This window comes from Felis catus, chromosome B4 (genome assembly GCF_018350175.1).
Source record: "Felis catus isolate Fca126 chromosome B4, F.catus_Fca126_mat1.0, whole genome shotgun sequence".
NCBI lineage: Eukaryota > Metazoa > Chordata > Mammalia > Carnivora > Felidae > Felis > Felis catus.
Window position 1 is genome coordinate 40,059,355 of NC_058374.1, and position 59,540 is coordinate 40,118,894.

General features: G+C 39.7%; 1 protein-coding gene and 1 long non-coding RNA gene across 2 annotated transcripts; one reads left to right on the plus strand and one right to left on the minus strand.

Annotated features, from left to right (window-relative positions):
- The first annotated feature begins 759 nt into the window (after positions 1-759).
- Positions 760-50,060, plus strand: GALNT8 (polypeptide N-acetylgalactosaminyltransferase 8). The gene is given in 15 exon segments (XM_011283725.3): positions 760-970; positions 7,990-8,167; positions 8,169-8,276; positions 24,805-24,971; positions 30,627-30,648; positions 30,893-31,055; positions 31,550-31,551; positions 32,038-32,235; positions 32,985-33,099; positions 38,404-38,459; positions 38,461-38,587; positions 39,547-39,684; positions 40,236-40,331; positions 41,360-41,527; positions 49,401-50,060. Coding segments are annotated over 15 exon segments (1,875 nt in total). The 3' UTR covers positions 49,527-50,060.
- A 4,143-nt stretch (positions 50,061-54,203) lies between these two features.
- Positions 54,204-59,326, minus strand: LOC109501431. Its single transcript, XR_002159477.2, has 3 exons — positions 59,196-59,326; positions 58,103-58,149; positions 54,204-54,324 (listed from the first exon to the last, which is right to left on the minus strand). It is a non-coding gene; the product is annotated as an uncharacterized LOC109501431 (long non-coding RNA).
- Positions 59,327-59,540: the final 214 nt, after the last annotated feature.

The following is a 59,540-nucleotide window of genomic DNA, read 5'->3' on the forward strand; positions in this document are numbered from 1 at the left end:
AGGTGATTTGTTCAAACATATGGTGAATGTGAGGTGGAGGCTGGGGCACAGTATAACCACAGAGTATCAGGCTGTGCTGACGACACGCAGAGGGCGGGACCAGTGAAGCAGGACCATCCCCTGGGGCTCACCCCCAGGGGCTGCTTCCAGTTCATCCACCAGCTTCTAGGTAGATCCAACAGGAAAGTCTCTCTTCAAGTTTGTTGAACCAGCATTTGCTGTACATCTACTATGTTCAAGACCCTGTAGCGTTAGATTAAAAACAAAAATATCTGAGATGTGATTCTTGTTCGCAAAAAGCAGATAGTACAGAAGCTCCCCATTTTGTGGATTCCTTTTTCATATTATTTATCTCCTATGCTTCACAGGACCAGACCTCACATGTCCTTTCAGAGGGTAATTTTACCACAGAGAGGGAGCATTAAAAAACAAAATAAAATCAAATAAAACGCAAAGAGAAAAGCCTCCCACCCCACAGCCTGAGGTAGCTCTAAGAGCAAGCATTAACCTGACCTCTGTGATAGTGCAAGATGTGCCCAGGTGCCCTCCCAGTCATTGGGTGGATGCCATCGCACACTCCACACACCTGACACTGCTCAGGGAGAAGCCAGGCAGCTTACAACAACTTTCTCAGTCGAAGAATATCTGGCCTAGCAGGCAGCAGCTGGCAGAGACAAGGCTCAGCTGATTGTGATCCTTAGCTTACCTGGGCAGTGACACACTCAGCCCCACAGGGAGTGGCAGTGTCAGAGGCAGGGTATGATGTCCCGGAGAAATGTCCTCAAAATCCTTTGCATTGGGCTGATGCTGGCTATTGCCATCACTGTCCTCCTGGTATTTTATACCAAGAGGACTTTACAAAAGTTGATTTTGAGAAGTCTTCAAAAGGAGCTTCATTTGCCTCTGTCTGAATGGAATAAGACAGTGATAAAGAGATTCTCTCACTTGGAGATGGATTTGCAGCATCTGAGTAAGTTTATGACATTCACTGGGAGGGATGGTGTGTGTGTGTGTGTGTGTGTGTGTGTGTGTGTGTGTGTGTTTAAGGCATGGAGAGAAAAATGAGTGAGAGACCACATTCTCATTTCTCAGTTGCTCATTTAAGCATCTGACATTGAATTCTATCCCTCCAAATGGGAGGTAAGTGACAATTAGTAGGAATTAGAGCAAGCCATTGAGGGGAGGGGAGCAGGATATTTCTATCTGAGGTGTGTGTATGTGTGTGTGTGTGTACATTTGTACACACTCATGATCACAGGTACATGCATGCAGTCAGGGAGATTAAGGCTCAGTATAAAAATCCCAGAGACTGACTTATTTCACTTGGCATAAGACAGACACCATATATTTTCACTCATATGTGGATCTTGAGAAGTTTAACAGATCATGGTGGGGGGCAGGGGGAAAAAAGTTACAGAGAGGGAGGGAGGCAAACCATAAGAGGCTTTTGGTTACTGAGAACAAACTGAGGTTTGATGGGGGGTGGGGGAGAGGGGAAAGTAGGTGATGGGCTTTGAGGAGGGCACTTGTTGGGATGAGCACTGGGTGTTGTATGGAAACCAATTTGTCAATAAATTATATTAAAAAATAAAGTAATGGATTTAAATTAGAAAGAAAATAAATACAAAAATAAAAATCCCAGAGAGGCTCAGGAACAACTAGGCATAGCCTGTCCTTAAGCTTTTGAGTGGCAGGAGCTGTTAAACAGTGGTGACAATCTCTGGGGCAAAGGTCTCCTTCCTATGTTGCTGTGAGCTCCCATCAGGAATTAATGGGGCCTTGTTAGAGGATCTAAGATTGAATCCTGATATGGCCATGATAGGAAAGTGCTTATCTCTCTCCTGGTCTGTAAATGGAGATGTAAGAGGTCCTGCCAGACCTCACATGGTTGTAAAATATATGCAGAAAATGCTCTGTAAACTGATGTGTATCACACTTTAACTTCTCTTTTTTAAATTGAGGTATAACTGACATCAAACATTGTATTAGTTTCATGTACACAACATACTGGTTCAATATTTATATATTTTATGAAATGATCACCAAAATAAATCTAGCTAACATGTATCATCACATAGTTACAAAATTTTATATGCAAATAGAGTATTAACTATAGTCACCAGTCTGTACATTATATCCCATAACTTATTTATTTTATAACTGGAAGTTTGTACCTTTTGATGTTCTTTGCCCATTTCACCCACCCACCCCCATCCCTACCTCTGGCAACCTCCAATCTATTCTCTGTACCTGAGCTCATTCCCCCCGCCATCCCCCCCCTTTTTTTTTAGATTCCACATATAAATGAGATCATACAGTATTTGTCTTTTTCTGCCTGTCTTAATCAACTTAGTATGATGCCCTCAAAGTTTACCAAATTTTAACCTCTTATGAATTCTGGTGTTTATTTTTTTATTCTGGCTCACCATGAAACCTAATGCCTCTGAATTTTATGTGTCTCAGGATCTGACTCCATAGAGGGGAAGCAGCTGTGTTTCCTTTGCTCCCAAGTGACGAGGATCTAATGCTTGTGTGCATGAAGGGAGGTGCTGAATGTGTGAGCAGAGAAGTAACTCCACAGATGTATGGCTTTGTGCATATGGGGGCTGGAGTCAGGGAAAGTGCCTTTTACAATGAGAACTGAGTGTTATCAGGGTTCAAGGTGAGACCAAGGGATAGATGGAAGGACAGACAGGAGGAGCAAAAGGTAGAATTTATATGGAGACTAGAGGAAAAAAAGGAAAACAAGATGGAGGGAGAAAGAAGAAAGCACCATAGCACTGTCTACCTCTTCCCTCATAAGATTCGCATATTTTAATGTGGAACAAGTTTTTGAAAGGCAAGTTTCCTAAGGGATGGTCTAGTGAATGTCTTATCATTCTATTCTCTGTATCTGGCATGTAGAAATTAATAGATGAATAAATAAATGAATGAATAGAAGGGGAGAACAGAAGATAGGCAGACAAGGATGAAGGGAAGAGGGATACAAGGCAAGAAAGTAGATGAAACACAGAGATTGTCACATCCAGAAGCCCCGGCTTTGAGCACACTCCAGTGGGTTAACATTAACTATGAATATATGCTTAGTGCAGCTTCACCAGGGCACCCAGACCATACTGGTATGGTCTCCCCAACCCCAGGACTCGTCCTACTGGCTCAGCCTCCTCTGGCCTTAAAATAGCAGAACTTCTACCTAAAGCCTGGCTACTCTTTCCTTCAACTGGGACACAGTATGCCTTGAGAGCCACCCAGAGCCATTGTGGGTACGTCCCCTTCCTTCTTTGCAATGACTAGTTCCTCCTTTTCTTGATATTCTCAGTGCTTCCCATGTTTTATTCACTTTAAAATGATATGGTGTCAGGGACTCCCTACCACCTGAGATGAATTTCAAAATGTCTTCTGGACTCTGTTTCCAGATCACAAATGCTATTCTTTCCTAAAGGGATTCCTGAATTGGAAGCCTGTTCAATTTACCAGTCATTCTTGCTGCTCATTGCCTCCAAGGAGATTGACAAAAATCATAAGTCAATAAGGATGCCTATGCAAATGATGTAAACTATCAAAAACAAAAGCAAACACATAATGATAATTGTGGGAAGGGTTTAAGACTCTTAAACCAATTTCCTAGAACCACCATAAGGGTACTTAAAAGTCCCACGAGAGAGACACCATTGGGTTTTCCCCCTTTGGGTCGTGGAAAGTTTCAGTATGTCATGGGGATGGTCTAGTGACACTGTGTTCATCCTGTTGGACTGTGCACTTACATCCTCAAATTGATTCTAGGGTGTCCAGGTCTAAACAATTTCCATTGACAGCAGTGATGAAACAGAAAAATCAGATATTCTACAAGAGGAACATTAGAGGAATTCAAAGACACAGAGAATCCCAGACTACCCTATGACTCTCATATACTTAGCACAGAAAAGTTTGACTAAAAATACTATTCAATTTGGAAAACTATAAAAATTCGCTCTCGTTTTTATTTTCTACTGGACCAAATATGCTTTGGCCATCCTCTTTTTGCCTTTTTGCCTTTTTCCCTGGCTGTTTCTCCTTCCCTTTGGGCCAGTTTTATGCCACCTTCCAAACATCCTGCTCTAAGTTGCACGGACTTCCCTTCTCCTCTTTTAGGGGCTATATATTTAGCTGAAATTCAGCCCTTGTTCTTCTCACCAAGCTATGTGCTGTGGCATGGGACTGCACCCACCCAGAGGAAATTCACACTTAGGAATGTCCCCTCATCAAGTTGGTGCCCCTGGGCTGCAATCATCCAAACACTTTCTTCTAACTTGCAGGAAGGTACTAGATGGGCTAGAAGGTGATCCTATCAGTTTGGTTGGAATTTAGTGTGGGTTTATGGGGGATTAGTGGAAACTAAGTGGGTCCTTATGGTGGACTGCTTTATCATTTTGGGGTTTAATGCTGAGGAGTGTCATAATCCATGCTGGGCTTGGGAAATATTAATTGGCTCTAGGTTTGGTCTGACTGAGGAGAGTCAGAAGACTGTCACAGTAGCCCTTTACCTTATGAAAACCTGGCTACCTTCTTACCTCTGCTAACATTTCTCTGGTTGACCTCCCTGACAAGTTTTCTCACTCATTACAGACTTTGTAATGGCTCCTGTTTCAGTCTTTATCTCTGCCCCCAATACTGCTATCCCCTGGATGATGCAGTGTCAGGTGGATGATTCATTCAATACCTTGCCCTTCCCACCTGTATAGTTCTTTGCCTATATCTCACCTCACATTTCTATGGTGCATTCTGGACTTTGTCATCTCCCAGAATTTCTCACCCCAGAAATGACAAACTAATGCTGCCATTCCCGGTTGAAACCTCATGACTGCAGCATATCCATCCAATTTTTCTCTTTAATAGTACCATTTTCCCAAGTCTTCTCTTGCCAGTATCCACAACTCTGTTGCATACTTGCTCTGTTGCACCTTCCTAAGAACCTCCAACATCATGTGAAATCAATTGCTCATCTTCTCTATGCCTTCACCCAAGTGCTTGGCACTGCTGGAAAAGTTCTCATAACTGAACCATTACAAATTCATGGTCACTAGTCCCAGTTAGCTTTCTCTGGCTCCACGGTGCTTCTGTGTTTCAAAAATCAGGTTTCACTCCTATTCCTTATCATCACAACTTTAAAAAGATTTCCACTTTTCTCAGTCTTCTTCACCATTTCTCCCCATCCCTTCCCCAGAAGAGGAAACAGAAAACAGAACCAAACTTTATTGCATGCTAGGCCCTGTCCTTAGCACTTGATATATATTAATCCACTTAGTTATCACAGAAACCCTGTAAAGCACTTGGTAAATCTAAGGCACCAAAAAGAGAAATCCACTGGTCAAGGTCACACAGGTAGGAAAGGGTAGGGCTGCCTGGCTAAGGAGTCTGAACTTTTAACATCTATGTGGTAAGTTGTTGGATAGGATCAATCCGTCTTGTTTGCACTCACCTTATCAACTAGCCAGAGGAGATGCTCAGTAAGTCTTTGGTGACTCAGTTGTTCAGATGAGAGTCAATAGGGAATCAGGCTGGAATGGAATGAAAAGAAAAGGATGAATTCTACCTTGAAGAGGCATACTGTCCATACATAGGCAACTGAATGGAGGTGGGGAAACAGTCAAAGGACGCCTGAGTTTGGGGTGTTGGGTAGGTGGGAGAACAGTGGTTGGTACCATTTGTAGAAATAGGGAGGTAGCCTCAGGAGATGAGTTCAGTTGTTAAGGAATTTGGGGAACTTGGAAAACAGCAAAATGAGAGACATTTTCAATAGCCGGTTGAGATGAAAATGATGAGGAGGAGGACCAACATCAACTGAGTGTGTACCGAGTGACAGGTACAGTTTTAACTGCTTTATGCATACAAACTCATTTATTTATCCTCAAATCTATGCATCAAGTGCTGTTATTGTCCCTATTCTACAGATGGGGAAATATAGGTTAAGATGTTTTGCTGAGGCCATGAAATTGGTAGTGGCAAAGGTGAGATTCAAATTCAGGAAGTCTGAGTCTAGAACTACAGATTGTGTTTTGGGGGTGATAGTGGCCTTGAAGTGAAAGGCAAGGTCTTGGGGACAAATGAGATCACCAAAGACAGGAGGGGACAGAGGACAGGAGCGAGGTAATATTTGGGTGACAGGGCAGAGGAGCTTATTGGATCCCATCTGTAATTCTCTGATGTAGAAAGTACTCACTGAAAGTGAAATAATGACAGCAGAGCCAGGACAAGTAGAGATGAACCTGGCTGGGGATGAGTGTCAGAGTCAGGTGACATTGGTTTGTTTTCCCCTGTTGATGATATTCCTAGCTGAATGGTCATGTGCCCAGGCTCCAAGATGGAGCTGTATCATGGGCCTTTTACCTGGAGACAAGGCCACTGGTTTGGATGACACTGAGAAAAAGATATATTTAATATAAAAATCATACTCAGCTAAGCTGGCTCTCTGTGAGATACTAATAGATTTTCCTGCTTCCTTTAGGTAGGATGATGGTAAGACCTGGTTTGCCTAGAATAGTCCTGGTGTACACCTGTTTTTCTGGTGATACATGTTGCATAATTATTAATATCACCCTATCTACTCTGAAAACTGTCCCAATTAGATGGATTAATTATATCTTCATCACTAATTTAGGGACATTAGGTCTTTGAGAGGATTGGCAGGCCAAAGCACTCACATTAAATAGGTTCTTTTTTTTTTTCTTTTCTCTTTCTCTGTGGAGTTCACAGAACTGAGCTAAAGGGAGTTCAAGGTACATATGATGAGACTCTCCAAGTAGAAATCTTATAGGGTTATTGTAAAGGTGACATAAATAATGGATGAAAAATGGTCTGAAATTTGTGGGCCATCTTCCAAAATAATTGCTGTTGATGTCATGGATCTGAGAAGGACTCTCCTGCATAAAAGTGTCCTCTGCCTGGGTCTGTCACTGTTCTGTTTTTGGTTGTTGTTGTTGTTGTTGTTGTTTTGTTTTTGTAAAGGCAGTGTTTCTCAAATTAATGTGACAATTACATTTATCTGGGACAACTGTTAACAATTCATATTCGCAGGCTCCACCCCAGACCTACTGAATCAGAACCTCTGGACGTGGAGGGGTGGGGGGGTGGTTGGGGGGTGATAGAGGGTAGGGGAGAGGGGAAAATGGGTGATGAGCATTGAGGAGGGCGCTTGTTGGGATTAGCACTGGGTGTTGTAAATAAGTGATGAATCATGGGAATCTACTCCCGAAGCCAAGAGCACACTGTATACACTGTATGTTAGCTAACTTGACAATAAATTACATTAAAAAAAAGAATCTCTGGTGGAGACCTGACTTCAAACTTTGAAGACATTCTTATGATCAAGCAAGTTGGAAAATGTGGGATTAATACATCTCCAATTTAAAAGTTCTTGGCAAATCAAATATATAAGTGAAGGGAATGGTGGATAGTGGTGGAAGTTGAAATAGATTTGCCTTTGTTAGCCACTGACACTATAGTATGATGTTTCTTAAACCTCATAGTACAAAAAAAATTACTCCTTGATTTTGTTCAAAATGCAGATTCTGGTAACCTCTCTTTCCTCTATCTCTACATGACCCTAAGATTCTGATTTAGTTGATTTGGGGATAAGCCTGAATATTTATATTTTAAAATAATCACAACAGAAAATTTTGATATGTGTTTCTTGACTTTTATTCTGAAAAATGTTAGCTCATTATCAATCTGTTTCTCAAGTGACAGTTCCTAAAAGAGGCTTAGAGGTGTGGGACTTAGGATAGATAAGCCCTGATAAAGGTTTAGGAGACGTGTGCTCTAGTGCACACATGGTCAGGACAGCCTTGCATAGGTATGACAAGTTCCTTTGACATACTACATCCCCTGGGTCAAGAGATCGCACGTTTCAGAATTTGGAGAGGAAAACATTTCAAGAAAATTTGGATGGAAAACAATGCGACATAACTAAAGATTGCCTGAAATATTTTCTCTCCTGTCCTTCGTTTGCAGAAGAAAGTATGAAATTGGGTATGAAGCAACAAGAAAATGTGGACAGCACAGTGGAGAGGGTGAAATATGAAGAACATCCTGTTCAAAAGGCATTGGAAGCCAAAGCAAGTGAGACCAAGGAGCACAAACCCAAAGAGATACTCTTCCCAGACGCACAGCTTTTCAGGCAGTGGGGTGAGGGTCCAGCAGAAAAAGGCTGAGAACTTTTTCCAGAAGTTTGGTTACAACGTTTGCCTCAGTAAACAGTTGCCCCTTAATCGCAACGTCCCAGACACGCGAGATTCCATGTAGGATGAACCAATGTTGAGTTGCCGAGGGATCTTGTTTTAATTTGGAGATGAGCTTTGGGAGAAGCTAAAGTCAAGGGTTGAAAGAGAGTTGAGGAGTGAAAAATTGATGGGGAAGGAGTTCAAGGCACAAAAAGTGCTGGCAGGCTGACTGAATCTTGTTTTTAATCCATTTTATAATACAAGCTCAGAGAGGATGACTGACTAGTCCAAATGTTTATGCTCCTTGGAGATGGGCAGTGATGTCAGGAAACATAGATCCTTGAGAAATCTGATGATGAATTTAACTCATAATTGTTCAGATGAGGAAACTGAGACTGAGAACTTGGAAAGACGCTGGTGTTTTCCTCAAATTCTCTGTGTGGACTCCTCTTTGTTATTAATTCTAATTTAAAGAGACTTCTCTCTCTTTCTCCATCAGTTTCTCCTTCCTTTTTCTCTTTTTGCTTCTCCCACCCTCCTTCATAAGCTTTACAAATAACAGCTTTGTTGAGATATAATTCATATACAATTCATCAATTTAAAGTGTGCAACTTAGTGGTTTTTAATATATTCACAGTTCTGCACCATTGCCATAATCAACTTTAAAACATTTTCATCATTTAAAAAAATTCCATACCCATTAACAATCTCCCTGTTTGCCCATAATTCCTCATCCCTAGGCAACTGTTAATCTACTTTCTGTCCCTATGGATTTATTTATTCTGGACATTTCATATAAGTGGAATAATATAATGTATGGATCTTTTATAACTGGCTTTTTTTTCCACTTAGAATAATGTTTTCAAGTTACATTCATATGATAGCATGTATCAATACTTCATTCCTTGTATTGTCAAATAATATTCCTTTGTATGGATATACCACATTTTGTTTATCTATTCACAATTAATGGACATTTGGGTTATTTCTACTTTTTGACTATTATAAATAATACTGCTCTGAACATTCATGTGTAAGGTTTTGTGTGCACATATGTCTTCACTTTTCTTGGTTATACCCTAAGAGTAGGATTTCTGGGTTATGTTATAACTCTATATTTAACATTTCAAGGAACTGCCAGACTGTTCTCCAAAGTGACTGTATCATTTTACATTTGCTCTGGTAGTATATGAGAGTCCTGATTTTTCCACAGACTCACCAACATTTGTTATTATTTGTCTTCTGATAATAGACATCCTGGTGGTGTGAAGTGGTATACCATTGTGGTTTTCATAAAATTTGCATGATGTCTAATGTGCTGCATATCTTTTCATATGCGTATTGGCTATTTGTATATATTAAATGTCTATTCAGAGACTTTCTCCTTTTTAAAACTGGTTTATCTTATTACTGAGCTGCAAGTTCTCTTTATATATTTTACATACAAGTTCCTATCAGACATATGATTTACAAATGTTTTCTTCCATGTGAATTGTCTTTTCACTTTCTTCATGGTTTTCTTTGTTACACAAAGGTTATTAATTTGATTGTGTACAATTTATCTAATTTTTTTCTTTGATTGCTTGTGCTTTGGATGTCATATCTAACAAACTATTGTTTAATTCAAAATCATGAAGATTATGCCTTTTTTTTCTAAAAGTTTTGTAGTGTTAATCTTACATTTCAGTCTTTGGCCCATTTAAAATTAATTTTTGAACATGGTGTGACATAGGGGTCCAACTTCATTTTTTTGCCTATGACTTTATAAACTGTTCTAGCACCCTTTATTGAAGAGACTACTTTTTCACATTGGATTGTCTTGGCACCCTTGTCAAAATCAATTGGCCATATTGTTTCCTTTGCCTACTCTTGGCTCTGGAGCCGACAGAATGGGAAGAGATATTTGCAAATGACACATCAGACAAAGGGCTAATATCCAAAATCTATAAAGAACTCACCAAACTCCACACCCAAAAAACAAATAATCCAGTGAAGAAATGGGCAGAAAACATGAATAGACACCTCTCTAAAGAAGGCATCCAGATGGCCAACAGGCTCATGAAAAGATGTTCAACGTCATTCCTCATCAGGGAAATACAAATCAAAACCACACTGAGATACCACCTCATGCCATCAGAGTGGCTAAAATGAACAAATCAGGAGACTCTAGATGCTGGAGAGGATGTGGAGAAAGGGGAACCCTCTTGCACTGTTGGTGGGAATGCAAACTGGTGCAGCCACTTTGGAAACCACTGTGGAGGTTCCTCAAAAAATTAAAAATATATCTACCCTATGACCCAGCAATAGCACTGCTAGGAATTTACCCAAGGGATACAGGAGTGCTGATGCATAGGGGCACTTGTACCACAATGTGTATAGCAGCACTTGCAACAATAGCAAAATTATGGAAAGAGCCTAAATGTCCAACAACTGACGAATGGATAAAGAAGATGTGGTTTATATATACAATGGAATACTACTTGGCAATGAGAAAGAATGAAATCTGGCCTTTTGTAGCAACGTGGATGGAACTGGAGAGTGTGATGCTAAGTGAAATAAGCCATGCAGAGAAAGACAGATACCATATGTTTTCACTCTTATGTGGATCCTGAGAAACTTAACAGAAACCCATGGGGGAGGGGAAGGAAAAAAAAAGTTAGAGAGGGAGGGAGCCAAACCATAAGAGACTCTTAAAAACTGAGAATAAACTGAGGGTTGATGGGGGGTGGGAGGGAGGGGAAAGTGGGTGATGGGCATTGAGGAGGGCACCTTTTGGGATGAGCACTGGGTGTTGTATGGAAACCAATTTGACAATAAATTTCATATTAAAAAAATCAGTTGGCCATAAATGTAAGAATGTATTTCTAAATATCAATCTTATTTCATTCATTTATAGGTCTAACCTTATGCCAATAACTCACTGCACCTTTTGTAATAACAGCTGCACCTTTTGTAATAAGTTTTGAAATCAAGCAGTATGAGTCTTTCAATTTTCTTCTTGTTCAAGATTGTTTTAGGTATTGGGAACTTGAATTTGCAAATGAATTTAAAAACAATTTTTTAAGTTTATTTATTTATTTTGAGAGAGAGAGAGAGAGAGAGAGAGAGAACAGGCACGAGTAGAGAGTTGCAGAGACAGAGGGGGAGAGAAAGAATCCCAAGTAGGCTCCATAGCCCAATGTAGGGCTGGAACTCACAAACCATGAGATCATGACCTGAGCCAAAATCACAAGTTGGATGCTTAACTGACTGAGCCACCCAGGTGCCCCAACAATTAAGCCTTTCAATCCATGAACGTGGGAAACCTTTGCATTTATTTAGGTTTTCTTTAATTTCTTTCAACAATGTCTTGGGTTTGACAGTATAAGTTTTGCCCCTTTTTTGTTAAATAGGCTTATCTTTTTGATACTATTGGAAGTGAAATTATTTTCTTAGTTTCATTTTCAAATTGTTCATTGAAAGTCTATAGAAACACAAATGTTTTTTATATATTGAATTTGCATCCTGCAACCGTGCCATATTAATTTATTAATTCTAATTGTTTTTAGTGGATATTTTAGAATTTTCTATATATTAGATTATGTCATATGTAAATTGAGAAATATGTACTTCTTCCTTTCCAATATGATGACTTTTATTTAATTTTGTTGTTTAATTACCTGGCTAGAATTTCAGTACAATGTTGAATAGAAGTGGTGAAAGAGGGATTTTGTTTTGTTCCTCGTTACAGGGGGGAAGCATTTACTATTTCACTATTAAGTATGATGTTAGCTGTGGTTTTTTGTAAATGCCCTTTACAGAAATCTTGTTCTATTTCTAGTTTGTTTAGCGTTTTTTTTCTTATTATGAAGGGGTGTTAAATGTTGTCAGGGTCCCATGTTGGGGGCTCTCTCTCTGCCCCTTGCCTGTTCACTCATGATCTCTCTCTCTCAGAGAGAGAGGGAGACAGAGAATCCCAAGCAGGCTCCACACTGTCAGCACAGAGCCTGACAAAGGGTTCAAACCCACAAACCATGAGATCATGACCTGAGCTGAAATTAAGAGTCAGATGCTCAACCAACTGAGCCACCCAGGTGCCCCTAAATAAATAAACCTTAAAAAATGTTGTTAAATGCTTTTTCTGTGTCTATCAAATTGATCATGTGGTTTTATTTATCATCTATTGATATAGGGTATTACACAAATTGATAGTAGGATGTCAAACAAATCTTAAATTCATGGCATAAATTCTACTTGGCCATGGTATATAATTGTTTCTATATGTTGCTGGATTTAGTTTACAAGTATTTTGAGATTTTTGTGTCTCTATAAGAAGTATTGGTTTGTAGTTTTCTTTCCTTGTGATATTTTTTGTCTGATTTTGTAACTAATACTGGCCTCACAGAATGACTTCTATATTTTGGAAACATTTGTGAAGAATTGGTATTAATTCTTTTTAAATACTTGGTAGAATTCACCAGTGAAGCCAGTGAAGTTTGTTGTATTTATCTTCTTGGTTACCATGTCTGATTCTCTACACTTGTTCCTGTGGGTTCAATTTTGTGGATCTTTTTTTGACAAGTAATTAGTGATTAGTAATTCAATCTCTTTATTTGATGTAGGTCTATGTATATTTCTATTTATTCTTGTGTCAGTTTTGAGAATTTGTTTCTTTTTAGGAATTTGTCCATCTCATCTAATTTTTCTAATTTGTGGGAGGATTGTTTATAGTATTCTCTTATAATATTTTTTTATTTCTGTAAGGCCAATGGTGATATCCCACTTTTATTTCTGATTTTTAGTAATTTGAATATTTTTATTATTTTATTGGTCAGTCTAACTAAAAATTTGTAAATTTTATGTTTTCAAAGAACCAACTTTTCACTGATTACCTCTATTGTTATACCTATTCTCCATTTTATGTATTTCTACTCTCATCTTTATTATTCTCTTCCTTCTACTTGCTTTGGATTTAGTTTGCTCATTCTTTTCTATTTTCTTAAGGAAAGAGGCTAGATTATTGACTTGAGATCTTTCTTTTTTTAAAAAATATACTTATTTACAGCTATAAATTTCTTTCTCAGCTCTTCATTAGCTGTATCCCATAAGTTTTGGTATACTGTGCTTAGTTTTTTTTTCAGTCATCTCAATGTATTTTCTAATTTTCCTTGTAATTTTTTGACCCAGTGGTTATTTAGGAATATATTGTTTAATTTCCACATATTTGTGAATTTTCCTTTTTTTCTGTTTTCATCTCTAATGTCACTCCATTGTGATCAGAAAATCATATTTTGTATAAATTTAATCTTTTAAAAATGTATTAAGGCTTATTTTGTACCCTAGCATATGGTCTTTTCTGGAGAATGTTGTATGTGTAGCTGAAAGTATTAGGCTGTTATTGGGTAGAATGTTCTGTAGATGTCTGTTAGGTCTAGTTGGTTTATAGTGTTGTTTAATCTTCTGCCTAATCCTTCCTAGTTGTATCTAATATTGAAAGTGGGATATTGAAGTCTCTAATAATTACTGTTCAATTGTCTATTACTTCTTCAATTCTGTCAGTTTTTATTTCATGTGTTTTGGGACTCTGTTGCTAGATGTATAAATATATTTTTAAATGTTTATTTATTTTTGAGAGAAAGGAGAGGGAGCAGCAGAGAGAAAGGGAGATGGGGGATCCAAAGCAGGCTCTGTGCTGACAGCAGAGAGCCCAATGCATGGCTTGAACTCAAAACCCAGGAGATCATGACCCAAGCCAAAGTTGGACACTTAACCAACTGAGCCACCCAGGAGCCCCTACATGCATATTTTTATAATTGTCATATCTTCCTGATGGATTGATCTTGTTATTAAAAAAACTCCCCCTTATCACTACGAAGATTTTCATTTTAACATCTATTTTGTCTGATATTAGTATAACCACTCTAGCTTTCATATGGTTGCTATTGCATAATATATCTTTTATTTTCAATCTATTTGTATCTTTTAATCCTTTGATCTTAAATGTGTTTCCTGAAGATATAGTTGGATTAAGAAAATACAATCTGACAATCTCTACCTTTTAATTGGGTTATTTAATTCATTTAAATTTAATATTTGTATTTATTATATTGTTATTGATAAATATTTTATTAATTTATGTTGGATTTATGTCTGCCAATCTATCTTTGTTTTCTAATGCCTTATGTATTTTTTCTTGCAGCCTTTACTGCTTGTTTTTTGTATTAAATGAATATTTTCGAATGTAACAATATCATTCTTTTAATTATTTTCCAGTTTATTTTTATAGTTATTTTCTTAATGGCTGTTCTAGGGCTTATAGTGTACATCTTAACTTATTAGATTCTACTTAGACTTATTCCAATGAAATATAGGGAGGTTAGTAATATACAGCTTTATTTCATCTTCTTTTTTTGATGTTATTGTTATAAATATTAAATATACATATGGTACAAAACCAAAAATTTACTGTTATAATTACTTTATATAATTTTATGTCTATTAAAATGAGAAAAAAGGGGATTAAGTATAGATTTATGAAGTTTGTTGTATTTATCTTCTTAGTTACCATGTCTGATTCTCTACACTTGTTCCTGTGGATTCAATGTACCATGTGGTGTCATTTTCTTACCAATACAGCTTTGCTCCCATTCACCTCTTTTGTGCTGTTACTGTCAGGTATATGAAATTATTATAGGCCCAACAATTATATACACTTTAAAAAAACATAATTGCAGTGTGCCTGGGTGGCTCAGTCCGCTAAGCATCCGACTTCGGCTCAGGTCACGATCTCACAGTTCATGGATTCATGTCCCATGTCAGGCTCTGTCCTGGCAGTGCGGAGCCTGGAGCCTGCTTCAGATTCTGAGTCTCTCTCTCTGCCCCTCCCTTCCTCACACTATGTCCCTTCCTCTAAAAAATAATGGACATTAAATGGGAAATTAAAAAAAAAAATAAAAACCAAAAAATATAATTGCTTTTTAAAATCAGTTAAGAGAAGAAAGAAGAAATAGGCATTTATACTGTCTTTTATAATTATGCAGTTACCTTTACTGGTACTCTTGGCATGTGTGTGTGTGTGTGTTGAGTTATTGTCTAGGATTACTTGTTTTTAAGCTAAAGAATTTAGTGTTTCTTGTAAGGTGGGTTTGCAACCAACAAATTCTTTCAGTGTTTGTTTATTTGCCAATGTCTTTATTTCACTTTCATTTTTGAAAGATATAAAAAATGCTTGTTTATTTTTTTCTTTCTTTCTGCACTTTGAATATGTCATCCATTGCCTTTTAGCTCTATTGTTTCTGATAAGATGTCAACTGTTAATATCACTCAGGTTTCCTTGTATGTTGTGAGTTACTTTCCTTTTGTTTTTTTTCCCAAGATTTTCTTTTTATCTTTGGCTTTCACCATCTGGGCTATGATGTATCTGGGTGTGTATCTCTGCATTTATCCTACTTGAAGTTTAACGAGCTTCTTGGGTGTGCTAAGAAGTATTTGAGTATAAATATTTTTTTGGAGGTTATGATTATATCAGAAGGTGAAGCCTCTGAGGGTTAAGATGTTATAGCTTAATTCATCCAATACCAAATGAATGTGGAATTGTGATCAGGAATTTTTTCCACAAATTTTCTCCATTTATTATTTATTTATTTTTTAAAGTTTATTTATTTATTTTGAAAGAGAGTGTGAGAGAGGGGGGAGGAGGGGCAGAAAGAGAGATGGTGAAAGAGAGAATCTCAGGCAGGCTCTGTGCTGTCAGCTCAGAGCCTGACACAGGGCTCAATCTCATGAGCCTGAGATCATGAGCCAAAATCAAGATTTGGATGTTTAACCAACTGAGCCACCCAGGTGCCCCATCTTTCATTTATACATTTAGAATCATCATTGAGGATCTGATCCATAATCCGTGTAATGCATGGCAGTGGCCTAATGTATCATTTGGCTGATGAATTGGTACTCTTCATCACATCATCCTAAGAAGATGTTTTGTCATCATCCCCTAATTCTCTGAATCAGAAGGTAATGGGCATAGCCTTAGATGGAGGTGTGAGAAGCTACCTTTTCACTGAGACTCACTCATCTCCGCATGTAAAATAATCCTGAAGGCATTTAGAGAAATGTTTTACCTAATTAGTTTTTACAAGGATGGTAACAAAATTTAATCTTTCATGCCAACTCCAGTTGATTGGTAGTGACTGCCTAGAGTACTGTGGTGGGAAGACTTTTGAGTCTGTATGATTAAAGGCATGGGTGATGTGTTAGTGATGTCCTCCATCATGAGAGGGGAGGACGTGTGTCAGTACTTGCCACTTGTGAGCCAGGACACAAGTAGGGCCTCATACATTTTCTCTTGGGTTGACTGCATAATTTAGATCTTTAAGCATAAAGATAATATGCTGGGAAAAGTTGGTAACTGAAGCTGCATTGCATTTATTAATTTTGGAGCATCCAGATTTAATTCCATAAGGATTAACTCACAAAACTGCTTGTCAGAAAGTATTACTATGGATACAAAATATTTATGAATCAAGCATCTACATATACTTGAATAACATCTAAGTCACATCCGATACTTATAAACCAAATGAGTACTCTTCATCCCTGCTGTTCATAAAAAATCCTTGTGGCTCAGACATAGAGAGATTTCAGAACTAAAGCATTCTGGAAACCATTATGGTCTAAAACTATAGGAAGACTACTCCACTAAATTTCTTTGAGAGAAATAACTTAGTGAGAGGTATTATTATACAGAATTATAAGATAAGAATAGACTTCTATGCCGCTTCCTGCTAAGTGAGATGCCAAAGTGATTGTAATCCCTGTTTCCCCAGTTTTCTGGATAGCTATCTGAGACCAGAAAGATGGCAACTCTTCTGTTGTCATGTCCTCTCTTTACCTTTCAAAGACTGGAGAAAGTCCACTCATGGGAGTGTTGTGTGGAATTGGAGAATTGGCCAGTTACTTTATTGAGCTTAGGTAGATTTTTTTAAAGTTTATTTATTTATTTATTTATTTTTGAGAGGGAGTGAGACAGAGAGTGCGAGTGGGGGAGGGGCAGAGGATCAGAAGCAGGCTCCACACTGACAGCAGAGAGCCCAGTGTGGGGCTCGAACTCACGAACTGCAAGATCATGACCTGAGCTGAAGTCAGATGCTTAACTGAGCCACTCAGGCACTCCATAGGTAGATGTTAAATACCAGCAAACAATTAGACACATGCAAAGGCATAGCTTTAACAGCTAATCTTTAATAGGGAGTTTACCAAAATGCTGTGGCCAGGACCAGCTACAATATTTGCTGGGCCCAGTGCAAAATGAAAATGTGGGACCTTTTGTTCAAAAACTGTGAAGAATTTCAAGATGGTGTTAGCAAAATATTAAGCCACCTTGCTGCTGGCATAACTTGCCTTGGGAAATCCCAATGCAAGAATATATTTTACAATTGTTTAAAGTCTGTTTCGATATGTGTGTATTGGTTTGTTATACACAATGATAGTTTCAGGTAAACTTGTGATATACACAAGTTTATCTTTCTATATCTAACAACTAGAAGCTACCTTATCAATTTCTCCTATTGTGCCCTTCTGCTGTTGGGGGAGTGGAGAGATTGTGGTCTTATGTTGGAAGGAGTTGCCAAAGATCAGTTCCTGTAACTGTCATCCAACTAATAAATATTTTTCAGTATCTTTTGCTGCACTGCCCAGTATGGTAGCCACTAGTCGCATGTAAGTATTTAAATTTAATTAATTAAAATTTAATTAAATAAAAAATTAGTTTTTGGTTCCCTAGTAACATTATAAGTGCTCAATAGCCATACGTGACTAGTGGCTATCTTAATGGACAGAACAGGTTTAGAACATTTCCATCATTTCTGAATATTTCTTTTTTAATGTTTATTTATTTATTTTGAGAGAGAGGGAAAGAGAAAATGTGAGTAAACATGAGCGGGGAAGGGGGCAGAGAGACAAGGAGAGGGGGGAATACTATTCAGGCTCCAGGCTCTCAGTACAGAGCTGGACACAGAGCTCAAACCCACGAACTGTGAGAACATGACCTGAGCCAAAATCAGGAGTCAGACGCTTAACTGACTGAGCCACCCAGATGCCCCCATCATTGCTGAAAATTCTATTGAACAGAGCTGGTCTAACCATTCCAGGTCAGGTGGTAAGGAGCAAGGAGGAAGGGGAGATCATTCTTTTTGGAACGGCAGGAGCCACATTTCTTGTTTCTCTTGATATAAGGTGGGTAGGAGAATGTGGAGTGTGGATAAGAGAAGTGTTATTAAAGCATTTAGAATATAGCCGAGAAAGTATTCAAAAGGAAGCAAGGGAGACTGAGTGGAAGAAAGAAAATCTGAAGATGGTTGGATTATGTGGATTAGAGGGAAGAGAAGACTGACTCTTACTCTCAACTAAATACATGTGAAAGACCTAAATGTGAGAAAGGAAACCATCAAAATCTTAGAAGAGAAAACAGGCAGCAACCTCCTTGACCTTAGCTGCAGCAACTTCTTACTAGACATGTCTTGGAGGCAAGGGAAACAAAAACAAAAATGAACTATTAGGGCCAGATAAAAAGCTTCTGCAAAGTGAAGGGAACAATCAACAAAACTAAAAATCAACCAACAGAATGGGAGAATATATTTGAAAATGACATATTGGATAAAGGGTTAGTATCCAAAATCTATAAAGAATTTACCAAACTCAGCACCCCCCCCAAAAAAAAGATAATCCAGTGAAGAAATGGGCAGAGGACATGAATAGACACTTTTCCAAAAATGTCCAGATGGCTAACATATACATTAAAAGATGCTCAACATCACTCATCATCAGAGAAATACAAATCAAAACCACAATGAGATATCACCTTACATCTGTCAAAATGGCTAAAATGAACAACTCAGGAAACAACAGATGTTGATGAGGATGTAGAGAAAGGGGTAGGTACCCTTTTGCACTGTTGGTGGGAACACAGATTGGTGTAGCCACCCTGGAAAACAGTATGGAAGTTCTTCAAAAAATTAAAAATAGAGCTACCCTTCCACCCAGCAATTGAACTACTAGGTATTTGTCAAAAGGATACAAAAATGCTGATTCAAAGGGGCACATGCACCCCAATGTTAATAGCAGCATTATCAACAATAGCCAAATTATGGAATGAGCCCAAATGTCCATTGACTGATGAATGTTAGTGATCAAAAAGAATGAAATCTTGCCATTTGCAACAACGTGGATGGAATTAAAGTATATTATGCTAAGTGAAATAAGTCAGTCAGAGAAAGACAAATATCATATGACTTCACTAATATGTGGAGTTTAAGAAACAAAATGGATGAACATAGGGGAAGGGAAGGAAAAATAAGATAAATAACAGAGTAGGAGGAAAACCATAAGAGACTCTCAAATACACAGTATAAATTGAGGGTTGCTAGGGGGGAGGTGGGTGGGGCGATGGGTTAGATGGGTGATGGACATTAAGGAGGGCATTTGTTGGGATGAGCACTGGGTGTTATATGCAAGTGATGAATCACTGGGTTCTACTCCAGAAATCACTACTACACTGTATGTTAACTACCTTAAATTTAATTTAAAAATTAATAAAAATACATATTTATATATAAGCAACAGGTACTGGACATTAAGAACTGCCACTGAGCTTGAAAGAATTTAAGGTTTATCTCTTACATCCCTCTGCCTTTGCTTTAAATATTGATGATCCTCAGGCTTTAGCTCAAGTCTCCTTTCTGCATGTAACTTGAGTAATTTTATCCAACTCTTGTGAATTTAACCACCACTTACATGGTAATGACTCCTAAATTCACATGTCTTCAATCCAGATTGTTCAGCTGTGGCCCCAGGACCATATTTGCAATGACCTGCTGGGGAATTCCCTAGTGTGACTCACAGGTACTTCCTACTCAACAAGACCAAACCGAAACATGTCCATTACTTTTTCTCCTCTCATTGTTCCCAGTTCAATGAAAGGTGCCACGATTCAAGTAACAAATATAAGAACAACAAGAACAGCAATAATCACCAAAGTAATAATAAAAGCAGTTAACATTTAATGAGCCCTTCTTTTATTCTGAGCACTTTATGCACATTATTATATTGACCCTCATAATGATACTGTTGTGAAATCATAGAAAATATATATTTGTCTCTGCCTCCAGTTCCTGACACAGAGCTCAAAGCTTTGTCATTTCCTAAGTGATAAGAACACTATGAGTATCTTTTGTTCTGATGAGGTGACTCTGAATGGACTCCTGGATGAGGGCTGGTTACCAGAAAGATCTACCATAATTAGAAGCTTGAAAATTTCAGCCCCACCCTGATCCCTCAGAGAAGGGAAAGAGACTGAAAATAGAATTAATATTTGGTCATGCCTGTAGGGAAGCCCCCATAAAATCCCAGTAGTATGGGATTTGGAGACCAGGTTGGTGAACACATCTACACAAGGAGGGTAATACACCCCAGCTCCATGGTGACAGAAGGTCCTGCAGTCAGGACCCTCGCAGATCTTGCCTGATGTATCTCTTCAGCTGGCTGTTCATTTGTATCCATTATCAGATCCTTAAGTAAACTGGTAAACATAAGCTAGTGTTTCCCAGAATTCTGTGAGTGACCCTAGCAAATTAGTTGAACCTGAGGAGGGGGTAATAGGAACCTTCAATTTGTAGCCAAGTCTGACAAAACTTGTGGGTAAGCTGGCAACCTACTACCTGCAACTGGCATCTGAAGTAGGATGAGTACAGTCTTGTAAGACTGAGCCCTTAATTTATGGAATCTAATGCTACCTCCAAGTAGATACTACCAAAATTGAGTTAAGTTATAGGATATCCAGCTGCCATCAGAGAGACTTGCTTGGTGTGGAAAAAGACACACACAGTTGGTGACCAGAAGTGTTAAAATTGAAGTGGTCTGTGAAGTAATAATGTGAGTAATAAGGGAGACAAACTGTTTTCTTCTACATAAGTGGAAAATAGGGCAAGTTTTTTTCTTAAACAACGATGACGTGAGTGTTATTATTACTACTACTACTGTTTTATAGACAAGGTAAAGAAAACACAAATAAGGCAGGTAATTTTTTTAAGATCATACAAATAAAAAGTGCCAGGGTTATGACTCGAATACAGGTCTATTTGCAGACTTTGCGCTTACTTGCTCATATTCATTGTACCACACTCTTTACAGCATTGGCATTATCTGACAGTCTGTTAGAAATGTGGAATTTCAGATTCTGCCCAAAATTACTGAACCAGAATCTGCCTTTTATCAAGATCTTCAGGTAGTTTGTATGCATCTAGAGCTTGAGAAGCATTATGGTATGGTATCCTTCCTCCAACCCCCTACCAGTTCACAATAGTCAAGTGACTAGGAAATCAGATTGAGACTATTGTTCTTCTTTTCATTCTTCAGAGTATGTCTTAGCTGAGGTCTTCATACCTATTATACCTGTCCTATGCTTAAAAGGCTTCAGTTCCTCTACTTACTCTTTTTAACCATTGTTTGGTCCTGCTGGTCTGTCCAGCCTTATCTTTTGTCACTAATGCTGAGCAGTGTAGTTCTTCAAACAGTGTGTACTCTTCTGTGCCCCTGTGCATTCATCTGTACTGCAGCCTTTGCCTAAAACATTCTTGCACTCTCAGGGGATGCAACTCAAATGTCTATACAGATCTGCTATATGAGGGCTTGGTAAACAGGGGAACATATGCTGTGAGTAACTATAGCAACTCTGACTCTGGTCAGAGGAGGTGCTATCAGCAGGGAAGATGGTTGCAGTGAGACAAATGTTTGATTTATCAGAGTCCAAAAGTCTGGATTTTTTTTATGTTGGCAATTACTTTACATTTTTAAGAAATATATGGATTTAGTCTTCCTTCCAGAATGGCAGAATGTTGAGTATAGCATTTCTTCTCAACAAAATAACTAGATGACTGGAGAAATTCATGAAAAAGAATAACTTAAAATTTCTAGAGTACAGATACATGAAAAAACACATAAAAACAATAAAGAAAGCCAACAGAAAGTTGTGTTTTGAAAGATCGACAAAATTAATAAAACTTCAGCTAAACTGACCAAGAAAAAAATAAACAAAATCAGGATTGGAAGAGGGACTTCACTATTGACCTTGCAGAAATAAAAGACTATTAAGGAGTACTATAACAATGGTCTCCCAAGAAACTAGACAACTAGAAGAAATGAACAAATTCTTAGAAACACACAAACTACCAAAACTGGCTCAAGGAGAAATAGAAAATCTGAGTATATCTCTAACAAGAGATTGGATTAGTAACTAAAAAACTACTCAGGTCCATATGCCTTTACTGGTGAATTCTACCAAAGTTTAAACAAGAATTAGCTCCAATCCTTGCTAAAGTCTTCCTAACAATAGAAGAGAAGGGAACACTCCACAACTCGTTATATGAGGTCAATATTACCCTGATACCAAAGCCAGAAGAAAACATCACAAGAGAAGAAAATGGAAAAGCAGCATCCCTTATGAATATAAATGTAAAAATCCTCAGGAAAATATTAGCAAACTGAATCTAACAGAATAGAAACAAGATTATATGCAACAGGACAAAGGGGCATTTAAGCCAACAATATAAACTTGGTTCAAACTCTGAAAAATCAATCAATGTGGTACATCATCTTAATAGAATAAAGGACAAAAGGCATACTATCATCTCAATAGACACAGAAAAAGCATTTTAGATAATCCAACACCATTTATGATTAAAAACATGCAACAAGCAAGGAGTAGATAGGGACTTCCTCTATCTAGTAAAGGGCATCTACAAAAAGCCCATATCATTCCTAATGGTAAAAGAGTGAAAGCTTTCCCCATATGAAGACAAAAAACAAGTATATGTGACCTCAACCTTGTATTCGATATTTTAGCCAAGCAAGAAAAAGAAATAAAGGGCATCCATCTTGGGATGGAAGAAGTAAAATTATTTCTACTCTCAGATAACATGATCTTATATATAGAAAATCCTAAAAATCCATTAAAAAGACCATGGGGGAAGGGAAGGGGGAAAAAAAGTTACAAACAGAGAGGGATGGAGGCAAACCATAAGAGATTCTTAAATACAGAGAACAAACTGAGGGTTGATGGGGAGTGGGAGGAAGGGGTGGGTGGGTGATGGGTATTGAGGAGGGCACCTGTTGGGATGAGTACTGGGTGTTGTATGGAAACCAATTTGACAATAAATTTCATATTAAAAAAAATCAATTGGCCATAAATAACTCTTATAACTCAATATAAAAAAATCAAAGGGCTTAGACATTGCTCCAAAAAGATATACACATGGCTAACAAGTATATGAAAAGATGCTGAACATCATTAGTTATTAGGGAAATGGAAATCAAAATTACAATTAGATAATAATTCACACCCACAAGGATGACTATCATCAAAACAACAGATAATAACAAGTGTTGTCCAGGATGTAGAGAAATTAGGACCTCCTTCATTACTGGTGGTAATGTAAAATGGTACAGTCACTTTGGAAAACACTACTGTGGTTCATCAAATTGTTAAACAGAGTTGTTCTATGACTTAGAAATTGCACTCTTAGATGTATATATAAGTGAAATGAAAACATATGCCAACACAAAACTTGTTCAAGAATTTTCACAGTGGCATTAATAACTGTCCCCAAAATGGAACACATTTTAAATGTCCAACAACTGATAAATGGATAAACATGTGGCATACCCATACAATGCAATATTATTTGAAAATAAAAAGGAATGAAGTTTTGATACATTAGAACATGGATTAACCTTGAAAACATTATGCTAACTGAAAGAAGCTAGTCATACAAAATACATATTGTATGTTTCAATTTATATGGAAAGGCCAGAATGGACAATTCTTTAGACATAGAAAGGAGATTAGTGGTTTCCTTTGGAGAAAGGAAGTGGGGGTGGAATGGGTTGGGGAGAAATGGAAAGTGACTGGTAATGTGTATGGAGTTTCTTTTTAGTGTGATGAGAATATTCTAAAATTTGGCAGTAGTAATGGTTGCTCAACTCTGTATTATAAAAAAACAATTTTACACTCTAAAATAGGTGAGTTTTATCATATACAAAGTAGATCTCAATAAAGATGTTAAAAATAAAGAGTAAGCTAATATCTAGCATATGGCAAGCATTTAATAATTGTAAAGTATTATATTAAAAATGTGTGAAGCATAATTCTTTGAAAAGTTTCCTACCACTTTATAGCAGTGGAGTAGAGGTTTGTGTCAATAAAGACTGATGGTCTGAGAACATGGGGAAAAGGTGGTGGCAATGACAGAAGGCCTCTGGCAAGGAAGGTAATTTGGAGATGGGGGAGGAATAGGGATTCCTTTTGGGGAACGTTGGATGTTCAAGTGGATATACATCTTTTGAAGATTAATAGAAAAACATGGATTTTATCCATATAACAGGAAAATTATGTATAAACAAATATAAAATGTTGCTACTGTGATAATCACCTGAGAGCTGCCCCTCTTAATAAGTTTTGGGATTGGTGAGCTGATTGATATATTAAAACATCATATGTAGTGAAGGGGTAAATTGGATGTTAATGTTTAAGTAATTTTTAAAAAGTAATGTGGTTTTTTAAAATGGTTTCTTACAGGTGTCTTCAGAAGGCATATCCTACACAACTCCCATCCCTCGGTGTCATTCTCATATTCGTGAATGAAGCTCTGTCCATTATAGAATGGGCTATTACTAGTATCATTAACCACACCCCCTCTCAATTGTTAAAGGAGATCATCTTGGTGAACGATTTTAGCTTAAACAGTAAGCAACTTGATCAAGGAATAATAGTTTATTGACCATGATAGGTTGGAAAGTGTTCTAGGTTAGAGTTTGGGACACTTCGGGCTCCTCATATAGGGAAGAGAAAAGGATCATTTGTTGAGGGCCTATGTTCTGGAAGCAGTAATCTTCCAAAGTCAAGGCAGAGGATCATCTTCTTGATTACACAGATGAGGAAATTAGGACACAGAGAGATAGACCACATAGTGTGCCCAAATTGCATAGTTAGTTAGTGGTGGAGCTGAGTCAGGCCCAGGAGTGAGTGACTCCAAAGACTTCCCATGCATGCACCATGATGGGGACCTGAGGGAGTGAGGTGGGATCCACAGTTAGACCTTATATCCCAAGAAGGGATTCAGAACTGTTCCCTATGAGGAAAAGCAATCTTCCCAGGTAATTAAACCCAGAGAAAAGGGAGCTTTGGATGTTGAGACTCTTCACAGTGGCCATGTCTCTTGCTCACAGCATGCTCCCTCCCCATTCCTATCTAGTTCATCCAGCAAGGACACATGGAAAAGTGGGAGATAGTGGACCTGAGCCTCACTTGCTGGGATTTCAGAATCCCACTTCCTCCCTTATAAGCTCTATGTCCATAGATATCTCAACTTCTCCGTGCTCCAATTTACTCATCTGCAAAACATGAATGCCGGTAATAATAACTATCTCATAAACTGTAATGAGAGTTACATGAGAGTTAATGAGATAATCATGGCAGCTAACATTGTTCCAATCACCTCATGTATGTTAACTGTTTTAATCATTACAATAACCTATGAGGAAGAACCACTTTTTGCTCAATTTACAGATGCAAAAAACTAAGGCATAGTCTGGTTAAGGAACCTGCTCAACATCATACAGCTGGTAGGTTACAGAATTGAGATTTGATCATAAATTTCAGAGTCCAGAGCCCTAGCTCTAGCCACTATGTTCACTGTTATAGTACATAGATTATGAATAGCATTTAGCACATAGTAACCTCTCAGCTCTTAGTTTTTAAAATTTTGGGTGCCAAATAAAAGAAACTAGAATGAAGTCACAAAACCAGAGAATTTGGGCTAGCAATAAGGAAGAAATTTCTAGAGATTGTTAAGTGGTTGCCCATTGGAGGCAGAATATATTCCTTCTCAGGGGGATCTTTAAGTACCAGAGAGGTATTTACTGCAGTTCAAGTTAGGGGCAATTTGGCCCAAGAAGAAGAGACAAAAGACCTCCAAGCCTTCTTTGTTGGATTTTCAGACACTTAAAATACTCCTATTTATGCTTTAAATAGCTTCCTTTCTTGTCATTTCAATATCTGCACACACACAAAAAAGGTACAATTCCTAAGCAAAATTCCACTGAAAACCAAAGAAACGAAGATGGCTGACTTCATTCCTTTCTGGGCATGGAGACTGATTCCAAGTTCCACATGTGGTCTTTAAGCAAGAAACAAGGGCTTGATTAGAAAGACCTCTGTCCTAGACATCTGAAGACACCCTGGCTCCTCTCCCTGGCTCTGTGAGATGACCTGAGGCAAGTTGTCTTACCTCTCTGAGACTCAACTTTTCCATGAGGCAAATACAAGGGCTGAGATGGAAGACCACTGAAGATATCTTTTTCTGTGGGGAAAAAAAAATCAATGGTTCTTCAATACCACATTCCATGAAGAGTAGATAAGAGTTAATTCAAGATTTCTTCCTGTGGAACAATTAATTCAAAAGATACAAGATTACAAATGTAGGGTAGACACATAAAGAGAAGTCAAGCAAAACTCTAGATTGTTCTGAACCGTGCCCCTATCATATAACACATTTCTCTCACTTGAGTCAGTAACCCATTATGTTTTCCATAGCCATAATGTTTGGGCACAGAAGAGGGGACTGTTCATCATTCTTTGGCTGATGTCTCTGGGATAGGAATTAGCTTCTCTCTCGTTAACTGTGAAAACATCAGCTAGATTGGTCTTACTTCCAAGGGAACTCAAAAATCTATGTTGTGTTAAGTTTAGGAAAATAAATGGAAGACCATGATTCATGCCACAAGAGAAACTTACTATTCATTTGACTTTGGGGGGCAAGTCACTCAATTACTTCATGTCTCCATTTTTTCATCTGTAACATGGGGGAAATAAATAGTTTACCTAATAGGGCCAGTCTGGGGATTAAATCATGAAAAGTCCTTAACAAAGGACTTGCTCCCAATAAATGTTAGCTAGTGTTATTACTCCTTGTTTACCTCAGTATCATTTGTAGTACTGTTGAAATGCCATCACCTGGTGTTAGAGGTATTCCCCTTTCCTTTTTTCCCTCGATATGAAGCTTCATTTGCATTAGGTCAAGTGTTTCAAGTGTCAACAGGGCTAATCCAACTTTTCAGAAATTATATTAATATAAGTGGGATTCTGTATTTTCTCTCAAATTTTAGGCAAATTTTATAACTCTCAGCTATTTGTTGAATTTGCACCCAAAACAAGACACTATGCAGGGAAGAGAATGTCAGTGATTTCAAGAAGTTCTCATATTAATTGATGAGGCAAGACATACCCATAAAAAGACATCCCAATATCTGAAGAATGGTGTGTTTTTTTGTTGTTGTTGTCTACAAGAAACTCACTTTATTTTCTTTTCTTTTATTTTTTTTAATATATGAAATTTATTGTCAAATTGGTTTCCATACAACACCCAGTGCTCATCCCAAAAGGTGCCCTCCTCAATACCCATCATCCACCCTCCCCTCCCTCCCACCCCCCATCAACCCTCAGTTTGTTCTCAGTTTTTAACAGTCTCTTATGCTTTGGCTCTCTCCCACTCTAACCTCTTTTTTTTTTCTTCCCCTCCCCCATGGGTTCCTGTTAAGTTTCTCAGGATCCACATAAGAGTGAAACCATATGGTATCTGTCTTTCTCTGTATGGCTTATTTCACTTAGCATCACACTCTCCAGTTCCATCCACGTTGCTACAAAAGGCCATATTTCATTTTTTCTCATTGCCATGTAGTATTCCATTGTGTATATAAACCGCAATTTCTTTATCCATTCATCAGTTGATGGCACAAAAACAGACACATAGACCAATGGAATAGAATAGAAACCCCAGAACTAGACCCACAAACGTATGGCCAACTCATCTTTGACAAAGCAGGAAAGAACATCCAATGGAAAAAAGACAGTCTCTTTAACAAATGGTGCTGGGAGAACTGGACAGCAACATGTAGAAGGTTGAAACTAGACCACTTTCTGACACCATTCACAAAAATAAACTCAAAATGGATAAAGGACCTGAATGTGAGACAGGAAACCATCAAAACCTTAGAGGAGAAAGTAGGAAAAGACCTCTCTGACCTCAGCCGTAGCAATCTCTTACTCGACACATCCCCAAAGAATGGTGTGTTAAATTGAGTGAGCTGTCGGTGAGTGTAAGAAAGCCCAGAGAAAAGCCTGGGATTATCTAGGGAGGCTTCCTGGAGGAGAAGGACCTGGGTTGGGACTTGAAAGCTTGGTAGGATTTAGAAAAGCAAAGAAAACAATGATTGGGTGTATGTGTGGGGGTTGGGGGAGAGAGAGTGATGCAAAGAATAATGTGAACAAATCTGCAGTAGCCAGAAGCACCCTAAGCTGAGCATCCTGGAACAAAGGGTTTGGGGGCAAAGGGGACCAGTGGGAGAGCAAGGTTGAGAAGTGAGCATAAGTTTACTTCAGAAGATCCATCAAGGGTTCTTTAATTCTTGTGCTGGAATATAGGCATTATTTCTGAGAGGATGACTTAAAATCTACAACTCATAGAATTTTGGAAGTGGAAGGATCCTGACATTATCCATCATTTCTAAGTTGAAGAAACAGAGATCCCCAAATGTGAAGTGACACAGAATTATATAGTGAAAGAGGCTGAATTACAGACTAGATACCCAGGATCTATGGCAACCTCTCTTCTTGCCCCCACCACCATTTTGATTTACACGTTTTATTTAAGAACTCATACAAAATACTCCACATAAATGATTTTTAACCCTTATCTTCCTCTTCTTATTTATCCTGATTGATCTGGAAGTAATGTGATCCCTATCTATGCTGTTAGCAACTATGTTTACAACTAACAACTATGTTAACAACTAACCAACCACACAGATTATTCTTCATAGTTTTTGGTGAGATATTTCAAATGCCTTTAAAAAAAAGGTGCTTCAGAAATTATGGTAATCCTGCTCTTGCTCCTTTAAGTGATAATAACACCACCACCAAGATTTCCAGATTTTCCATTCACTTTGAGTTTTCTTGAAGACATTGCTGAAAAATAGGCAATATCCATGATTTCATTTTCCACAGATTACATTTTCTTCACGCTGTCAAGTGACAGAAACTCCTGCTCCCCTCCCCCACTTTGCCACAAGCTTTTCAGTGGCAGGAGAAGCAGAAAAAATACGGCAATCCCTTCTGATTGCTTCCTAAAAGTAGTGACTGGGTGAATGTAGGGACTTTCCAGCTTGGTTTCTCTCAGTAGGCACAGCCTTCAGATCCACTGGCTCTCTTTAACACCTTCAACTACTGAGTTAGTCATCCTGGACTGCAATTGGGAAATTTTGGGGGAAAATTTTTGTGCCACAGTCATTCCAGATCTTGGCCACTCCAGCACTCACAAATCTACTCTTCTTGTGAGGGAGAAACCAGCAAGAATCTTGTTTCTTGGCCCTGGGAAGAGAGGAATGGAGGGAAATCATGAAAAACCCAACCAAGTTCATACATAGCTCTTGAGGTAGCATGGCATGATGGTTAGACACAACAAGGGCTCACATCCAGGTGTGCCACTTATTAGATGTGTAACTTAGGTTTCTTAGTCTCTCTGTGCCTCAGTTTTTTCATCTATAAAGTGAGGATACTGAAGTACCTACCTTGTAGGATAATTTGAAAATTAAATAAATTAATGTTATCAATGGATACTCAGAGTCATTTAGATATTTTAACACTGCTTGGTGATTTGCATGCAAGTTGTTCTCATACATATGAAGAAATCAGCTGGTAGGCTGAGTCAAAGAACAAATTTATAGGCAGGCTTTATAAAAGAGAAAGGAGAGAGAGGAAAAAAAGTAAACAATCTAGGAATAGTGAATCCTGTTTGCATAATTTGGGGGATAAATTCATTATCTGGAAGCTGAAAAAGCCATTAGTCTGGGCATTCTATCCAAAATTGGCCCTTGAGTAGGGCAAGTTGAAATATGTAAAGCAAGACAAAATAATTTCAGTTGTTTATGGATTCTTCAGAATATCTTGAGAATTTAGCTGTGGGGAAGAGATTCCAGGCTGTCTCCACAATGTCTGTTCATCAGCACTTCTGCCTTATTCAGGTTAGGTCTGTCTACTCATTCGTAAGAATTTCTCAATATACATAAAGCATGAATAACAATCCTTATTACTTAGTAAGCAGTATGATTATTCTAATGTAGTTTAACTTCAAGGGGGATTAGGAATGGAGCATTAAGCCTGAGGATGGAAAGGAGAGGAGAGGTAGGTGCAGGGGAAACACTACTTATTTTCTCAGTCAAGATGGTAGAATTGTTCATCCTAAATTGGAGGTAGTTCAACCACTACTATATAATAGAATGAAATTTCTACACCACATTGATTAAGGCACTCAGGATCTCTATAGGTATGCATTCGGTTGGCAGGAGAACTAAAGGCATACTTGGATAAGAAGATTAAATTTTATTTTTATTTTTTTATTTTTTTAAACATTTATTTATTATTGAAAGACAGAGAGAGACAGACCATGAGCAGGGGAGGGGCAGAGAGAGAGGAAGACACAGAATCAGAAGCAGGCTCCAGGCTCTGAGTTGTCTGCACAGAGCCCAACCCGGGGCTCGAACTCATGAACCGCGAGATCATGACCTGAGCCAAAGTCGGACGCTTAACCGACTGAGCTACCCAGGTGCCCCAAGAAAATTAAAGTTTATAACCAGAGGTATCCAGGACTAGTGAAAATAATTTGGCATACGAACAAAAAGGGTCTTGCTCAAGCACATAACACTGGCAGGAAAGTGGCTATAGCTGATGTGATTGTCATCTTGGATGCTCATGTTGAAGTGAACGTTGATGGTGTAAGACTCCAGCAGTTTTCTTCTGGGAAAAGGCAGAAAGGAGATACAGTACCTGTACTACATACAAGACAGGATATTGTGGAAATAGGGAAAGACAGTACCAGACTTTAAACAAAGAAAATATCCAAAGATAGGGCGCTTTTACTCAGGGTTTTTTGTTGGCTAAGAAAAATAGTTTAGTGCTAGAGAAAAAAAAATGGGCTTGGAGTATTGACAACTGGATTCTGACCTTGACTTTGCTAAATAACTTTGTGACTTTGAATCAGTCACATTACCCAACTAAACATTTATGTTCTTAACCGTAAAATGAAGAAATGATGTTTTGATAATTCCTAAGGTTTTTCCCAGCCCTGAAATTACATGATACAAAGAAAGTTATGTTCTTTGGAGAATCAGATAGTAAAGAGACATCATTTTGGAAAAAAAAGGAGACCCAAAGAGATAATGTAAATTTAGGCAGAATACCAATGTTTCTGTTCACAATGACTTGGGAGTGGTATTTAGGTACTAATTCCAAATCTGCTTTTTTTTTTTTTTTTAATTTTGAGAGAGAGAGAGACAGAGAGAGAGACAGAGAGAGAGAAAGAGAGCATGCACACACACATTCAAGTGTGGGAAGGATAGAGGGAGAGAGAGAGAATCCCAAGCAGGCTCCATGCTGAGTGTGGAGCCCAATGAAGGACTTGATCCCACAACTGTGGGATCATAACTTGAGCCAAAATCAAGAGTAGGATGCTCAACTGAGCCACCAGGTGCCCCCCAGCCCCAAATGTGCTCTTGACCCGAGTCAGCTGCTAGCAGCCTCAGCTATCCTGAAAACTATAGAGACTCTGCACTCTGGAGAGTCCTACTCACTGCACAGCACAACCCAAATGAAAAAGATGCTCAGTACCAGGGCAAGGTGCTTGGAGAAGTTTTGTTTGCTTCTCTCTGCTCCTTACTTTCATATCCAGCCTGGGTTTGTTGCACACTCTTCTTTCAGGGCAGAGCCCATTTTGGCTTGGATTCAGGAAGACCACACAATGATTGTGTCTCCTGTTTTTGACAACATTCATTTTGACACCTTCCAATTGGAGAAGTATGCACTGGCAGTTGATGGGTTCATTTGGGAACTATGGTGCTGCTACGATCCTCTGCCAAAGGACTGGATTGATCTGCATAACGTCACTGCTCCAGTGAAGTAAGTGTGGGGCTTAGGGAACCTGATTGACACCTGGGAAATCAGGAATAAATGGTGTTTGTTTTGTTTATCTTTGGTGGTACTGATGAGAGTGGGTGGGAGAAGTGGAGGAGATGGGGTGAGGGACAGAAGATAGGGAAAAAAACACTGATCCTGGATAAGAAATTATAGACCCTTTAGACTATTTAAGGGCTTTCAAACAAAGTTAAGCACAGCATGTAATATTTTAAAAACCATTTGAAGCTTTTATCAGGCTATGAAGTAAGGATATGAAGATGAAAAAAATGGAATTTATTTTTTTATAATTATTTATTTATTTTGAGAAAGAGAGAGTGAGGTAGCAGAAGGGAAGAAGGGAGGGAGGGAGGGAGGGAGAGAGAGAGAGAGAGAGAGAGAATTCCAAGTAGGGCTCCACACTGTAAGCATGGAGCCTGACATGGGGCTCAAACTCACAAACCATGAGATCATGACCTGAGCTGAAACCAAGAATCTGACACTTAACTGACTGAGCCACCAGGATCCCCCCAAAAGATGTAATGTCAATATAATTGACAAGGCTATGGTAGCATGGGGACAAGGGAAGGCTACATGCACAAAGTTCAGTCTGAGGGTTTAAGAAAAGCCTTCAAGATAGGTAGAGGCTTGAGTAGAGTTTTGAAAGCCAAATTGGCTTCCTACCCCCTCACCCACCTTCATCCTGACCATTCCTCCTCGAGAGGTTAATAACTCTATTGTTGTGTGTTCTACAGGAGTCCCTCCATCATGGGCATCCTGGCTGCCAACAGGATCTTCTTGGGAGTGATTGGATCTCTGGATGGTGGAATGCTGGTCTATGGAGGAGAAAATGTGGAACTTAGCTTGAGGGTGGATATATTTCCTTCTTATTATGAGACAAAAAAGAAGGGGAAATAATTGGAGGGTTGGTAGGATCTCTGGAATTCTGGAACAAGGCTGAATGTCATTGGCTCAAGAAATAGACATATTCTCATGTTTCTGGATCACTAGGGATAGGCAGTAAAACTTCTGGAGTAGAGCTTTCTGGTATAGGTCTATATAATCTGGGAAATATGGATGGAAAGGGGCAGAATTGAAGCTCAGCAGACTCCAAGCAGTTTCTAAGCATCTCTTAGGATGCTTTAAGCCAACTTTAAGTCAGGCAGCTATCTACAAGATTAGCTAAAGGGAATTTGAAATGGGCAGAAGGATCGGGTGCTACAGATGTGTGGGCAACCAACATGCTCCTGTATGGACAGATGGAGCAGCTGACATCATGACATAAGTTCATTCTGAGATGTAGTCTTGTCCAGGACAAATAGCCAGTGATGGGTTGTACAGCATGAAATTCTCAAACCAGTTCTACTTCTGATTAACTTCCTGTGTGTCTGGAACAGCACTGGCTTCACGGTTCAGTAATGATGCCTCTTCCGTTCCCCTGACAGCTTCCCATGATTTCTCAGGTCAAACAAACAACCTGAATTTTTGTGCTGTATAAATTTGGTGTGCAAACTAAGACTACTGGAGAAAATTCAAGTGCGGGTTCATATTACATCAGTGTATTAGTTAGCTCCTGCCACAAAAATGCTGTGTTACAAACTGTCCCAAACTCAGAAACTTAAAACAACAATAATTTATTCTCAGAGATACCCAGGTCCAGCTGGGCTTGCGTGGGTGTCTCTGTTTCACACATGTTTATTCTGAGGCTCAGGCCAATGGGACAGCAGCTACCTTGGTAAAGTTCTTCTTATGCAACAGAGGGCAAGTGGAAACATGTGATGTCTCTTAAGGCCTGGGTTTGGAACTAGCACATTATTTTTGTGCTCTATTCCATTTGTTAAGGTAAGTCACATGGCCAACTCCAACTTCCATGGTGTCTGTTTACAGTGAAGTCTGTCTACAATGAAGCCATGAAGAGAAGTATGAAGAATTGGGGTCAATAAATTCAACTTATCAGTTTGGAACAGATTTCATGCATAAAACATCCCCCCCCCCCCACCAGAGTATTCCTTTTGCCTCTCCTGTATAATATACAGACCTTTATTTAAAGACCTTACCCCTTGGGTTTCTGATGGTTCTTACATCTTTCTTTAATCTTCCAGACTAAGGTTTAACTCTTACAAAAGGCAGTATAAGTTAGTGAAAATTTCATGGGTATTGGAGACATACAGACTTAAGTCCAAATCCTACTCTGCCACTTGAAAGTTTGTGTTATCTTGGGCAGTATACATGCTCTCTATGTCATACCTGCTACATTAAGCACCTAGCATGGTGGGTGACATGTGGCTTATGCTCATAAATGGTTAATGATAAAAAAAATAATAATAAGACTGTCAGGATGGCATTGTAAAAAATGCTGTACTTGGTTCTAATCCTGACTCTGCTAACTCACTGTGGACCAAGCTTCTATAAAATGGTGCCTTTTTTTTTTTTGAAGCATATGGTATTTTCTAAAGCTTGCTCAGATCTAATATTTTCAGTTTCTTTTCCCTGGAACTGATGACCTTAGAACTACATATTATACCCAATTAAGTACTAGCCAGGCCCCCATATTTATGTGTTAACAAATATACTTTGAGTCTCTATCCGGGTTATACCTTAAGCCAACAGTCATTGTTTGGCAGAGAAAACTACTTTTTGTGTGATTATCTTGACAAATTTTTCCATTTATGCAAGGGGAGAAGCATCCTTCCTTAATCTACCTTGTAAGGATAATGGCACAGTTAAAATGTAATAAATAATTTTAAATGATTTGTAAAGATATTAATTAGAATTCTTGTTTGGCTTCTGTGCGAGAGGCTAAAATAACAGGTTTAAACAACATAGAAATTGATTCCTTTTTCCAATAACAGTTTGAACAAAAGCAGTTCAGGATTGAGATGGCAGCTGCAGGGTGATGGGGACCAAGACTCTTCCATCTTGTGGTTCTGTCACTCAGCACCACACCTGTATTCTAGTCAATAGGAATACAAAAGGGGAAAGGCAGAGCATGCTTTCTTTTTAAGGGCACTACCCAAAAGTTATATATGTCATTTCCCCTCAAATCCCATGACTGTTGGTCATATGGTCACTGGTGAGCAAAAGAGTCTGTGAAATGTAGATTTCAGCTAGTTGCTTATGTGTGCAGTTATTCTTTCTATAACTACAGTTGTAAAGGGAATAGATATTTGGAATACAATTAGTCTCCAGCATAAAAATATAAATGTAGAAACAATTATTTTATGTATGGTACTTAGCAAAGTCCTAAGATGACCCTAGTTACATTATAGTTGAGGTTTTCCTACCTACTATAGCTTTCCATGAATTTATCTGGAGCCCCAATTACCTAAGTTAGGACCCTAAGCCCTTCTTACCATTTCTGAGTTCCTCATTTTTCTCTACTCTCTCCTTTTGCTGCCTTTCTGTTTTCATTCCCCCACCTTGTATTGAACTCTGCCATTTTAGTTTCCACAAGAAATCCTCTTGCTTTTAACATTTTGTGATTTTTTTGATAGACTTTGCGGGAAATGTACAGAGGGTCAGGGAAGAGCCATCCTTTTCCTTTTATTGGATAAAACAGTTCTACCCATATCCAGTTTCCTTAGTTTGTGAGTGTGGCTATTTGACTTTTAAAACCTGTCAGCACTTGTTAAGATCTGTCTTTTTCCAATGACAGATCTTAGGGTACATCAGAGCTGCATGGAATGTTTTATTCTGACATCTAGAAGCATGGCAGTGATGGTGTACATGGACACGTATAAATGGAGACAGGCTGTTTGGGCTGATGCACAAGAAAGAAAGATGAGCATTTATTAAGCACCTTATGTATTTCTGACCTCTTGCCAAAGCTTAACATGCTTACTCCCTGGGTTCAGAATCCAGCTCTGTCATTTACTGGCTGGTAAATGTGGGCAACTTACTTAAATTGTGATAATAATAATACCTACATGGTGAGGAAAATTCATGAAAAATATTAAGGTAATATGTGCCACAAAGCAAGTTATTGTTATTATAAGCAGAAGCTTCCTGTCTCTGTGTGTGGTAGACACACACACACACACACACACACAGATAGATTTAGGGAATGAAAATGGAGATGCATTTGGCAAGTGGGAACAAGTTGAAAGAGTGAGATTTGACAACTGTTGGTCAGAGATAATGGTTAACATTATTTCATAAATGGCAATCATGACTTTCATCTTTTCACTTGAATTTAAGGTTTCTTGTGCCAAAAGTTTTTTCTCCCCTAAATTCCTGTGGATTGGAAACTACCATCAACTAAAAAAATTGAAGTAAATTTGTATTTGAAATTTTAGATGTTTGGCTTCAGAATATAAAATCTGAAAACAAATCAGATGTAACCTTCATATGATTCTGGAAACTAATGAAAAGAAATGGAAGAGGATATTGGAAGAAAAGAACTGTTTGAAGTTAAAAATCATAGCCATTTATGGACCTTTGTTATGCTGCTTAGTCCTACTGGCAGCTTTGTGCCATTTTGTAGATGAGCCACCTGAGGCTCAGAGAAGGGAAGTGTTTTTGCCCCTAGTTGCCAGCTGTGCAGTGATAGAGTCAGGATTTGAACACAGGTTAGTCTGACTTCAAAGCCTGATTTTTTGTCACTGTGCTATTCTCGGTTTTGGGGGGTGAGGGAGGAGAATCTGTGAGTTCAAAAGTAGAAGAAAAGATGAAAAAAAATTGAAAGTCAGGCAAGAGGATTGACCTTTCAGGTGGTCCTGAACCAGGGGGACCGAAGTTGCTCACTCTCATCTCAGAAGTCCCTTTGGGCATGAATGCAGTAAGTTTCTAACTACTGCCAGATAGGCTAATTAACCCCTGAAACTGTACCTTTCTTGAGAAACCATGAAGAGAAGACAATGGAGCCATTATATCAATCTAATATCATTAGATAGTTATATCATCTATCTAGATGAAGACTATTTTTAAACCAAATATTAGATTGTGTGGCCTGGCAAGTATGTTTGTACCCATCTGGAATATGGATTTTTATAATTACATGGTAAGTCATGGTATCTCTTCTTTAAGAATGACTTGTATTAGTTATCTATTGCTGGGTAATAATATTATCACAAACTTGGTGATATAAAGCAAGGTGCACTTACCATCTCACAGTTTCTGTGGACTAGGAGTCCATGCATGGCTTAGCAGGATCCTCTGTAAAGCTATGGTCAAGGTGTTGGCTCAGTTCTCATCTCTCATCTAGGATCAACTGTGTAAAGATCTACCAAACTCATGTGATTGTTGGCAGAACTCAGTTCCTTGAAGTCCTCCAGACTGAGAAATTATTACATTTTTTTGCTGACCAATAGTTGGAAGCCTCCCTTAGTTTTTTGCCTTGTGGCCTTCTCCATTATGGTGGCTCACAATATGGTGGCTTCTTTCTTCAAAGCCAGAAAGACATCATGTCTCCTATCAAGATGGACACTGCAATCTTTTTTTTTTAATTTTTTTTCAATGTTTATTTATTTTTGGGACAGAGAGAGACAGAGCATGAATGGGGGAGGGGCAGAGAGAGAGGGAGACACAGAATCGGAAACAGGCTCCAGGCTCTGAGCCATCAGCCCAGAGCCTGACGCGGGGCTCGAACTCATGGACCGCGAGATCATGACCTGGCTGAAGTCGGATGCTTAACCGACTGCTCCACCCAGGCGCCCCTGCAATCTTATATAGCATAATCACACACAGCACTCATGTACATACTGTCACCTTTGTCATACTCTGTTGGATACAAGGACATCAAAAGCCTACACTCAAAGAGAGGGAAATAGGGAACACTAGGAGGCAGGGATCATGGGAGCTTCTGAGAGTCTGTCCAGCACAAAGTTAAGTCCAGTGAGATTGGTTCAGGGTGTGGTGCCTCTCAGGACTTTGGTACTTTCTTGGGGATAAAGGAGCAGAGGCAGCCACTCCTTTTGTCTGTTCAGGAAGATTTCCTGAAGGAGGTAGGAGTTTTGAGGCTGTCTGAACAACAGGAGAAAAGCATTTTGGTAGACTTCTAACATAGGTTGTTTTATGTTGGTTGGTTGAGAGGTAACATAGAGATGGCAGTGGCAGGACTGAATTTACATTAAAAAAAAATGGTTCCACAACGTGTCTCTGTGAGTCTACAAACTATGCCACTTATTGGCCATGGGTTCAGCCTGCCCAGGTGACTTTTCTTTTCTTCTCTTACAGGTGTGGCAGTGTGGAGGGAGCATCGAGATCTTGTCCTGTTCCAGGATTTCTCACCTAGAGACACCACAAGCCCTATGCCTTGGATCTGAGTCTTGCCTTGAAGCACAATGCTCTGCGAGTGGCTGAAATCTGGATGGATGAGCACAAATACGTGGTCTACATGGCTTGGAACATACCTCTCCAGGTTTGTCATGGAATTGAACAGAAGCAAGGAAGAACAAAGAAGGAGAAGGTGGTGGTAATGGTAAGAGATGGGTGGGATAGAGTGAAAGTGCCTTCCCATCCTAAAAAATTAAAGTCCCAATAGTGTGATGATAATGACACTTAACATTAATGTAGTAATACTATGCGCCAGGAAGTCATTAGATTGCAACATATCTATGGGATAGGTTTTGTTTTTATGACTCCCACATTTACAATGGAGAACCAAAGCACAGAGAGCTGAAAGGAACTTGTTTAAGGTAATAAAGTAGTAAGCAGAGATGTGATTCAAACCAAGGAATCTTCTAGATTCCATGTTCTTCGTGCATCATCTGTACTAGGAGATTCCTTGTGGGGCAGGGCTTGACATCAAGAATTCACTGGTCATTGCAGGTGGGATGTGGGATGGTGGGAGTAGGGACAGCAACCCTGCTGGGTGCACCCAAATCAGGATGGCCTTCTTGGCTAAGGTTAGCCACAAGAGGCTGGCATGGTATGCTGTCTTCTAACCTGGATCTGTGGCTCTGGGCTCAAGCATTCTTCCCCTTTGATTCCCCATAGATGTCACTTGTAGAAAATCTCCTTTAACCTTTACATCTCATTACCAGAATGTTCCTTTCAAAAGCCTTTTCTGGCTATCATGAGGAATATTTTGTGCCTTACTGGTGTAAGCATTATCTCAAATAGGAACAGTTTGCATTAGTTTGCTAATGATGAGAAATAAACCTGAGTGACCCCACTGCACAGACCTTGCAAGTGCCTTTTAAACCAGCAGTGATTACAAGGGTTCAAGCTCTTCCCACTTTCTCTGGAAAACTATAATTATCAAGGTTACCTTATACGCTATCAGGAAAATATTCCATTCCCTCATGCGTCATCCATACCCTTTGGTGGAGTCAAGGATGTTACAAGGCACAGAAACACTCCATGTTTTATTTATAGAACACTGGAATCGATTTTGGAGACATTTCTTCCAGAATGGCACTCCGGAAGAAACTGAAATGTAAAACTTTTGACTGGTATCTGAAAAATGTTTATCCAAACCTGAAGCCAATTCACAACATTGTGGGCTATGGAAGAGTATGTATTATGAAATTGCATTTCAAATGTTAAATATTTGACTGTAAGAGACAGTAAGACCTGAACTGCATGACTACCCAGAAAAGGGTTTCCAAAATCCATCCTACCCAGGATGGATTTGTACCCCTAATTTCTTTCTTGGCATTTTGCCCTTGAGCTCTCTCAGTTTCTTTTCATCTCTTGCTCCCCAGATCCCATCTTTTTTCCATGTCTTTGTCTCTGGTTTCTTATTTCACAAACTGCAACCCTAGATCTGCCCCTTTCAGTTTCTCAGCCAACCAGAATGTCTGGCCTGGCTCCCCTTCTCTATATGTGCTCTGACAGTCTGAAGGGTGGGTGTTCTCAGGAAGGGGCATCACAGTAGTGCCTCATTCTAGCACTTGTCTAGTGCATAGAAAATGGCTCCCAAGATCACAACCTCCTGTTCCTTTTTTGGCTGGTAATTTCTGGCACCCTTGGAGTAGTGGGGAAAATACAGGGCCAGGGGAGGCTTGAGGGCCCTCCTTGTCTGCCTCTTTCCAATGGTGTTTTTGTGTGTTTTGTCCTTTCAGATGAAAAACACATTGGATGAAAATATCTGCCTAGATCAGGGACTTGTTTCATCCAACACCTCCATCATGTATTACTGTCATGAATACAGTACACAGGTATTTTCCACAATTTCCCCTGCCCTGGCAGGGTGAGTCTGTTGTAGCTCAGCCCCTGGCAACCTTTGCCAGAATTGGACTTGGTGTTAGATGATGGAAAGGCAGGATCTGAGTTTCCTGGGTGATGGGTAAGGGTGAAATCCAAGCCTGTTCTTATAACTAAGCACTTCCAAGTCCATTCAAAAGGTCATAGCTAGACAGTTCCACTTCAGGTGTAGGGAGGATAGGTACAAAGCCTATGCTCTGTCACATTCATTCTCAATGGTAATATTTTCATTGACAGTAACCTCCAGTCCCTTCCTATTCCTGTCTCCTCACTGCCTCCACCATCCTCCCACTGCTCTCAGGATGCCCTGGGAGGTAGGCAGGTGATGTTACCTGTGACTTCTTCTGTAGAGAAGGAAATGGGCTAGAGAAGAGAGAGGCTAAATGGAAGTTACTCCATAGAATAGAAGAGATCTGACACCAAATGGAAGTTGCCTCCAGGGGAATTTTTCTCCTAAGAATATTCACATCTCTCTTGTTACTTGCATGTTGCCCTCGCAAGAAACTTTTGGTGGTATGCAGGATAGATAGCATTTCCACTTGACAAATGAAAACACTGAGACACAAAAACAGCCCATTTGTCCAAGCTCACTTAGCAAGACAGTATTAGATTAAGAATTGGAAAGGGTTCTTGACAAGCCCAGTCCATAGCTGGGGTTTATGATGACAGCTTCTGAAGTTCAGGGGTTTGGGTGTGTGTGTGTGAAAGATAATCTCCCTTATCCATGCAAGTCATGATTATGTTGGAGCCCTTGTATGGAAGCAGGAAGGCTAGTGCCCTCTTCTCATGCCTGTTTTTCTTCCTAGAATCAATTGGGGGTTGGGGAGAAGGAGGCAGAAGTGACTCCTTTTTACCTAGGAAACTTCAGTGCTCCCCCATGGTGACTGAGTGTCTTCACTCAAGAGCAGTCTTCATGCCCTCTATAAAGTCAAGGCTCTCCCCACTGACTATATCCATGGCAGCTTTCTGTGCTCTCTTTTAGAATGTCTACTATCACCTAACTGGGGAGTTCTATGTGGGACCACTGATTGAAGAGGCAGATCCTGATGATCACTGCCTGACAGACCCTGGCAATGGGGAGAAGCCCACTTTAAAGCCATGTTCCAAAGTAGCCCAAAACAGACTGCACATATATTGGGATTTTAAGCTGGTGAGTCACATTTTTTTTAAGGATATGCATCTTGAAATCGAGTCTGAGAAGTTCATATTTGATTTGATAGTGTTTTGGAAAGATTGACTTTGCGGAAGTCTTTGGGGAAAAGACTGGAAATGGAGCTGGGCATGGAATGCTGAGTCTGTTGGCAAAGGTGGGTGGGTAAAGGAAGCAATATTGGAATCTGTCATAGCTTAAGAGTTAAGAGCTTGGGTTCAGTCCTAGTTCAGTCACCATTAGCAAGTTTCTTGCCCTCTCTGAGACTTGGTTTCCTCATTTATAACATGGAGATCACAATATCTACTTTAGGAACCTATAGGGAAGATTAATTGAGATTGTGTAAAGAATTTAGCATGGTGCCTGCACATAGAAAGTATTCAATAAATATTAACTGTTATGATTAGTTTTATTATTAATGATAATCAGACAATCCGGAGCACTGGGCTGAAATCTGATAGGGACTAGTGTAAAAGCCCTGATTTAACTTCAATATCAATTGACCAAGAACAGGGTAGAGAGAATCTGGCAGAATTCACAAGATAATGACATAGGGATTTGACTGACTACAATCTACATAAGAATTTACTGTGTGATAGGGTTGCATTAAGCTACCTTGGCAGAGATGTGATGTCCTGATGAAGAGAGTCAATGTTCTGTCTGTGATGGTATCTTTGAGCATTTTGATACTGTATTAGCTTCAGGGACTACATTTTAACAGATATGGATCAATCTAGCTAATTTATTCCTAACTTAAAGCTAATAACTCCTTTGAGAATTCTTGAGAATCTTCTTTCCAGAAAACATATATATGCACATATGTGCACAATTTTGCTTACAATTTCAGAAGATTTTTGGATCCTATATTAAGTCTTTTTGAATTAGGCAATATCAGTGAGAAGGAGGAGGAGGGTAAGTCATCTTCCTGCTCTATACTTCCTGCCCTAAATGGAACTACATGTAATTCTAGGAAAGGCTATGCTCCCTCTCATCTCCTAGATGTTTGTTTACCTGTTGTTCCCTCTCCTCCTGCCTCTACACTGGGCCAACTACAGAGTGTTCCTTGGCCTTAGACATTGTTTTCTTTGAGAAGCCATCTGTGACTCCATAGGACAAGGATGAGTGAATCTTCTATGGGCTCTCAGGGTCCCTCTTACATATTTTATCTCAATATCACTTCTAAGTGCCTCCTCACTTGCTTCTTTTCATCACTAGACTGTGAGCTGGAGGGGAGATCCTGGGTATTGTTGTTGTTGTTTTCTCTCTGGCATCTAGCACAGTGCCTGGAACATAGTAGGCACTCAATAAATAATTGTAGAGGAAATGAAAGATTGGCAAATCTGGAGGTACTAGCGTGAAGATGTGAGCCTAGAGAATTAGAGAAGAGTGATTAGACTTGTTCAGTGTCTATAGGAGGGCAGAACCGAGACCAGTGATTATAGATCAATAAGTCAGAGTTCAGCTTAATGTAAGGGCAGGGGAAGGCTTTCTAACAGCCTGACAGTTTAAGCTATCCTACAGAATAATGGGCTACCTAGCAAGCTGGTGAGCTTTCTGTCAATGGAAGTCACCAAGCAGAGCATGTTTGACAGGGAGACTCTGTCAATAGAATGCTAAATGTGAGCTTTTGATGTCCTTAACAGTATCTTTTGTGTGCAGAAAATATTATTACAGGTTTGCTTTGGTTTAAAATTAAATTTATTTAAGTTATAAATTAAACTAGTTTTTCTTCAAGCTTTTATATTCAGCTTAGAAATCTTATTATTTTATTTAGAAACCTAGCAGGTTTTAGCAATCACGTCCCCCTGCCCCCATTTCTAATCTGCATGGCTTTTACTTGTTTTTCTTGCCATATTACATTAGCTGGAATTTCTAGTACAGTAAAACCTTGGTTTGTGAGCGTAATTCATTCCAGAAACATGCTTGTAATCCAAAACACTTGTATATCAAAGTGAATTTCCCCATAAGAAATAATGGAAACTCAGATGATTGATTCCAGAACCCCGAAATATTCATATAAAAATGATCATAATACTGTAATATAATACAAAATAATAAAGACAATATAAAATATAAAGAAAAATAAACAAATTAACCTGAACTTACCTTTGAAAACCTTTGTGGCTGGTGTGAAGGAGACACGAAAGGAGAGTTATTGTGTAGGATGACTTTCACTGTCACTAACAGAATCACTGCTATCTATTGGCTCAATGGAATCTTCTTCTGCATGGGGGCCATTGTATACACTTGCACGGATGTTGACTACGGTACGGTATTAATAAATTCTTGTTGTAAACTGCATTTAATGTACCTGGCAATAAGGCAGCAGAGGAAAGGGTCTATATCTGCAGGGAACCTGACCTACAATGAAGCAAAGTATTCCTAAGCTTACTCTTGTATGGAAAAGCAAAAGACTGTCTACAGGTGCTTTGAAGTAACAAAAAATAACACTAGTGCCAGTTGTGGGCATCTTCCAACATTCTGAAAAATCACTGATTTCTGCCAAACACCACAGTCTGAGACTGAGCATCCGAGCATGGGAGAAAATCACCCATGATCCTGCAGAGAGAGAGAGAGAGAGAGAAGAACCATTGGCTCAGTCGTGATCATGTGACATTCAATATCATGTACTACTCATATTGCAAGACATAGCTTGTTTATCAAATTGAAATTTATTAGAAATGTTTGCTTGTCTTGCAGAACACTGGCAGAACAAGTTACTTGCAATCCAAGGTTTTACTGTACTATGTTGAATAAGAATGGTGAAAATGGATGCCCTCACCTTGTCCCCAAATGCAGGAAGAAAGCATTGACCCTTTCATCATTATGTATACATTAGCTATAGATTTTTTTGTAGATGCTCCTTATCAAATTGAAGTAATTTACCTGAATTTCTAACTTGCTAAGAAATATTTTTATTAGGAATGTGAGTTGGATTTTGTCAAATGCTTTTCCTGTGTCAGTTGATATGATTATTTTTTTTGTTCTTTAGCTTGTTATCATGATGGATTACACTGATTAATTTTCTAATGTTGAGACAGCCTTGTGTGCCAGGAATAAATCACATTTACTCATGGTGTACACCTCTTCTCATAATTCATTGGATTTGGTTTGCTTGTATGTTGTTGATTTTTGTGTCTAAGTTCATTAGAGGTAATGATCTGAAATTTTTTTTTTCTCTTTTTGGTACGTCTTTGTTTTTAGTATCTAGGTAATACTGCCCTCATAAAGTGAGCAAGGAGGTGTTTCCTCTTTCTAATTGATAAAATTTGTCCTGTTAAAAATTTCGGAATAGACCAGTTTCTGAAAGAGGCATTTCCGGAAGAGATTTTCTGTAAGAGATTATCTTAAATTGGTGTTAATTCTTTTTTAAATTCTTGGTATAGTTCTCCAGTGGAACCATATGGGCCTGGAGGTTTCTTTTCCAGGGGCTTTCAAACCATGAATTAAAAACATTTAAAACTCTTTTGGACTCATGGGTACCCCACAAGTTCCCACCTGTGTTCAAAACTATCAGTACAATCCCTTAAGCCTGGAGTCTAGTGAGCCTGGTTTCCACTTTGGAGCACCCAAGCATGGACACCTTGCTCCATGCACACTGCCTCCACTCAGACCTGCCAGCCTTCTAGGCCTATGTGTACAGACAACATGGCAGCTCAGCAGGCCATCTTTCTGGAGCTCAGACTGAAAATTTTTAATGGTACAGGGCTATTCAGATGATTTGTGTGTGTGTGTGGATTGAGTTGTGATGGTTTATGGTTTTTGAGGAATTGGCCCATTTCTTCAAATTTATGAGTATAAAGGTATTTACAATAATTAATTAATACAAGTGACATTATATTAGTTTTAGATGTACAACATAATATATCCAATTTATGTATATATTGCAAAGTGATCACCACAATAAGTCTAGTCAACATCCATCAACTTTAGCAACTTTAAAGGGATTTTACAATTCAATAAATTCCCTTAAACATTACATACTGTATTCATAAGTTTAATACATTAAATTTTCTTTCTTAAGAATGTCAATTATCTGACTTTAATTAATTTTCATTGATTTTTAATTTTTAAAATTAATTTAATGATTATTAAATTTTATTATATGTTTTAAAAGTATTTGTAACTTAGTAAAATTTCACAAATTTAATTATTCAATTACACATTTTTAAATTGGTATCACAGCGTTAATCTGTAAGACAATTTTTTTTAAACATAGCAGGTACTTAAAAATAGTAAATATATATAGAATCTTTAACAAATACTATGTGTTTGATTCCTTCAACATCTCTACCTGATCCTAAATCTCTGGGGGAATTAAACATACTACTTATGCTAAAGAAACAATTATGACATCCCGAAAATTTTGAGGGTTGCCTTTCCAAGAGAATTTTGGAAGATTACTTTCTCAGCTGGCTGCAGTAGAATATAGATGAGAATTGAATATGCTAATAGAATATAGATTCTGGCTGGGTGTGAATCTGGAGCTGCAGGACATGTAGGAGAATTGTGCCAACCACTCCGATGTCCAAATTTGGTCCCGTTTTATGATTACTGTGTTGAGAAGTTTGGAAGTTGAGGAGGGAGGTGATCATGTAGCTCATGGTGTATTACCCGAGTCAATTCATTCTATCCAAGCCTTTCTTATCCACTTTATCTTTTAGGACCACAGTTCTTTCCGGTAAGAAAATGATATTTGATGGAATGTTGGGGCCCTTTTGTGTTCTATTTACTTTGTATGCACAACTTACACTTTCATTCTATTAAAAAGCTACCAAAGATATTTTCCAGAATTAAGAGGAAGATAAGACTAAATAATTCTTTTGTTTTCTTTCAATTTCATGATTCATGTTTTGAGTCAACCGGAGGTATTACCTCTGAAGACAATAAAAGGGATGGCATAACTGAGAAGGGACCCAATTTGAAGAAATAAGGTCTTTTTGAGACCTCTGGACTGTGAGATGAAGAGCAGAGGGTTGAAAGTAGAGCTGAAGCTGAAATAAGGGAGAGTTTTGGTGAAAGTCCTCATTCAGATGTCTTCTAGATGGAATTACACAAGGAAGGCTCTGAGAGAGGCAATGAAAATAGGAAACCACTGGTAGGTAGTCAGGGTTGGAGAAATAAAAAGGAAGAGATATTTGTGGGAATGCAGTCATGCTGGTGGCCACGGTTGCAGAAGGCAGTTTAGTTCCCTACAGGAAGAGCCCTGACATTAATCAGAACCCCCAAACTAATGATACCCCATTTTAAGGTGCTCGTTTTCTTGCAAGACAATATTTTAAAGGCTAACACAGAATGTAGGTCAAAATTAATATGGAAAATACCTTAATACTTATCATAACAAAATATTAGGAAAAATTAAATGTCCAACAGTAAGGGAGGTTTTTGTTCATCCCTTGAACTGAATATTATATAGCCACTCAAATTATATCCTCAAAAAGTATATTTTCAAAAATTAATGAAATTGTAAAATGCACATGGTATTAAATCATGATATTAAATTTAAAAAGCAGTATATACAAACTACATATACAGTATCCTATTATGAGTGCTTCTAATTTTTAAAATATGTTTTCCAAATTAAAAGAAAGAGCACATATTCCTTCTGTGAAAGTGGAAAATAAAAACAAAAATTGTTTCAAAACTGGCAGGCAACACCTCCCCAATAAAAACCAAACCAAAAATATATAAGATCCAGATGAACACAATGTAAAGGAAACAAGAAAAGAGTCTGAAGAGGATGCAAAGAATACTTCCAAAGGACATGTCACATGGAAGTGGAGAGAAAATGGGGAAAAAAAAATCAGTGACTTTATCTAAAAAATCACAATAAATTATAATACCCAAGATTTCTGGAGTACATATGATGTACCAGGCACTGTCTAACTGATATAAATCTTACAAGAGGACTATTATCATTAGCTGTACTTTACTTATGAAGTAACTAAACCACAAAGAAGTCAAATAATATTACCAAGGTCACACAGCAGATTAAATGTCCAGATTCAAACACAGAATCTCATCCACTGTTTGTTATTGCCTCATTTCTTGGGAAGTTTGATTCTGAAAGTGAGCAAAACACTGAATTTTGGTTAAAAAAGATGGCAGAGTTAAGGGTTCTTTTCCCCCCTCTAATACTGGAACATTTGGGTATATTTAAAGTCAATAGGAAAGGAATCTGTCCAGAGGGAGAAATCAAAGAACAATGTTAAACAAGAAGAGTGTTTCTGTGGCATCCAGGATAGCTGGACTCACAGGATAGGAGCTGTTGGCTGTAGAGACAGAGGCATGACAGCTCCTTTAAGACCACCCAGGAGCAGTGTCCTGAGGGACACTCTTGACATTGGGGCGGGGGGGCTAGACTGACTGGAAGTGCAGTTCTTGACAAAGTGGGAAAAAAAAGGTATTTAGTGAAAGTGAACATCAAGGGTTGGGGACCAGGGATAGAGTTCTGAGGAGGTCTGGAAGAGTAACCCTAGGAGTAAGCCAAGTTTTAAGCCAGACCACTGTAGGCTCACCTGTGGGCCAGGCCTGCTTGTTTGGCAGACCTCTCCTCAGCCTTATCCTGTGGGCTGTAAGCGGGGCCCAACGGAAAGGAGCAGTGGAGGTGACAGGAGGAGTTCAAGAATCAGGGGAGCCTGAATGACTGCACACACTGGGGAGGTGCACCTGGGTATGTGTGACCAAGACAGGCAAGTTTAGGGGAGCAGGGTTATTGGGGCCAGTTTGTGATGGGAAAAGATGAGAAGGAGCAGGGTTTGGACATATTGCTGCAACCCTGCTTGGTGGTAGGTTCCAAAGTGAGACAGTGAGACCAGGGTCGAGATCTCACTAGACATTCAGATGGAGGCTGTTAACTGGGGATGACAGCAGAGGGCAGGGTGGATAAAGGAAAAACAACTTCACCAAGGCACTGAAATAGATTCTGTGAGTGATTCCTGCAAAGTGGTGGAGAGGGATGTGGAGAGTGGGAGGGCTGGGAGAAGAGGACAAGATCAGGACAGATGGCACAATGTCAGTTGTTGAGCCATAGACATAAGGGGGAAAGAGCTCAGGGGGCTGGGGGTGGCACACAGGGACAAAGAGAAGGATGACTCTTCCTCCGCTTCCCTCATTGGAATGGGAAGAGTTAGAGATGTACCAACATTTACTGCACATCTTTCATGTCAGGTACAGGATGCTCAATAAATATTAACCAATTAATTTTATTCAATTAATATTAGTTTTAACTCTAATATTAAAATAAACCCATTTTATAGATGAAGAAATTGAGACTTAGGCTAGGTAATTTGCCTGAGACCCTCTGCTGTATGTGGTGGAATAGGGATTTAATCCAGACTCGTTGGCTTTTAATCCTGTAACATTCCCAGTAATAAACCTTGGTGAAACCCCAAGGTCAGATTGGGTAGGAACTGCCCCCACAGTGGTGGAGAAAACAAGCTAAGATTCCTGAATGTACTTTCTGCTTGTCTAGCCATGGAGCCTCATTGAGGAGGGAGGGAGAACCCTAATGGGTTTCATGGGCTCAGGGGTGAAGATGTGAAAAGGAAGGTCAAGTAGAGAAGGGCTCTGGCTCTCCAAGATGTGTCATATCTTGCCAGTCACACGGCCCTGATGCTTCAACCTCAGAAGAGGTGGATGATAACAGGGACCCAGGGTAGCCTTGCTTCCTCCTATATCTGTGGTTAGTCTGCCTTGGTGCTAGTAGAGAGCACTGGGTGGTCTAACGCTACCCTTTGCTTCATTTCTCTTCTGGAGGACTTGCAGAGGACTGAGGGATGCTTCAAGCATGTCGCTGAGCACAACAGGAAGAGTAGGAACAGATGAGATGAAGGCATTTCAACACCTTGTCTCTGTCTCTTCTTCCATCCAGGGAAGAGCTGTCATGAACAGAGCCACCAAGCGATGTCTGGAGATGAAGAAAGACACTTCAGGCATCTATGTGCCTGTGCTCCAGACCTGCACCATACAAGTGTGGACAATACAATATACTGTGTGAAAATGGGGGTCAAACTAACGTCCGGGGATCCTCAGCCTGGATTCAGAATACCAGTTCTTGCCACTGGAATGGCTTCTACTCCTAATGCTGCTCAAAGCGGCATTAGTGGGGAGAATGAGAAGTGGAAAATATGTGTGTGTTTATTATGACTTCAGCCTGCAACACACAGGATGTGGGGAGATGAGGTCCATGCATGTGTCGGGATGTCCAGGCTGCAGCTTCTCCCCCAGGTCCTCTTGGAAATTCATGATATAGATCAAATGCCATTCTTGGAAACTCCTTGAAATAAGCACCATCATCTGGCTGCTATGTGGGGACAGAACTAGGCGGGTGGAAGTCTATCGTTGACTTCTGCCAACACTGTTTAGTCTTCATTCCTGACAACTACTATTGCCATCTGCCCCACACATCCTCCCCCAGCCCATCTGCTCAGAGACTCCCCAGGCAGTCTGGGGGCTGCTCCACAGGAGAGGCTGGGTCATCATGAGGCTGGCAGCATGACAGTTCAGGTGGCACCAATTCTCTGAAGGTGCGTTGCCACTGCTGTTCCCCTTTCCTGAACTATCCTGAAAGATGCAGCAAGTAGACAGGTAGTCTTAAAAAATTCCTCCATCATCCCCCCACAGCAGTTTTACTTGGATTGCCCAATCTCTCCCATACCAAAGAGATTCCAGAGGCTGAGGGTAGGAGAGAATGTGCCTCTACTAATCCCAGCTCTACAGAGTGCACAGAGAATGGTAGAAAAGTCCAAGTCCATTTGAGTCTTTAAGTAGCCTGTAACACTTACTAGACTTGATGCCTATTTCCTTTTATTTTCCCTAAAAGTTATGGAGGAATTAAGGCTTGAAACAGAGGGGCATCGCCTACTGGGACACAAAGAAGGGATTGTAGGCAAAAACTTAAAACCAAGGGTCCTTACTGCTGTCTGGTGGACAAATCCTTTCCCCTAATTGGTGAATTGGGAAGATAAGTCTAGGAATGGAAATTTTGGCAAGGTCCTGGTAGTTGGAGGGAGTGGGCACCATGGTGGGAGAGGAGGTAGGATGTGATGTGTGTATGTTGTATTATGGGCTCACCTTTGAAGGATGTGCGAACTGGTCCCTTCCTTGAGAGAGTCACCTTTTCCTTTTAGTCTTATGTAGTTACTTGAGTATGATTCTGGGAATAATTAGTCTTCCTTTAGGCATTAGGCAGACAAGACACTGATAATTTAGTGCAGAATTAAATCAGCTGAAATTTTGTTAAAGTAAGCTTTTAGAAGTGTATAAGTCATAAGCGTACAGCTTGATAAAATTTTCACAGTGACCAAATCCATATCAAGAACCAAAACATTACCACAGATAGGATTTCATGATGAAAAAATTAAGGAACAGGATAAATGTTAAGCAAATGTATAACTCTTAGTTTCTTCATAGCAAATTGAAGGGAAAATGCAATTTATAGCAAAATTTTTTTTTAAAGATTTATTTATTTTTAGAAGAGTGCAAGTGGAGGAGGGGCAGAGAGAGGGGACAGAAGATCCAAAGTTGGCTCTTCACTGACAGGCTGGCAGCAGCGAGCCCGATGTAGGGCTCAAACTCACAAACTGCAAGACTGTGACCTGAACCAAAGTTGGAGGCTCAACTGACTCAGCCACCTAGGTGCCCCACAAAGTTTTTTTTAAATCTTGTGTCCAATGGAAAGATTTTCTAGGGTTTGAATATCTGCTATAGCCTATAGTTTTGGTAACTATTACTAAGTTTAATATCTCTTATTTATTAAACAACTTTTAGATATCCATAATAGCAAGTAACAAATATAATTAATTTTAGAAATACAGAATAACTTACACTTTGGAGAATTTTTGAAAATTCCTGAGAGTTAGATTTTTTCCCCTAAATCCCCAAAGTAATGTCTGTTGAGAAATTGTTGAGAATACTACCCTAACTTTGCTGAAACCTACTTGGTGGTATCCCTCAATTTACTGCTCTGTGTTCTCCATTAAACGATCAACCAAAGGGGTTTCTTTCAGGTTTTTTAAATAACAATTTTGTACTTCTTCTATTTTTTTTTTGCCAATTTTTTAACCACTTAATTGAGGTATAATTGAAATGTAAAACGCTATACATATTTAATATGTGCAACTCAATGAGTTTGGGGATAAATATACCCCCATGAAACCATCATTGCTATCAAGGCATAGACATATTCATTACTTCCCAAAGTTTCCTCTTGCCTCTTTTATTATTGTTATTATTATTAATATAACTACTACTGCTATTTGTGGTAAGTATACCATGTTGGAAGATTTTTAAGTATATAACATAGTATTGTTAGCTATAGGCACCATGCTGTATTGCCCCAGAATTTATTCATCTTGCATAACTAAAACTTTATATCCATTGACCACCATCTCCCCATTTCCCCCTCCCTGACCATTCTACTGTCTGCTTCCATGAGTCTATTTTTAGGTTCCACATATAAGATCACATTTGTCTTTTTGTGTCTGGCTTATTTCCCTTAGAATAATGTCTTCCAGGTCCATCCATGTTGTTGAAAATTTGCCAAGTGTTTTTAAGTGTCTTCCACAAAATCAACTTTCCCAGGAGTCTTTTCTTCTCATGTCTGTGTGCACATGTGCTGTGTGGTTGGCTGCAAAATCTCAGCTACAGCTGGAACTCTTGACTCCTGAATTGCCCAACAAGACTCAGGGAACAGGGGACATAGATTAAGGGGGCAGAAAAGCATTGGTTCAATGGCAACAAGGGTGGTGACTGCAGAGCCAGTTTGGGTGATGAAGGATGCTGCAGGAATGTTGTGGCTGGAGGTGTGCTTGTGTGGGTACCAACAGTGCTACCTGCATGTCTTAGGATGGGGTCATCAGGACAGCAGATCCTGCAGGGTGGTGAAAGGAGCAGGGGTTGGCAGAGGACTATGTTTGTCCCCAGTAGCTGGGGCAGGAGGCTGCATGGTCCTGGGTAGCTCTCAGGGAACTCTGGCAATGGCAAGTAGTGGCTCAGTGTAAAAACACTGTTAAGCCTGGGAATTGGTCAGGCAGGGAGGCTGTGAGAGCGCCCTGAGAAAAGGCCTCTATCTGCATTTGCCGCTGTTCTTATTCCCCTCCCTGCCAGAAGGCTTTGGCTTTCTCTCTCTGCCTGCAGTTTTCCTTGCCTCTACCCATGCTCAGATGTTAAGACGTTTGCACCTAGGATTAACTTAGTTCCAGTGGGTTAACTTGATCTTGTGTATCTTTTGTTCAGTCAGGAGGGGTTAGTAAGGGGTCTTTACTCATAAACACTTTGTCCACTGGACCTTTAATCATGGGTAGGCTGTTTTCTATGGCGGATTTGTCTTTAGGGTCCTGCCCTAGCCCTTAGGGTCTTGAGAAGAGCTCTGTGAAGGGAGTAAGTTTCCCACCTACTGGCTTCACTTTTCTTCCTTGCACCCTTTGGGAGCAGGGATATTTCTTAATACCCTCATAGGAAACACCCTTAGAAAGTGAAGGCAACTCTTCTACCTCATTCCTACCAGTGTGAACTCCCTGTAGCCAAGTTCTCTAAGGGAGAGAAAAAGAGAGGGAGTGAGAAGGTTGGGGGGAGGAGAGGATTTAGCTATTCTGGGCAACATCCAGGCAGAAGCAATTCCACTGATGTTGCCCAACACTGCCCTCCAAGTGAGAATCAAGGGCCAACTCAGCAGACCCCTGGCCATCTTGAGCTTTTCCAAACATCCTGTTTATGCACAGAGGAGTTTGGAAAAATAAAAGCAGTCAGGACCAGTTCCACCCAGCAGGCAAGGAAGGGAGGTTCTTAAGGGAGCAGCCAAAGCGCCTGGAGGAGGGTGGCTGTGGTTGGGTTGAATCTCTTTGGGCAAATAGACCAGTTGGCTGGTCACTCCCTGAAAACAACATGGTAGAATAAACAGGCAACCGTTCTGAAATCCTGCTTGCCCTGGCCCTAGGCTGGAGTGGTCTGGCAAATCCAGTACTGGAGAGACTTCATCCCAGACATGCTTTGAATAAGCGCACCCAGTCGAGACTTTGCCAGACTCTTGTCTGTCTTCACTCCATCCTTAGATCCTTTGGGCTCCAGACAAGATCAAAGGTTCCTGCTCTTCTTGGATAAAAGCCTGAGAGAGAGAGAGAGAGAGAGAGAGAGAGAGAGAGAGAGAGAGATTGAGATTTGTAGGAGTCTTTTCATTATAGGTCCCTGGTTACTGGAATTTGAAAATCTGGCTGTGAACACTTATTCCAGGCCAACTGTTGGCACCGATCTTGTAGCGAGGATCAACTTCTACCCCCACTCCCCGCCCCCTTTCAAGTCAAATATGGAAAAACTCCATTTGGCAGTTATTTTCCCTGAAATAGCAACAAGAAGAGAGACAAATATCCTAAGTTTTTAAAAAAGAAAACTTTACAGTGAATCAGGCGTTCTCTTACAATGTTTTTAAATAAGTAATATCTTTGATTTTGTCATCACACTCCTGATGTTTGTAATTATAAATGAGCCTCCAGACTGAGGGTACAGGTCAGTTCTAAAGCCACATTTGGGATATAAAAAAAAGTGTATTAAAAGACACATAGCCAGAGAGAAGAGAGTTTAAGTACAACCATGAGTCAGAAAATAGAAAAGCCAAGGTAAATAAGCTCCCTGCAGGGACGGCTCTGGGGACAGGGTTCGGCTTACCTTGAGACTGGGTGTTTCTTCTCTCCAATCCAGAGGGCACCTTGTAATACAGTGTTTTTCTTTGGAGAGTGAGTGCCCTCACAGAAGGGACACCTTGTTTCTTCTCTTTCAGATACACACTCTCTTGTCTCCTACTGCAGGGATCAGAAAAGAGAGAAAAGAGAGAGAAAGATCCATTTAAATCCCTTTCTTTGTTGCCTTTAGAGATCTTGTAGCTGCTGGAGGCATGACCTAGACATACCACAGGTATGCAAACTTAGCTGTGCTTCTTTTAAATTTTATGGTTTTCATCCATTTTTCCTGTCCTTCAGTCCCAATTTTCATTTCCACTGATCTGACACTTGGTCGAATCAACTTGAATGATGTAGAAAGGGAAGCAGGGGCACAGGAATCAGGGATGGGCTAAGAGGTGTGGGCAGGGTGTGTGGAGAAGGTTCTGAGTTAATGCCTCACACTTAGGAGTCTTCCTGACAAGTTTGGGATTTGCAGAGGTGAGTGAAGAAGGAGAGTCTTCATGGTGGAGAAGGCCGGGACTAACCCAAGGGCAAGACTACAGGTGAATAGAGACCTAGAAGCAAAGCCAACAATGAACATGCCTCGATGAAATGAAAGGACAAGGAGGAGATGAGGGCAAGCCCTGGGAGAGAGCTTGGCCTACAAGGGACACAGTGGCCAACAAAAATGTCCTCCTGCCGTCTTCTCTCTAAGGAATACCTAGAGAAACAGATGAATAATATTTACGTTTTATTTTTCATTGTAAATTTCCCAAAGCACATAAAGACCTAAATAATAAATAACTAGTATGCATAATCTTACCACTCTGAGGTAACAATCACAAATTTCTCTTTATTTCCTCCTCATCTGTTTTCTTTGAATCGATATATCTAATCATGTTTATACATCATTTTATAAAATTAGGACCATTCCTGATATACAGTGTAGCTTGATTTTTTAAATAGAATTTATTGCCAAGTTGGCTAACATACAGTGTATACCGTGTGCTCTTGGTTTTGGGGGGGGTAGATTCCCGTGGTTCATTGCTTACATACAACACCCAGTGCTTATCCCAACAAGTGCCCTTTTCAATGTCCATCACCCATTTTCCCCTCTCCCCCCACCTCCCCCATCAACCCTCAGTTTGTTGTCTGTATTTAAGAGTCTCTTTTGATTTGCCTCCCTCTCTGTTTGAAACTGTTTTTTTCCCCTTCCCTTCCCTCATGGTCTTCTGTTAAGTTTCTCAAGTTCCACATATGAGTGAAAACATATGATATCTGTCCTTCTCTGACTGACTGATTTCACTTAACATAATACCCTCCAGTTCTACCCACATTGCTGCAGATGGCAGGATTTTATTCTTTCTCATTGCCAAGTAGTATTCCATTGTATATATAAACCACATCTTCTTTATCCATTTATCAGTTGATGGGCATTTGGGTTCTTTCCATACTTTGGCTATTGTTGAAAGCACTGCTGTAAACATTGTGGTACATGTGCCCCCTTCAAAACAGCACTCCTGTGTCCTTTGGATAAATTTCTTGTAGTGCTATTGCTGGATTATAGGGTAGTTTTACTTTGATTTTTTTGAGGAACACAGAAATCCAGCATTTTCATGGATTTAGAGAAGTCATCAGCTGAATGTCAGAAGTTTCTAGCACAGGTTTTATGAGAGAACTCTAGAACAATGGTGTTGCTGAGTCTCCTTCAGGTGCAGGTTTTGTGTGGAGCAGGTTTTGTGTGAGCATTCCCTTGGCTTACCAGCCCAATGCAGGGGGCTGCTGCTCTAAGAAGAAAGAGGGAAGATGGAACACTGTTCTCCCAGGTGTAGTGGGAGGGAGCCCATAGGGAACTGTTCCGTGGCATAGGGGTTGGTGCTTCTGGGAGGATGCTCACTACAGTCACCACTTATTGAACATCTACTATGCACTGAGCAACAGAGCTGCGCACATACTAGCTGTCATCCTCCAAACAATCTGACAAAATAGGTGTTATTATCCATACTTCCTATGTGAGGAAACTAAGGGTCCCAGAGGTTAATTTACCATCTGCAGTCACACCACTGTTAAGTTGAGTGAGTGAGGGCTCTGACTTGGGTTTCCCAGGGAGTACAAGAAGAGAAAATTACAGGCTTTGAAATACACAGAAAACATGGATTTGAATCATTTTTGTTAAAACACAACTTCCTTTTGGACTATAAGAGTAAGACATATTTATCACAGAAAACTTGCCATTCATCTCTCTCTTCTCTCTGGCACCTTGGCTTGGAAAGTCTCTGTTATCTGACTCCCCCTGCCAGGATCTTACATTAATTCATCCAACAAACACTTATTTTTCAATGGCCATGTTTTAGTCACTGTTAAGGGGAGTGGAAAAAAATTGGGTAAGTTTTAGCCCCTGCCTTTAGGAAATAGTGCAACAGGACTAGGCAGCTACATGCACTCTAACCGTGACATCCATAATGATGATTACCACAGAGACCTGACGCAAGGGCTCAGGAAATACAGCTGTGAAGGGAGGAATAAACCTGCTTGGCAAGGGTCAGAGAAGGCCTCAGAATGGGCAGTATTTTCTCCCTGAACTTTGATTATCTCGTCTTTCAAACTGGACAAGAGTGACTTCTGGTCATGGCATTCTGTAATTTTCATCTCCTTTTCTTACATGGATTTGTCACCAAGGACAGCTCTTCTCCATATGTAAGGAGCTCTGGGTTCCTAGAGCCTGATCTGGAGCCCACACTGCATGGCTGCCTTCCTGGAGCATGGCAAATGGCCTCCTTGAGTACAGTCTCTTATGCTTGTTTGGCAAGGGGAGATCTGCTCAGCTACAAGTTCAGATTCCTTCCTACTTATAGCTTCCCACCTCTTTCAATGCCCTCTGGTCTTTTAGTGGCAGATTGATGTGTTCTACCCCTCTCCACCGTCAAATTTCCTGGAAGAATAGATCCCAAGGTCAGGATTTATTCTGGTTCAGCTCTATAGACTTCCAGGACTTCATACCTTGCACAGAGAAGATGTTCAATTAATGTGCATGAATACATAATGGTTTTTCCTTTTGGAGATTTTTTGTATGCCATTTAAAAAGTACCTGCATTCAGGGGCACCTGTGTGGCTCAGTCGGTTAGGCATCTGACTTTGGCTCCCATCATGATCCATGGTTTGTGAGTTCGAGCCCCACATCGGGCTCTGTATGGACAGAGAGGAGCCTGTTTTAGATCCTCTGTCTCCCTCTCTCTCTGCCCCTTCCCTGTGCATGCTCTCTCTTTCTCAAAAATAAAAATAAAACGTTAAAAAAAGTATCTGTGTTTGTTTTCTCCAATTCTCCAATGGAACAAATTACCATAAATGGTGGCTTGAGATGACATAAATATATTATCTTACAGTTCTGGAGATCAAAAGTGTGACTCAGTGGGTGTCACTGGGTTAAAACCAAGGTGTCAGCAGGTCTGTGATTCTTTCTGGAAGTTCTAGAGCAAATTTGTTCTTGTTTATTTGTTCATGTGGTTTATTTTGTTTCTGTTTTTTATCTTTTCCAGCTTCTAGGGGCTGCCCTGCATTCCTTGACTTGTAGCCCTCTTCCCTCCGGCAGTGGCTGGTTAAACTTTGCTCACATTGCATCACTTTGACACTGATTGTTCTTCCCTTTTCTGTCTTTTAAGGACCCTTGTGATTATAGTGGGCCCCTCTGGCTAATCCAGGATCATCGATCTATCTTAAGGTTTGTTGATTAGCAACCCCAATGCCATTTTGCCATGTAATGTAGCATAGTCACAGGTTACAGGGATTAGGATGAGGATACCTTTGGGGGACCATTACTTGGTTTACTATGGTGCCAGGTGACTAATTATTAGTTATTATTATTATTATTATTATTATTTTAGGACTTCAGGACCAATCATCTACCCACACACTTACTTACCTACCAATTTGTTGAGCTCTTACAATGTTCCATGTGTTTTGTAGATGCTGGGAAATCAAAGATGTAAAATACATAATCAGAGGTCGGGAGCAAGAACGAATAACTGCAGTGCAATCTGACAAGCATTATAACGTAGGTGTGCGAAGGGGACTGTGGGGGTACAGAGGAGGGGCATTAATCCCAGACTGGAGAAAGAGATGATACCTGACCTGAGCTTTAAGGAAGCTGGGATTGGAGTTGGTGGTCCATATGGAGGAAAGAGCATTTGCAAAGACCTGGGCAATATGGTATTCTCTGGGAGCTAAGATAGTTTGAGTTATTGAAACAGAAGGTGCTTTCCCCATATTCTTCCTGTACTGCCCTTAAGGAAGAGAGTTGAGGCTGAGCAGATAAGCACTGGCAGATCAGGGTGGGCCTCACATGCAGATAAAAAGCTGTATGTACTTCATGCTCTAGCCACTGGGAAGAGACTGAAGAATTTAAAACAGAGGAATGATGAAGGGCTGATGTTCCGGCTATGCATAAAGACCCTCCCAAGTTTAAGGTTTCATTCCTTCCAGGAGCCACACATGGTCTTCCTTTTTCTAACACGAATTCAGTGCAGCCATTTTTTACCCTTGTTGTCAGCCTAAGGAAGCCTCCTGTTGGCTAAGGCTGCTTTGACGTTTTCAAAGGTGACTTTGCGGCATCTCTTCCCATATTAGTCCAGGACCCGGCCCTGAGTACCTCCAGGTGTTCAGGCTTTCCCCCAGAGCCATCTGCATGAAGGTCCTAATTAGGACAGCATCAATGAATGGTGAATGCATTTGTAGAAAATGCTCGTCTCAGCAGATTTGTTGTTTGTTTGAAGGTAGTAGCAGAAGCAATTATGCAGCAGCTGTGGTATAGTGGCAAAAGCACTGGTTTTAGTCAGAAAATCTCACTATCTCAGCTCTGCCAGTTAATAGGCATTTGGCTTTGGGGAACTCACATAGATTCATTGCATCTCAATTCCATAATGTAGAGAATAGGGGAGGTATTAGTCTGGCTGGTTAGCTGCTGTAACCACAAGTTTAGTAATTTAACACAATACAAGCTTATGCCTTACTCATACCACAGTCCAGCACGGCTGTTCCTGTTCATGAGGCTCTTCTGCACAGCTCTTCTCCAACTTGTGACTCAGGGGCTTAGGATCCCTCCATCTTATGGCTTCCTCACCCCCTCCACCCTGCAGTCCTCAGAGTTCTCCCCTTTTGGCCAAAAAGCGAAAGGAGAGAGCATGTTAAGGTTTGTGCAGTTTTATGGTCCAGGCCAGGAAGTGACCGCATCCGTTTTGCCCACAATCCATTGGGCAGAACCCAGTCACATGGCTGCACCCAATTAACTTCAGGGGTAGCTGGGAAATTTAGTCCAGCTGTGTCCCAGTGGGGGAAATCCAATGGTTTGGTTTACCAAATAC